The sequence below is a fragment of the Thermobia domestica genome, chromosome 5 (genome assembly GCF_964235325.1).
Source record: "Thermobia domestica chromosome 5, izTheDome1.hap1.1, whole genome shotgun sequence".
Taxonomy (NCBI): Eukaryota; Metazoa; Arthropoda; class Insecta; order Zygentoma; family Lepismatidae; genus Thermobia; species Thermobia domestica.
In genome coordinates this window covers 268651287-268723375 of record NC_137458.1, presented here as the reverse complement: position 1 = coordinate 268723375, position 72089 = coordinate 268651287, and the positions used below count along the sequence as shown (strand labels likewise).

General features: G+C 35.3%; 1 protein-coding gene across 1 annotated transcript; it reads left to right on the top strand.

Moving 5' to 3' along the window:
* The first annotated feature begins 15488 nt into the window (after positions 1-15488).
* Positions 15489-68065, top strand: LOC145686591 (larval cuticle protein A2B-like). The gene is made up of 3 exons (XM_081760048.1): positions 15489-16190; positions 64644-64748; positions 67523-68065. Exons 1-3 carry the CDS (start codon positions 16137-16139, stop codon positions 67982-67984), a joined length of 621 nt encoding a protein of 206 aa, XP_081616174.1. The 5' UTR covers positions 15489-16136; the 3' UTR covers positions 67985-68065.
* Positions 68066-72089: the final 4024 nt, after the last annotated feature.

Below are 72089 nucleotides of genomic sequence, written 5' to 3'. Positions count from 1 at the left end.
TACAACACAGGAAAGCAGGGGGCAATTGGCCATCTGAGTTTGAGAATTAAATATGTTTTAATCGATTGTCTACTAATATACTAGGAAAACACGTGAAACTCTTATGTCGGTGGGGGATCTTACACCCCACCCCACCCAGGAAAATCTAAAATGCTCCTGCAAATATACGTTGAATATTTGTAATCTCATTTCAACTTTACTGATTTTGGCGTGGAAGACCCGGTTTTCGATTCCCTGCAGAAGCTCATGTGGTGCGGATTCCACGTTAATCAGTAGGTCCACGTCTCATATTACCTCGCTGCTGAAAGGGACGCTAATCTCAAAATCAAGTCAATTCAACTTAACTGATTTCATTTTAGAAAAAAATGGAAATGTTCAGTTTTACCTGTGTACGTTTTTACCTGAAAGAAAATTTTGAGACAAGTTGAAGCTGAAATATAGGCCTACTGATTGCAGTTTTAATAGCAAGGATTGAAGACTAATGAATCTTATGTGGTATGATAAAAAAAAAAAAAAAAAAAAAACATATAGCAGTGAATCTAACCATGTGCTTATAGAAGAAAAAGGAAGCATCCTCTTGACCTACTACTCATTCCCCCCTTTTGGATTTCCTTAATTCAAACATTTACCTTTCTTTATAACTAAAAGATGTAAATATTCCTTTGCTATAACTAATGTCCGATTATGTTTATATTCATGCAAGTTGGTGTGAAACACCAATTTCGCTTGTCAGCTCCTATTAGTTTTGGTGTTACTGATGACAGCCAACTTGAAACACAACTGACAACGGTCGAAAGTACAATAGGAGAAACAAAAGAAAGTAACAACTAAGTAAAAAGCGACAGAAGACTAAGATGAACGAAAGAAAGAAAAAAGAACGCAGTTCTTAGATGGAATGATATTTGACAATTACAGTACTATTTTTGAACAAAGAGCATAAAGAAAATGGAAAATCAATGAAATTCATAGAAATGGTAGAAAGGATTATTGTTGTACGTGGAATGCAAAAAAAAGTAACAAATTTATATCGGGGGGGGGGGGAGGATTGAACCTGGTAGCCTCCTAAATACGCCACTGTGTATAATCATAATTGGTTTAATAAGAAATAAAATATCCACTTAAAGTACAGATTCAAGTACCATGTTCACTTAAACTTCAGATCTATCTGAGATATTAATCAAGTTGATTTCTTAAACATCTGATGGTGTAGACAAATTTGACTCTCGATTATTATTGATGCTAGTTGACGCACTGTATTCATCCCATCATCTGCTTTTCCATTCGTACTTCTTCCAGCTCTCTTCCCCTCCCTTCCCTGTCGAATTTCCAAAAATCCTTCCTTAGTTTTACTATGCCCTGTCAAAATTTCAAGTTTCTAGTTTAAGCGTTTTGACCTGGACCTTGATCAGCCAATCGGTGAATTAGGATTTCATTTATACAGAGAGATTGACTTTGTCGACAAATTAAATTAAGGGAGAGAAAAATCAAACGTATTTCTATTGGTGATGAAAGGAAGAATTTATGCTAATCAAATTGAATGCTCATTACATCAACATTTGATCTTAGGGTAAAAAATGTTTATAGAAAAAAGACAAGGATACACGAAGAGTCTTCAAGTAAAGAAAGAGAAGGAGAGTCTCTCATTTAATTATTTGATTTGCAATTAAATAAGTTTCATTTAGGCATTTGTTGGTACCTACATTATTCCAAAGCATATTTCTTTCACGCTCGACCTTAGCCATAGGAACTAAATATACGTTTCTAATTGGTTGCATGTGGTCAAGGTGGAACAAAACGAGCACTGCGGGGCTTCTAACCCGTTCCCACTCCTTCTACTCCTACTACTACTACAATAACTACAACAACAACAACTACTACTACTTATAATATAAATTCGCATAGCTAAACTGCACCCGTAAGGTAAGTAAATCACTTTCTGAGTATTATTTTCATCTTATTTTATTGAAAAACGTGTTATGAAAATTTTAAAAAGCTTTCCTTGGGCCGGGTTTGAACCCACTCCAAAAGCGATTATGATTGCTAGCGTGTTGCGCTAGCACGATCGGCTACAACAACCAATAGGATCCAGACTTTGATTTCTGCTATATGTGTGCTACGTGGCGAGAAACGGATAGCTTCAACCAATCAGAACAGTGTATTTAGCTCTTATGGCTAGGGTTGAGCGTGATTTTAAAATATGGTATTCCAAAAGAATCGAAAATTAAACTTAAATTTTGAAAACTAGTTATAAACATTATAAAAATGTACAGAAAGTCCGATTTTATAGGAATTTTAATGAAAATTCACAAAATGATAAGAATAATAGCAAGAATTAATAGTTACAGTAGAACATAAATAAATGTAATTGTGAATGTTACAAAGTGCATTTAAGACAAAAAACATTTTATTTTGAAATTCATTCGTAATAATGTAAGATTAATTAGTGTCTCCAAATGCTTCTGCTCCTCCTTAGCTACAACATTGTTCATAGATTGTGAATTTCTTGCTCATGGATTTAATTTAGTTACAATTATAGGAACGAGTATATAAAAGGAATTAGAATCAACAGCCTTGAAAATAATACCACCAGAAAATGATAAATTTGCAATTGTGTTATTTGATTACTGTAAAACAAGTAACCGTTTGTAGTGTTAAATTACAGTAGTTACATATTCAATACAGTAGATACATCTACTAGATGGCAACCTAATTAACACCTCATTCGTGCTCGCTGGTTCGTCTAAATTGTGTGAGATATTGTATGACATTTGCCCACTTTCCTAAAAAATTTGAAAAGTCCAAGAAAAGAAGGAACATCAATATGTTATTAAAATTTTATGTGATAAATATCTTAAATTTATTACAATTTCCAGAAAGTATTATCAGTTTTATAATAATCAACATGAAAATTAGCACGAAGTGAAAATGATTCAAATAAAAACTGTGAAAAATGTAACATGTAAAAGAAGGGACTTTTAAAGAACTTATCAGTTTGTATTTAAATATTCTCCTCGTCTTTTATTCATTTCTGTTTCTTGTTAAACTAAGGCTATATGAAAATTTTCCGGAAAATTTTCCGATTCATAAAAACATATTCCACTTATTCCTTCATCGTTGTTTAGCCGTGATGTGAGGTGGAAAATTTTCTATATTTTTCCGGAAAATTTTCCGTTCTTAACAAATATCAGTGATCAAGTAACAGTTCCTCAGTATTCATAAAATTGATTGAAATCATGTGTAAAAATATTAAAAAGTGAAAGATCGTTTAAAGAATCAGAAAATTTTCATGGCTCAGACAATTTTCAGTACTATGTAGGAACAAATTAACCAATTTTTCATGAATCGAAATATTTTCTGCCTCGTATGGAAAAATTGGAGAACTTTTTATGAGTCGGAAAATTTTCATCATTTTGAATCAAAAACTAAAACAACCTTTTGTGAATCGGAAAGTGTTATTGCTCTGTAGAAACAAGTGAAAGGAAATTTCATGAATCGGAAAATTTTCATCACGATGTAGAAACAAGTGAAAAAACTTCATAATCCGGACAATTTTGGATATTATGTATAGTTGTGTTCGGTGGAAAATTTTCCACTATATTTAACTGTAGATTCAGCTAAAAAATTCAATTCCTGTAGAGGAAAGTTAGACAGCAACCAGTGGCGTAGCACACTTTTGCGGGCCCCCCCGCAAAGTATAGAGAAGGGGCCTCACTTGTAAAGCCGACACAAGTAAGGTGGAAGTTCTACTTCTTTAAAACTTTATTCATCGCAAGACTTCGGGGCCCCTATACATCGGGGCCCCCCCGCACTGCGGGGGTTGCGGGGGCAGCTGCTACGCCACTGACAGCAACAAATTATCATTTTCCAATTAGCTTTCCGAAACCAAAAGATTTTCTAATATTTCAAGTTTGGAAGTAAAATTATAGTGTTTCTCTCTCTCTCTCTCTCTCTCTCTCTCCGCGCGTGTGTGTGTGTGTGTGTGTGTGTGTGTGCGTGTGTAAAGTGCAAGGAACATACATCGAGTTCGTAGAGAACAAATATCCCATTCCTATATTTAAAATGTAACAAGAAATTGAAAAGAAATCTTTGCGAATTTATCAATTTCAGAAACAGAAAATTCCACTATTTCTTCACATGTAGGCCTGCCTATGTAATGAAATAACTACATTAAAGTTCCTTATGAAGATTATTTTTGTAACAGAAAATAAGAAAAAATGATTTTCAATATTGGATTTTGTATAATCAACATCTTAGAGCAGATACTTGTATTAAAACTACCGTTATTATGTATAAAAAAGTATTAGAAATAATAACGATTCAATAGAACAAGAACATATAAGAAATATTTTTTTTATTTTGTAAATTAAAATGAAATTACTTGTTGCTTTTAGAACGCAGCGCTAATAGTGCTGCTTTTTATATTTCTTTTATTATTTTATTGGAAGAACAACTACACAAATAAGCTTCCTTATTAGTTATATTTCACTTTCTCTTCTGAATGAATATATGAATAAATAAATGTTTATTTCCAGAAAATGGTCAGTATTTGCTTTCATGAGTTGCTTAAACTCAAATTTTGGGTAATCAAAAATTTACAGTAGGCACTTTATATTATACCTACTGAGAAAACCGTCTCATGCGTATTAAACTGACGAAATCTAATATTCTAAGATCAAAGGTGTATTCTGAGGGAAGAACGCATTGAAGTTTTTGAAACATTCTTGAAATGAAGAATAATTAGATTTTCACTTCATGAAACGTTTTAAGACAATATTTATTACCAATTGATATCCCAATTTCTACATATCCACGATATCCAAGGTGCCTTTGGCAGAATTGTGCATGTATCATATGTAATTCTTCAAGACGAAACTACTTCCGTTTCTCCCTTTTCCTTTCGGAGAAAACATCTGGATAAGTTGCCAAGTTTGAGTACCTTGACCATGAAAGCATTAACCGTTCCTCCTAGTACTATAATTGAAAGAAGCTTCTTTAGTCTAAACTGAATTTTGAACCCACACAGATCTTCGTTTAAGGAAGAAAATCTTGAAGCTCACTTGCGGCTTGCTTTTAATCGGGGAGCTAACAGAAACAGTGACACCATCGGTGATAGCGAGGATGAAGAAAGTTGAACACAAGAAAATAAAATTTTTGTTTTCAGATATTTGTATTCTCTATTTTTTTTTTTTTTTTTTTTTTTGACATTTTAAGTGTAATTTGTTTGAATTATGAAGTATGTTGTATTGATGTAAATTTTAGTGGGGAAAAATTAATAGTTTCATATACATTTTTCATGCTTATGTAATAAAAACGAGTAAAATAACACAAATATGTAATAGAAATGGATAAAAATGAAGTATAATTCAAAGAACAGCATATTAAGGCATAATTTAGAAAAAAGCATAATAAAGCACAATATAAGGAAAAATAAAGTTGTATAAAGCATAAAGTTGGTTGCCCTAATCATAAGTTTACTATAAACTTTCAAAAAATATATAAATAATGGCTTCGATTATTTTTGACACTCAAAAAACTGGGGGGCTTAGGCATCTCCGGCCCAGGGCTATATCTGCCACTGATTGAGGACCTTTTTGATGATTTTTAAATGACGCTTTGGCGACTCATTTACAATAATCTAGACACTTTTGTGCTAGTAACAACTTGTTCTGAAATGAAGCATTATTAGTTCAAAACAGTTTTCATGCGTGTCCTTCTCTTGGTTTGTATTAACCAGCGCAATCGTCAACGAGTTGTGTAAGTATACCACCACTCCACTCCCTGCTTTGTTTTCTGTTGTCCTTTGTCTTTTAACGGAAAACAATTCCAGCCTTCAATTTCTAGTTTCCAGAGTGTCCTTTAAGAAGAAAAAGTATAACAGCTTTACCAATACTAAGTCAATTACCTATAGAAGCTTAAATGAAAAGTGAAGTAAGTGTTAGTCTCCCCGTCCTCCTCTAGAGGATTTTTAATTTCTAAGTAGTTTAAAAATTGTTGTAAAATACTTTGTACGAGTAGTAATTTTGTCAGAAGTCCAACTCCAAATTTTAGTGACTTTTCATCCAAAATTGGAGTGATTTAATTTCTCGTTTAGCGATTTCTTGTCACAACGTTTTGGCTACACTGGATGTAAAAGGTCGCGATCGTTATACTGTATACGAACAAATATGGGGGGGGGGGAGGACGAAATTTTTTCTAGGGAAGTAAAATATACCAAAATATGGAATGTACTGTACAATGACAGGACTGAAATCATATTCAGTAGCGCCCGCATACATCACAATGCTTCTCTCGATATATATACAGGGTGTTCCAGGAATAAATCGACGAAACTTCGCATACGTATTCGGGATCTCAATACAAGAAAAAAGTTGATCTGCGACTTTGATCGTAAATGCCTAATTACGGAGATGGGACCAATTTGAGATAATTAGTGGAATTGATTGTAGGATGGGTATACTGAGTAAAACAACCAGACTTTGTAAGCATGTTCAAGACCTCAATAAAGAAAAAAAAATTGAGATCTGCGAGTACGAATAGAAAGCATTAAAAAAAAAAAGAAAAAAGAAAGTAGGCGTATACATTTTTAAAACAAGTATTATTGAATTGCTGCTTATCCGAATTGATAAGGCGCACGACTTTGCTGTGTGTGGTTCCTCTCCCTTCTCTTGGTGGATGCACTAACATTTCCTGGTGTTTGCCCTGCACCATGTGATATCTGAGCAGCTACCTGAATTAAAATATATCGAACTCCGGTCGAGAAAACCAGAAATAATGGCGATTAGGAGCTGCTGCGCTAACCTCGCATCATCCACTTGAATGAACGACATCTGCCTGAGACATAGAGCTTCATCGGTCTTATTGAAATGAAGTTTACTTTAACAATTCGTTTTGTTCACAGTTATCCGTTAATCTGTTTACGAATTGACTTTATTAACTAAATGACCCCAGTTAATGTTCTAGCTATCTATTTCAAAACAAAACCTCATTCTTTGAAGAGAGTAACGGACGGACGGACGGATACTAACAACACAATGTTATAAGTCTCCCTGCATAATCCTAATAATCATATATAAGTTGTGGTTAAGGAATGATGGCGTCTGACAAATTGGGACATCACTCATCTCGATTTTGTCAGAAAATTCATTGTTTAGGAGGAAAATGTCTTCGGTCCCAACCTGGCTGTGTCGGGACTTTAAAATGTCCCAACTTTCATGATCATTGATGAAGTTGGTGACTGTAGATTTTAGTTTCCACATTATTAATCAGTCTTCAAAATAAGAAGAAATCAAACAACAACGACAGGCAGGTACTTAACATACAAGTCTATACATTGATTTCTATATATAAGTTGGTCACATGTTTTATATCTGCGATTTAAGTTGGTCAGTTGGTCCGCGACTTGGGGATCCTATGGTACATTTTGTACCATACACGTTTTTTAATGGTACATTCCGTTATTTCTCTTCTATTTGAGCTTTTTTGGCCGTTTTTTTTTCAAGTCCAGAGACATTGTAGAAGACATTACGTATGGTTTCAGACCGTCCTGCGTCCAGACATAAGAGGTGATGACATCATAAGTCAAAAATTTATTTTTACATTTACTAAGCCTATGTTCAATATTTTTTGGCGGGCTTATTTTTGCACGTAGAAGATTGAAATTTTGCACAAACATTCAGTCCACCGAGTAGTATTTACCAGATTTTTTTTCAGATTTGTGAGGTTAAACAGGGGGGAACCAGAGGGGCAAAGGGTTGAAGAAAAGGATATTTTTACCCCCAAAATCCCGTTTTTCAGGATTTTCCCGCCTCACATACATGATAGGGACACGTGAGTCATACCGTCTGAAAGGCGGTTCCATTCTGAAGAGAATGATGGTCGAATCATTATCCTAGGGTAATTAGGGACGTCTCAGGGATTTTTTGAAAAATATACTTCTATATAGGGAAAAATGGGACATGGTCGGTATATATATATTTTTTTTTTTGGCGGGCTTACTTTTGCACCTAGAAGATTGAAATTGTGCACAAACCTACAGCCCACCTAATAGTATTTAATAGATTTTTCAGATTTCTGCGTTAAAACAGGGGGGTCCAGAGGGGCTAAAAGTTGAAAAAAGGGAAATTAAGATAAAAATCCCTTTTTCGGGAATATCGCGCCTTAGATACATGATGGAGACATGTGAATGGTACCGCCTGAAAGGCAGTTCTATTCACAAGAGAATATGGGCGACACATGACCCTAGGGTAATTAGGGATGTCTCAGGAATTTTTTCCCTGAGATGATAGTGTTTTATGGTAATTTGGGGCATTGTGAGAATTCTTGATAAAATTTCCCCCGCCCTTACTATTCAAGATAGAAACTTGAAATTTGGCACACACATTCAGTATACCAAGTACTATTTATCAGATGTTTTTTAGATGGCTACGTTCACACAGAGGGGGTCCAGGGGGGGCCAAAGTTCGAGAAAAAAATGTTTCCCTCCTAAATTGTCACTTTGACATCATTTTCCCCGCCTTTTGGTATATGGTATGAGCATGTAAGAGGTACTATTTGAAAGCCAGCTCTATTCTGAAGAGAATGAGGTATGAACCATGATCCTAGAATAAATAGTGACGATGCAGTAGCTGCTTGACTGAAAGTCTAAAAAATAGCCCAAAAAGCCGGGATCCGGAAAGAGCCCCATCACTCATCTCGATTTTGTCAGAACATTCATTGTTTAAGAGGAAAATGTCTTCGGTCCCAACCTGGCTCTGTCGGGACTTTAAAATGTCCCAACTTTCATGATCATTGATGAAGTTGGTGACTGTAGATTTTAGTTTCTACATTATTAATCAGTCTTCAAAATAAGAAGAAATCACACAACAGCGACAGGCAGGTACTTAACATACAAGTCTATACATTGATTTCTATATATAAGTTGGTCACATGTTTTATATCTGCGATTTAAGTTGGTCAGTTGGTCCGCGATTTAATTATGGCTATCTATAGTTCGAATTTCATTATTATAACTGAATTTTTAAATTCTGTTTTTGCAATAGATAGCTAGAATGATTATCTCGGCGGAGAGCGTTAATGGAGTCAAGTCGCTAAAGGATTAATGGATAAGGGTGATTTTAACGCTGGCAATGTATAGAAAATATCTCATACATACAAGGGCGCCAATTTCTCTGCAAATTTGGGGGGAGGGCATTCAGATGCAGAAAGCATACATGAGGATTTTAAAGACAAATTGCATTGAAATTATGCCAAATATTATAAATTTACAAATACAATGAGAGGCCCACATGAGCTTTCGGGGGTCCGGGCCTCCTTGGCCCCCCAGGATCGGAGCCCTTGCATACATATAAGCATTTTCTCAATTCTGTTTTTGGCAACAGATAGGTAACGTTAGCAATTATCATGACCGTTTGGTAATAGAGTCAATCTGTTAGCTTGTTAACGAATAACGATGGTAATCTATGGCCCATATTTCATACACGTAAACTCATTTTTGTATTCTCTATTTTGTAACTGAGAGCTTGAGCGATTATTTGGGTCGAGTTCATTAGTGGAGTCAATCCGTTAATGGATTAACGGGTAACGGTGGCCGTTATAGCCCATATTCCATTATTTTAAAGCTAAATTTTAATGTTTTTTTATTGGCACTGAGAGTTTGAACAATTATCTCTGCCGGGTTTATTAATGGAGTCAATCGTTTGATACGAGTATCTTAACGGATAACGGTTACTAACGGTGTCTATCGGTGTCCAATACAAGGAAATATATCGTTTGATCCTTTCTACTGTCATTACCAGAGTTTATTTACTAATATCATGAGGCACGAAAAGAAAATGTGTACAGCCCCGCAAAGAATTGATAGTACAGTGAAACCTGTCTATGCTGGCCACCATTGGTTACATTGTAAAGTGGCCAACTTAGACAGGTGGCCAACTTACAGAAAGTAAGTGTGATTAGTGTACTTTTGAACAGGATTTCTAGTACTACTTGAATGTAAAATTTTAATAAGCAATGGTACAACAGATACTGTATATTGAGTAATCATAACAATATACAATACTAGAGAAAATTGCAGTATGTTTAATGTATTTCCCTCGGAACAAAAGATGTTTTGACAAAATTTTAATGGAATTCATATATCATAACCACCACTACCTTGCGACAAGCCATCAGGTGCCAATAGTTGACAATTGAGATGGTTAGCTTTAACCTTGATAATTATCCGGAATTACTAAAACTTCACACTGATGAAAAAAACCAGTAAGTTCTTATAGCTAATGGTATAATGGGTACGTTCTTATAGCTAATGGATTAATGGCAAAACAGACAGGGTAAACAAATACGTACAACCGTTTCCTGAAATCTTGTACGTGCTTTTTCTTATACACATCTTCCTTCACCACCCCTTTATCATGGTAGTGTTCTGGCCATTGACCTCCAAAAACAAATCTTGGGAGTTCATGCTTCTTTGTCTCCAGTTACAAATACAGAACATCTATCTCTCATAAAGGAATACGAAAGAGTTAAGAAAAATAATGAAACGGTCTTTTACGTGGCCAAGATACGGGGGTAAATTTATCATTATGATCATAGGATAAACATTTCGTGAATATAGCCAACTTCTAAGATAGACAGTAATAAACGTGTTATGGAAAATGCATGTTCAAGACAAACCAGGCCAAGATGGGCCAGTGGACAACTTACAGAGGTGGCTAAGTTGACAGGTTTTACTGTATTTAGCCTGGGCTCTCACACTCTAACTTCTGTATTACCGTACAGTAATTCTTGGATTACTCTCAAAGTAAAAAAAAAAAATTGTTAACTCCTGTATCTTAGCACTCATGTTCATGGCCGGATTTAGGGGTGCACAAAGGTGCACGTGCACCCCTTCGTTTTAAATATACATCACATAAAGTGAGAAGTTTGCAATGAGTTTTGAATAATCAATAGTTTAAGTCAATTTTCTGAAGGTTGAAGGAAAAGAATTCATCGAGAGCAGACACTAAGCATTTCTAAAGGAATTAATTATCCACATCACAAATGCCTAAAAGCATTCAAAAACTCAAATTTGATTCAAATGTACTGGTAGTTATTGGTGCACCTTCGCTCAGAGAATCCTGGATCCGGCCCTGCTCATGCTCAAAGTAGAGAATTGTTAACTCCTATCCCTAAGCACTCTCGAGAAGCCATCTACCGGGATCGAAATTAAAAGATGAAGAGATGGTGACTAATAGTGTGAAAGGTAGATGGAAACACTGTTCTGTGCCATGTATAATTAATTGTGTAAAAAAGATACAAATAATGAAGTAAATAAAATTTAAATATTTGGGAACACAGTGGCTCAGTTGTACAATGTTCACCTATGGTGCGAGGAGTCTTTAGTTCGTTTCCAGACCATGCGACCTTGTAGTGAACAACATTGTTTCCGTAAATTTTCTCTGTTCTCTCCAGTTCCCTCCAACCAGGCACGTGGCCAGGATTTCGCAAAGGGGCAGAGTTCGTGATATGAAATAGTGTTGCTATCACACCAGGGGCTGGATCATTCTAAACTATTTTACTGGAACATATACTTGTTCGTTTAGCCAGGATTTCGTAATCGGGGGGAGGGGGGGGAGTGTGGCATGAAATACTGAAGTTCTAGGAGCTCGATCAATCAAAACTACTTTACTGGCAACATATATTGGTTTGTTAGGACAATAAAATGGGGATATGTTAGTAAGTGTTTTAATAAAAAAAAAATATGAAGAAATCTCGAGTAAAAGAATAAAAAAACGTATTAGAAAAGATTTTACAATATCTACGTTCCTTCCTCTGTTCATTCAAATATAACAATTTTCCCTATCCACTATTATAAAAAGTACATATCCAATAATATATTGTATATACAATACTTTACAATATCTGAAATCCTTTCTCTGTTGAATCAAATGCTAACAGAACTTTCTTTCCACATAACTGTTTTGTTTTCATTATTCCGTCTTCTGCTGTCTGTCCCAAATGATATTTTAAAGAAGCAGTTAGGGATACAAACGAGATAAGATTTGTGGCTGGCTCGTCTCGAAAATGTGCTGTAAAAGTGATGATTCGAAAAATGTATATTTCTCTATTGGAAGAGCCATGTCTCGCCTAGGATTTTGTCAGGAAAATCCTGTCTCGTCTCGTCTCGTGCGTATTCCTAGAAGCAGTAGAAAACTTTTTCTCAAATAACATGTTTGATACTGCAGAGAAATTATGACGGAAAATTATGACAAAAAAATGTCCACACTGTTAGAGAACGGCAATCTGCTTTCGAAAGCTTGAAATTTCCTTGACTAGTAGCAGAAATTTTGAGAAGTCGGTAACTTTACTAGACTTTTTCCTGATTTGAAATTACGAAGAAATTTCCTGACTTTTCCAGGATATCCCGCTCATTCGCCACCATGTATTGCAAGTAATAAAAATCTTGTCATAAAAAAAAGTAACCAAAAGTTTACTGTAGCTTTTTATTTTTAACACTGATTCTTTCTTTCTCTCGTTTCTTTGGAGTCAGGAACCCCCGGACCTCCCCATGACTACGTTCCTGCCTCCAACATTCTCATACCAACAATTCTGTAATAACATTCAACTTCGAAAGACTTAATCGTGGGACATCAACCAAAAAGTTCATTTCATCCAGAAGCATATCATAGTATAGGGTTGTAACGAAAAATTTGCTTGTAATACTTTTCTATGAAAGCGTTTTGCAGTACAACACTTATTACTCAAAGAAAAACACAGGATTAAGTGATTTTTGAAAAAACTGTTGTACTATGAATTTTTTACTTTATTGATTGATTTTAGTGACTAAACTTCAAAAGTAAACATTTTTTAAAACCAACATTTTGTATACTATATTTTATGTAAGAGTTTGTACAATTAAACTGTTTCGCATAAATTAAGATCAGCGCACACTCCCATCTATTTTCCAGTTTAATCGAAACAGTCTGAATTTACATAATCTATTTCCCTATATCAGCTTCTCTCTCCTTCGTGAGATATACGCTATATGTCTTTCTTTTTAAATCTCACTTTTACTAGTTGTCAACGATATTGTACAGTACATCTGTACATCTGTGATATGTATTATATTCCTACTTTTAATACGTTCCAATACCTTCTTCTTGCATTTTGTTACTTTTATCAACGTGAAAAAACTAATCTATATACGTAAGAGTGAAAGTGAGAATGTTCATACCACTTCATGTCACTTCATGTCACTACATGTCACTTCATACCACCCGACCGACCTCGATCAAATTTTCAACATAGATGAGGTTCGGGCCTGGGATGAGATGGTGTTTATCATTTCACTTTGACGGTGCAACTTGGCAAAAGGGAAGGAAGAGCTATATAAAAATGATCGAAATGACCGATATTAGTGTCGAATCCATAGTTTTCGGGGTCGCTGAGACAAACAGTGACACTTCCGGTGCCATTTAAATCCAAATTCTGCTTCCATTGCTCTGCATGTCCATAATGAAAGTATTCTTCCCGTACGAAGAACGGATATTCTGCTAGTTATACAAATGAAAGTGACTATATTGTGACAATGCACGAACACTATAATTGGGCTTTGCCTGTTGTGTTGTTGCTCACAAATAAATAAATAAATAAATAATAACTCTTGAACCACCAGAGGGATCTCTATCAAATTTTCAACACAGATGAGATTCAAGCCTGGAATGGTTTTTATCATTTCACTTTGACGGTACAACTTCGGGGAGGGGGAGAGGTAGGTACGTAAAAATTATCAAAGATTACCGATATTAGTGTCGAATCCATAATTTTTGTGTCGCTAAGACGAACAGTGACACTTCCGATGCTGTTTAAATCCAAATGCAGCCCTTCATGCCCAAACGTATTCTCCCCGTGCGAAGAACAGGTGCTCTGCTAGTAATAAAATAAAAATAAACAAATGAAACTCACAATTCGATCTACAATAACAACATCAATAAATTCAAATATTAATGTTTGTACTTTTGTGAATTTTGACCAATTATTTAATTAATATTGATATTTGTGCATTATTCAAGTGCATAACTATGAATGTAGTATAATTTTCATTGGGGTCCCTATTTTTTAGTCTTGAAATATGAGACAGATAGGTGTAAATGTATCTGTTTAATACACAGAATTTTGAAGCTCTTGCGCTATCTCTGCTGAGTCATTGCTTTTAGGAAATAAAAGGTTTGACAAATCAATGATGAGCAATACAGTTGTCAGTATTAAATAAATACCCCCAATAGCTTGATTCGCCACGTTAGCTGGATGATTATTAACATCACAGGGTATAAATTCGATGCTAGTAAAGATCCCATTTTCGTATTCCTTCGCTCATCCACCTAGTTCTTTAACACTGCAGTGTTACTTTCACACTACAAAATTAACACCGTAGTCTAATTTAACACCACTCAAAACGAGCTATGTGTCAAGCATTAACAAAAGGCCTGTGTTAACCTCAACATTGGGCCTGTGTTAGCTGCAACATCGGGACCCTTGATGTTGAAATAACATACTAAAATGCAATCACGCTCGGATTACTGCCCTGTGTTACAATTGTGATATGACGTGGGAGACCCGGATTTGATTACTGGCGAGAGATCAGCCACATCGGATACAGCCTCGCTGCTGCAAGGGATGTTTGACTATAAATCAAATCAAAATTGAGTTATATTAATTCGATCACATTTTTCTGTGTAGAAGTCGCGACAAGTTAAAATTAAATTTATTTGGCCTACTGGATTTAATACTAAATTTTGTAGACGAATAATCATGTAGCGGATTTGTATTAGCTTAAGAGACAAATTACTTTAGGAAATACTTAAAAACTAATTGTGTACAGTATTTAGAAAATTAACCTGCGTTATATCGTTTTACGGTATTTCAATAATCACTGCTGTTCTACATTGGTTCTAAAACACGAAATATTGGGTTGCTATATTACAATATGTTGTTTTGTGTATATTATTTGACAAGCGGAGAGTATTATTAATTCTAGCGGAGAGTATTGAGAATTGGCTTAAGGTCGGTCAAGGTAGATCCACATGTCGTATAGTATCGGTGTTGAAATGGACGCTATCTTCTGGGTTTATATTGAAAACTCTGAGCCTTCACAAGGAATCGAACCCAACACCGCACGCATAGAAAATATGAGTGCACATCGTCCCATTAGAGATATATTAAATTAAAAATCAAACCAGAACTTCTTTTGTTTGTTTGTTTACGTATAAGAATTTACTTTTAAGCAAGAGCTTTCATTTGTGCTGGTTGCAGTTCAATGGTTCCTGAAAAGAAAATTCCGTAGATAGAAAGTGAAAATAGATACGTGGGAAAGGAATGCACTCTATTCCAGTTCCTTACAGCATTTTATTTTTTTCGTATAGGCTACGTCAGTTACTGTTTCTTCATACCACACCTTCAATTGTAATCAGTTTTATCTACCTTGCACTTTCATTTTCATTTGATACCAAAAATAAGTTTGTTTAAACAAGAAAAAGAGCTGCATTGTTCTGTCATTGTTTGTCATAACTTTTAAAGCTGTTTTTGTTCGCTGTAGAACCAATGACCACTATTTTTGTAAACGGTGTAACCTATTTTCTAATTTTGTTAACCTTCCTACTACCGTGGGGTCCTATATGACCCCAAGCTAAGTTTATCAGTGTGTAACTCGCGTAATATATTACATTAAAAACTGAAAAACATTGGATTTTCATGTTTGCTTTGGAACTTCACTTTGGTATATTGTGATAGTTTTTGTGTGTATGTGAATGCAAGTTTTTCTACTTCCTGCACCGAGTACCATCGGGGTCATATAGGACCCCAGCAATTATTAATAACTTTTGTATTATTCCGATACATGCCACTGATTATTCGGAGTGAAATTTGACACAATTCACTTTTCAATTGTTTTCTCGAATGTATGAGAAGCACCATGGCATCAAAAAATCTATCTTGCGAAGACGTAGAAAAAAATTTGCATGAAGAAATCACTGATTCTTACTTTTCGCCAGAAAACCCTGCAAGTAATGATGATTCATCTAGTGACGGTTGTGAAATAGATGAAATTTTGGACTATAATGATATAGATGAATATGATTCAGATTCATATCTAGAATCTGAAGATGGGTGTATGCTTGAAAGAAGCAAAAATGATACCTCAACATCTGCACTTACAAGTAAGTATATGCTAATGGACTTCTACTTTGGTTGCATTTGTATTTTTGTCAATCATTGTTGCCAATAGATTTTATTATTTTATGGAAATGGTAAAATACAGTCCGATATACTATCATGTAGTATAAAAATCTAAAATAATGATCTGCTTTGTTTTGAGTTTGACGTCACTCGATTATGCTGTGTAAACTAAAGGAGACGTAGGCGTACTGAGTGTAGGGGAATCCGAACCAATTTCTTCCTTCAACTGTACTCCTACCAGGAATAGAACCCGGCCCTGGGTCGAAGGTAAGTGTGCTAGCCTCTAGATCCAGCGGGTTCCTGAAAATAATGAGAAATAGCTCCTAGTTGAAATCATAGCCTTGCAATATCTGCTGTATTTCTTGTCCTGATCTATTAATTTTCTAAACTTTCATGAAAGACACATTTCACAATTTTTCTTTCATTTGATAATATGATTCCCCTTTTCCTTATTTCCTTTTTCCCATACTTATTCAATATTGTAGAAAAAGGAATTCGAAAAAGGAATTGTTGTTGTGATTTTGATTCTGATTTCTGTTAGTCACCTTATGTTAGTGCAATGTTGATTTTCCCTTCCTTTTATCTTATGAATCCGTATTTTCTTTTCAAGTCGAAGAATGGGCAATAAATCTACAATAGTAATGCACTAAGAACTTCTCAGGACTCAGTTTCCGTCTCTAAGACTCCGTTTCGCAATATTATCAAGACTGAAAACGGCTTACACGTCCTAGTATCAGGAATGTGGATACAGTTCAATCTCCTTTCGAGCACTTTATGAGACCCAATATTCTTGAAACTAGTTTGAAATCGACAAACAAGGAATGCTCTATTACATATGCATATAAATGGGCGTATGTTGATAAGGATGTACTTCAGTGTTTCATATTGCTTCTTATACTGACGGAAGTATAAAAAGCACACAATGAATGTATTACACATTTGTGTAATAAAGAAGATGCCTATTTCCAACAAATCAATAGGGAGCAATAGATTTACACAGATATCTCGATGTTTCCGGTTGAATGACACTCAACAACGAGGCAAAAATCATAGTTCGGACAAATTATTTCCAATTAGAGACGCTTTTGATGCATGTGGAAGTACGTTACACGACGCATATACAGCGGGTAACATTACAATTGATGAACAATTAGTGTCATTTTGAGGACGCTGACCCCTCCGTCATTAGTTTCAGTGTTCTCAACGTTTTCATCATTTGGTTTTCACTCAATCCTGAATGCAACAGCAGAAGTAATTAGAGATGGTGAATATTTCTTCTTGAGCTAGCTAAGTCTCTAACTATACAAAACCGACTTCGGCGTTCAGAGTTCCCGTGTATATCTTCAGAAGCCAATAAATATCGAAAACGTGGTCGTTGTCATTTCTATGAGCGGCATTTTATACAAGATATATGTAAAGATGCAAAAGATACGTGTATAAGCAACACTCAGCTATTCTTTATGTAAAATGTGTAAAAAGTTCTTTTGTAAGTAGTTTGTTTCTTGGAGATCAAAATTTCCTGAACCCAACAAACTTTACTTCGCAGGTAAACAAAAATTTAGAGAACTGTTTTAGAATCGCATTGTATGTCTAATATAGACAATTAGACTGGAAATTTCAGCTATACTACTAATCATCATCCAAATTTATAAGTTCCCTACTGCATACCTGTATTTAATTTATATAATTGCACTATGTTATCAATTTATCAACACATTAAGCACATTACGTGACCAGAAAAGCTACGTTAATAACAATGTATAAACAAACACGATAGAATGTAAAAGTGGGCACCATTAAATGTTTTTTAAACAAAGAAGGCTGTGTTTCTTCAATAAATGAAATGGGGTCACCAGTGACCCCAACGGTATTCAGTGTAATGAAAAAATTCCGGTAGTAGCACGGTTAAAGGTATTCGCAAATGTAAAGGGTGATGGTGCTGACATCTATATTCGCCGTTCTTATTTTATTTTAATTCGTAGAGAAATTATGTGGAAAATCAACAGTATAATGTAACGTTAGAGAAAAAATAGTGCCAAGAATAAATTCAACTTTAAATGACAATTTCAACCTTTGACCTTTTGTTTTCTTCCCAGGTGGACAAAGAACAATATATATATTGAAACTACAAGCACTAAAAAAAAAAAGAAAGAAAAAAAGAAAAAAAGTTCCATTCAACTAGTTTATTTATTTAGCACAGGGTGGAACATGATAAGGAAGCCGTTTTATGACTTTGCATATCCCCATACTATATTGTTTGGTGTATGTGTATTTCTTGAGTAATAAATAAATAGCAGATCCGCGCCCGCTATAAAAGGTAAGCGACAAGTTAGGATGTCCTTGCAACAAGTAGCATGAACGCTCGCTATGCGATTTTCTTTTCCTTTTTTTCGTATTCTCCTTGTAAGAATGATGAGACACTCAGTGAAAGGATTCAGATTCATTTCTAACTGAACAATTTCTCAACCAACTATGTTCTTATTTGGTCTTGTTTATTGAAAAGCTACCCAATAAATTTTATTTTCCGTTTATATATATTGTTTAAATAACACAGGGTTAGAAACTTAGATTATGCTGCTTAGTGGCGAAACGATACTATAATAAATTTCCCACAATAATTTTTTTTTTTAATCATCTGGACTGATTGGATAGTTCCGAAAAAACGTTATTGATGACTTGTTGAAATGACGTTTTATTGCAGTTTTGCGTCACTCACGTTGCATATGTGATACGGTATTTTTTAACATTTTCTTGCTCTTTGCCCTGGAGTCTTTTCTACCGTAAAATCCGTTAATTCAGGGTCGTGTACTTTTCCTTTAACTTTTCAGCCACAGTTGACACTAATGTTCTATAGACAGAAGGTCATCTAATAGGTTAGATCTTCTCATTAATTAGCTTCGAAACGATGGCCAAAGGTACTTGTATTGCTGTTTTATGTTAGTTTTGTATCTCATAGATATGTTGTAGAAACTAAAATTGAGAGGACCAGACAACAAACCAGTTCGTTTAATGATGTGTTGGTTTTAATTTGATTTATCGAAGACAAGCTTAATGCCAACAGTAGTTTCTTGTTGATCAACCATTAATGAGCTTCACTGCCAAACAAGACCTAAAATCCATAAAAGATGCAATCTCTTACAACGATAAATTAGTAATTACTACAGATCCAAAAGCACAAAAAGCATAAACCTTATACACACAGTGGCTATCCTGAACATGATTATCTAAGGGCCTAATTTTAAAATATGCAATTTTAAAGAATAAAGCATGGAAGCATAATGTGTACAGCAGTAGTTTTCAACTGATGGGTCCGTGGCACATTCGTGAGGAACGAGATTCGACGTGTGAATCTTAAAACTATCCGGACAATGTGACAATGGGGGTAGTAATAACCAGGGATAAAAGTGGTTCTGCAAATGTAGGGGACGCATGATATCATGCCGTCGCTCGTGCCTATCTTTGCCCAGTGTATTTTTTTTTAAAAAAAGTAGGGCACGCCATAGATATTTTAGAGCTACTTCGTGGATAAGCGGTTAGCGTACTCGTCTTTCGCGAGAGACCCGAGTTTGGATCCCGGAGGGAGCTCATGTGGTTGTGATTCCACGTTAGTCAGTAGGTCCCATCTCATATAGCCTCGCTGCTGAAAGAAAAGTTGAACTCAAAATCAACTCAAATTATAAATATTTTCTGGATGTGGGGGGACGACATCCCCCTGCGCTCCCCCTCACTTTTACCCCTAGTAATAAAAAGAAAAAAGAACAACAAAAGTTTTACACAGGTTAAATAATATTTATTTTTCAGAGATGTTCAAGAATGGGCACTAATAATGAATGAAAATCTGTTGCAATGTTGCCAATACCCACGTTAGTGTCTCTGGCAGTGGTTCTCAACCTTTTTTGACTGACGACACATTTTACTGTACGTACAGGACATCGCGAACACACTTGTTTAATATTTTATTATAAATAATAATAATGAAACCGACTAGTTTTTCTAATGACTAGCTGTATAGCATTGAGTATTATTGCTACCGCTGAAGTTGTTGACTGGCACAGTCTGTCTCAATTTTAACCACCTTAGAGGACTGCGTGACACACCAGAGTGTCGTGACACATCAGTTGGGAACGTCAAGCCTCAAGTATGAGTACACTCAACAAATGATACTCCGCTGGACTAGAAAATAGACGAAACCACAGATGAAAAGTAAAACATAATTCTTAGAAAATTAACTCTGTTTAATTGTTAGTCTTATTTAGTATTTTTATCAAAAAAAAAAAAATGAAATGAAATCTTTGAGTTTTACGTCCCACGCTTATGCCGGTTAGGCTAAAGGAGGCAGTGATGATGAGTAATGAATGAAATGGTGGAATGAAGAAAGGGGGAGAACCCCGAGAAAACCCACGCACACGGTGTTTGTCCACATCAAAGTTCACTTGGCGTTGGCTGGGATCGAACCCGGGACCAAGCACCAGAGGTGAACGCTCTACCACTGAGCCACCGAGATCCCTATTTTTATTAACAATTAAATTTTAAGTGGTGTTTTCATCAGCAGTAGAAAGCTGATCAATTGAACAATGATAATTGAAGAGTACACGGGAAAAAGGAGCTGATTGCAATTTCTGCGAAAAAGCCAATACCACCTATTGGTGCACTACGCATTTTGTGAAAAAGTGACTTGTTGAAGAAGGTGCTCATAAATATTTTAAATTGCTTCTCCTGGCAAAATTAACATTTCTCACATATCAATGCTGAAGTCCCAAAATTAACAAATTCAAATATAATTGAAGATCTGTATGAAACACGACAAAAGTAAAATAATTATACACTATGAAAAAGTACAACGGTTCCATGACGGTAGTCATTGCATACTGTGCTTTATATGAGAGAAATATTTCTGCATTCAATTTGTTTTTAGAACTCTTAAAGGTTGTATTTGACCCCCCCCCCCCAAAAAAAATCTTGTGGCTTCCCTAACACTCGCAATTAAGTGACCCCTCCAAAGTGGTACACATGAAGGGGCTGAGAATAGCATAGATGATTTGATTGTCATTCTCAAGCAGGGTCGTGCCGTGGAAAATCAGCGCCCGGGGCGAAAGTATACGACGGCGCCCCCATACATATATTCCAAGCAATTTTTGCTATCTTTTTTACTTTTTTCTATCGAATTTTCGCTCCCTTACTTCGGCGCCCGGGGACGTCGCCCCGCTCACCCCCCCCCCATGGCACGCCCCTGTTCTTAAGTATTGCCTTTCATTATTGCCAAAATGTATAGCAAAAATGATTCAATACTCCGATTACAAGTAATTTGAATACATTAATAATCCTGTAAGCAAACCAGGAGTCTGAGCAATGAAGCAGAACAACCTAATGCAATATACAAATATTAACCAGATAAAGTACTGAGTATGCATATCTTCCAGGAAATAGTTCATTATTGAAACAACATACGAAGAATAGAAGTAGAATAAACCTAACTAACCGTAAATGTGATGTTGAATAACTTATTCGACAAATCAACTTACTGTCTATAAGATGTCTATGTTGTTCTCTATCCTAATTCAGGGAGCTCATGTTCGTATTTCACGTTAATGAGTAGGTCCACGTCTCATATAGCGTCGCTGCTGAACAGGACGTTAAACTCAAAATCAACTCCTCAACTCAACTCTACCCTAGTTCAATCGAAGCAAAAACTACAATCTTATTTAGTTACAAATAAATACACATTCGCAAATATTAAAGAACTGCAAATGCACCAATCCATACATCCCTGCATTGACCATATATAACATTCTAGTTTATGGGTTTATTTGCTTCGGCTTTTTCTGCTTAATATGTAAGTAAAAACACATTAAGAAGAAATAATAGAGAAACTAATTCTATCTGAATACCAATAAGAAAATATAAAATGAATTGAGCTGATCAGTACTGCATACCTACTTTTGGGCCACTACAGTATAATATACTAAGTAATAATAATAAAAAAAAAAATCCGATCTCTTGTTAAGCGTACATGCATTAAATAATTACATTTATTGCAATTAATATTTTTGTTAAGAATACCAACATCAAAGTAGAAAGCCAATTGTAAAGTCGTGTACCTTATAGTAAAACCTAAAATGAAATACTTCAATTTAACGTCTCATGGTTATCCCTGTTAAGCTAAGGAAGACGATGATTAAGGCAAGTGAATGATGATGGAAGAATTCGTGGAATCAGAAAGTGGGAGGAAACGGGAGTACCCCGAGAAACCTGCTGATATGATGTTGTCCACCACAAATTTACTTGGTCAGAGATCGAACCAGGGACCCCACGAGCCAGAGATAAGAGCTATACCACTTATTTTTAAAGTTAACTGATTTACCGAACGCTCCTCAGTAACTTAATTGCCTAATTATCACTATGTTTTACTTTATTTTTACTTCTTCCTTTAACGTATAAGGACAAAGTCACGATCACACAAATATTGAGGATAGTTAAAATTCCAAAGATTCTCCTACCGGGAATCGAACCAGTTATTACGTACACCAAAGGTGCACGCATTAGCTACTAGACAAGCCGAGAGGTACAACTGAGCCACGGTGCCACCATATACCTTACAGCATTACAAAAGTGGTATAATTAGGATTCTCCAATTTCAGCAATAAATTTATTCTTACTCATGTTAAATACGTGTACTTTCATAATATATAAAAAAAAATAACCTTTTGGTAATTTGATATAACTCCTTTATACCACAAGGTGTTTTGCGAAACATTAGCACAAAATTTAAATTTACACCAATCATTTCACAGAAGCTCCTTCGTGACTAAGCTCTTAGAGTATGCGTCTTTGGCGTAGGAGATCCGGGTTCAATTCACGGCGGGAGCTCATGTAATTCGGATTCCACGTTAATCAGTAGGTCCACATCTCATATAGCCTCGCTGTTGAACAAAATGTTAAATTCAAAATCAAATCGACTCAACCCAATCATTTCACAGCATTTAAGCAGATTAGGAGCAAACGAATTGATTAACGCATTATAAAGGAGCATATAAAATAACTGGAATAGTAACTGTTAGATTACCGAAAGCTTGAAGGCAAGAATCGTCTTTGCAATAAAGTACTAGTGATGGTGTGCATTGTTGAAGCAAGTGATTGCCGGTGGGCATGGGCGGCGATTAGGGGGGGCAAAGGGGGGCAGTTGCCCCCGCACTTTTTTTAAGTAACCAATTAATGTATATAGTTTCATTTGGAAATGTAACGATTTTGTATGTGTTACTGATTAATAGGAAAAAATGCTGCCATATAATATTTGCTGTTGCGTGAATACGTATTGGTTGTCTTCCCGTGGAGTAAAGAAAGCTACAGTAATTGCGTTTTAATCGCCACAGAAAATAACCCCCAAAAATAACCTATTGGAGCACAATTTCAGCATACTTTCATTTCTTCTTACAAGGGCTCGATATGTTAGTGAGCCGCTTTGAAGCTAATCGAAAGAACATTGTGCAAAAAATGTAGGGCCTATTTCACAAGTTATTCTTTATTTGCACAAAAATTGACAGTTCCTAAAATGTCTTTTCTTCTTTCTAAAGTAAGGAATATCGATTAAAAAGAGCGTGATAAGAAACAACTTCTACCTTTTCCATTGTTTTGTAGTGTAATATACGAGTGAAGTGTTGTGTTTAAGGATGTACGAGTGTATATACAATAAAATTTAGTAAATTGAACATAATTCTAGGTTTTAAGTTTATTTTGTATAACTGAAGTGTGGATTGTAAGTATTGTTGTGTTTTGATGTGTTCCAAGAAAGTGAAATCTGCACCTAATGGCAACGAACATATTTCAAGAACTTGCAAAAGCAAATATTTCTTTAAATGTCGTAGCATATGCTTGTAGTATTTACTGTCTTTCATTTTCTAAGGGTAATAACATACATTTAATAGCATGTGTGGAATTAAATATTAAGTTTTTCATTAATCCTCAGTTTCAATATAACTTTTGCAAAACAAGCATCATTATTCATTACTATGATTAATATTATCCTTTCTATTTATTTGTTTTGCAAATTTATTAAATAATCTGATCACACAATTTTCCCGACAGAATTTTAAAATGTTCATGAGCAAGGAATCAAATCTCTTCTTACACTTTCGTTGTTTAAGAGTACAAAGGGCTAGTATCTACTTTCGTTGTTCTTCTCAATTTACTTAATAAACTATTATATACGATATACGGTACTTTAACTGAAAATATAGTATCCTATTAGTTATACAACCTTTCCTCAAACAAAATGTTAGAAACAACCAGGAAAACTAACATTTATATACAAATATTCAGATCACGTCTTGCCCCCTCACTTTTAACGTCCAACCGCCGCCACTGCCGGTGGGGACACTCGATCGAAAAGGTGTAACAGCTTTTTCAGATCAGCTATCTTGAGTGAGGCTTTTCCTGAATTTTCCTCATTTACACCAGGCAAATGCCGAGCTGGTACATAACATAATAGTCCCAGACCACTTTCTTCCTTCCCCATTCCTTTCTTTCTTTCCAGTTTCCCGGATAATGTTATCACCGAGGGACCTTAACCCTCATATGTGTTATGTTCTAACATAGCCATAGATGCCGAGAAAAACAGAAATCTTTCCTAATCCTAATCCTAATTCTTGAAGCGTATGAGAATCCCTTTCACTAACTTCAACCCAAAACTACAGAAATAAGTCTCTAGTCTCCGACAAAACACAAACAATTTTCTGTAAGGATCTGAGCGTTTTTTTAAACAGATATCTAGACAAATATGTTGTTAAAATCGGAAGAAGTACACTTCCCATTATTGCCCCATTTCAAGTGGAAGAAATCGAGATGATTGCAAATTCTTATTTAAAAAATGACCATATTAGATGGATTTTTTGCGACTCCTAAGTCGAAGGCCACCAAAACGGCATATATCATGTCAAACAGAAGAAACATGGTTGAAGACTGTAATACTCGGAGCGTAACGTACTTCAATCAGGAGACTGGAAAACGTTTTCAACACTCGAAGAGAACGTGAACATTTAAGAAATTAACGGAGAGATCACACATATTTTGATGGATTCAAGTACAAAGATATTGTGAGAAAGATGAATGAGAATATAATCTCGACATCTGATAAAGAAGAGAAGAATGATTGTAATTATGCGAAATGTAAAATAGAATATGTAGAACTTCGTAAAGCAATATGGAAATGCATTACAGAAGATACAAGAAAAGTTTAACAGTTAAAAAAAATTGAATACGGTATGGACCTTTAAGAAAGCAAAGACGAGCTTAAGGAATGGACTGAAATGGATCGAAGCGCTGAAACACCGTTAACCCATCGCCGTTAGCGTCCAGTCGATGGAGAACCACAACGCATATCTCCCACATGCCACATCTCATCACCAGCTTGTCGGAAACACCAGCGGATGCGTCAAACCAATGCAGATTACTATCTGATCAGTACCGCACTATCTGTTAAAAATTTGCTTCATCAGTAAACAATACGTGAGAAATGAATGTAGGGTTTTGTCTTAGCTCCTGTGTGGCCCATCGACCAAATTCCAGACGATAATGTGGATCATCTTCTGTAAAATGTTTGTAAAGCTGCAACCTATAAGGGTGCTACTTATTCAATGACATAATTCACATGATTGATGTAAGACTAATAGAACTTTCGCGAGCTACACTAAGCGTGCTTTTCTTGGGAATCATACTAAATGGTGCTAACACTGCTATAGTTGTTGCCTCGTCAATCTTAGGTCAATTTGCCACAAATCTGGTTTCTTGGAATGTCTTCAGCACTTTGAACACAGCATCATTGCTGATGGAAGTCCTTCCCGGATGTCGGCGGTTAAAATCGTTTTCAAGCACCCTGGTACTTCTTTCTCCAGAGATCAGTGCGATTTTATTGTACTCTTCATGCGTTAGGGCCATCTTCTGCCATCAACCACAATAATATGAACAAAGAAGTTGACATAACTTCGAAATTGTTAGCGCTAAAGCAAAAACAATAATAAAGTTCAATTTCTATGACGATTTGCAATCAAAATGACATATTACGTGCTATGGTATCTATTTAAGACAATTGCGTAAATTTCAAGATGGCGGACGTCATTGTGATGTGACCTCGAGCATTTCCTCTATTCAACATATACAGTGTTATTTTGGCTATACAGAGTTAGCATAAATGATTCATTCGTATGGAAAGGTTATATATTCAAAAGTATTACACGCACATACGTGAAAGATATATAAAAAGAACCACAAACTAACCGAGTTTGTATTGTGTGGCAGTACGAGTCCATTATCTTTCCGATCGGGTGTGGCAGTGTGCAGTGTGACACTGTGGCAGTACGAGGTTAGTAGCTGTCGACAATGGAGTGAAAGCAAGATAAAAGATTTTGTGTGCTTGAATATGCCAGATGTTCGTCTGTTATAGCTGTGCAACGCGCTTTCAGAAGAGAGTATGGAAAAGAACCGCCATGTAAACGAAGCATTTTGCGATGGTGTCGGCAATTGGGAAAAGCACCTGGCCTCCCAAACCTCCTGATTTGATTCCCCGCTACTTCTTCCTGTGGGAGTAAGGTAAGAATCTTGTTTACGTACCCCTATTACTGCAATCCTTATTCGAGTTCAAAGAATGCATCAGTGCTGCAGTGCAGTGCAGACAATTGAAAGGACTATGCTTCAAAATGAATGGAATAAGCTCGAGTATCGTCTGGACGTGTGTCGTGCCATCAAAGGGGCACATATTGAACATTTGTAGAAGGTGTATCAACTTGGTGAGTTTGTGATTCTATTCATATGTCTTTCATGTGTGTGCGTGTCATACATTGAGAAAAAAAATGTAGGTGGCGTACTTAAAAAGATAGGTTACATGCGTAATTCCTGTAGTTTTTGGACTTCCAAACGTACAGCAGACGTATAACTGAAAACGCATGTTTTATAATACTTTCTGTATAAGTGTTCGATCTATACGTACTTACCGTATGAAACAATGTAGGCGGTTAGGATCTCACATACAAATGGACATATATAACATATAACTGACGAAGGTAACATAAGTATATGCATGTGATATACGGAAAACTGTTAGATGTCAGACATCCTGCAATGGCATAATGTAACATCTAAGGGCAGTGCCTATGTAGCATACGGATAACGTATGCTCCCTACTGATTTCTATAGTAAGCAAGAGGATACCGTGTATTTGTACAATATACCGCTGTCCGGAGAACGGATTTTTCTCTGTGTACGTTTGGAAATATAGCCTTTTCAAAATGAATGAATCATTTATGCTAGCCCTGTATATGCAGCGTTTACCACTGCACACTGTTGGACTACTCTAGAGATCCTAGACTTTCCAGTTTATCCGGGACAATCCCGGATTTAATAATGTAACTCCTCAAAATTGTTGATAACTCCGATTGTCCCGATTTTCTTCCAAAATATAAGTTAATATCGTTCGTGAGAAATTGTTTTAAAAAAATCCTGTTTTTATTAGTATAGTCATCAATATTTAACTAACAAGAATAATCTACTTTTTGTCCTTACTTCTTGGTGAGTGTTGATGTTTTATTCAATTACTTCTGAATAATAAAGAAGTGCATATTTATGAATATACTGTAAGCAGGGCCGGATTTAGGGGGGTGCAAACGTACACCCCTCTTCGTTGTAAATATGCACTACCTACAGTGAGAAGCTAGCAGTGAGTTTTGCAAAATCAATAGTTTAAGTCAATTTTCTGAAGGTTGAAGGAAATGAATTCATCGAGAGCAGACACTTAGCATTTCCAAATGAATTCCTCATTCACATCACAGATGCCTAAAGGCATTTTAAAAAACTCGAATTTAATTCAAATCTACTGGTAGTTATTGGTGCACCTCCCTTCAGAGAATCCTGGATCCGGCTCTGACTGTAAGGATTCAAAAAATGTCCCGTTTTTCAAGTCTTGAAATTTGGGCGCCCTAGATTACTTTGAAATGCAATTTCCTCAGAAGTATTTGCTAGCTTTGAAAAAAGAAAAAGGAAATAAGATATTGTAAGTATTATCCCACATGTATGCCCTGTAGGAAAAAAGAGAGACACACAAAAACACACACACACAATTTGATGCATGTCTGTACATAATCTATATAATATAACTAAAAGTCACAATGTTTGTGATTCTTAATCTCTTGAACCACCTTACCGATCTCGATAAAATTTTCAACAGTGATTGATGAGGTTCGGACCCAAGATAACTGTCATTTCACTTTGACGGTAGACCTTAGAGAAAGGGAGGGCGGAAATATACAAAACGTATTTAAAAAATGAACGATCGATTTCAATCAAATTTTCAACATAGTTGAGGCTCGGGCCTGGGAAGTTTTTTGTCGTTTTACTTTAACGGTGGAACTTGGGGGAGGGGGAGGGAACAGGAGTATATAAAAGTAAATAAAACTTAATAACTCTTGAACCCTTTTACCGATCTCGATCAAACTTTCAACATAGATGAGGTTCGGACCTGGGATGGTTGCCATTATCTCACTTTGATGCAAACGTAGGGTTGCGGAAGGGGGAGATATATTTTTAAAAAAATGAAAATAAAAGTTACGGTCTTTGTGACTTAATAACTCTTGAACCACCCGATCGATCTCGATCAAATTTTCCATATTAAGATGTTTTTTGTCATTTCACTTTGACGGTGCTACTTAGGAGAGGAGAAGATACACAAAAATTATCGAAAATGACCGATATTAATGTCGAATCCATAGTTCTCGGGGTTGCTGAGATGAATAGTGACACTTCCGATCCCGTTTACGTCCATACCATTAAAAACAAACAACATATTTAACGGGAACCAAACTCAAGAGATAGGGTTTTGTGCATTTAACATTTTTATTTTAACCCAGCGAAGAGGGTAATCGATGCAAGTACATAATATAAAGCAACAATTATTTACGCACATATCTTTATTGATTAAAGTAAAGAAACTACAGTACTATCTAATATAGTATTTAATATAAATATGTAAAGTATCATACAATAGTGTGGGAGAGCAGATTAGCATGTTTCAACACACACTTCCAAAAACTGAATATCCCAAATGACGGCCTTGTGTGATAGGACAATCAACATATAAGATATTAGATAGAAAGACTACCTTCAAAACAGAAAGAAAGATAAAAACAAAGAGAAAGTTTCTCTAAATTTAGTTCCTGAGTGGAACAAAAAAAAAAAAAAAAAATCTTAACGCCTATTATGCACTGCGTAATACAACTGAGGCCATCTGTTGGAAAACAGAGAAAGCTACCGATTTTTATTTCTTATAGCGTGAGAATAACTGTTGTGAAAACATGCACGTATCATACTATCGAATTTTTGTTCACAACTTCATTTAGTTCCCTTAGGTTGCAGGGCGCCCATCAGGGGGGAGCAAGGTGGTGCGCTCGCCCACCCCCCTTTAGAGGAAATTGTGCTTCGGAAAATCGAAAACCCAATAGATATTTTAGAATAGTTACCCCAACATTTGAGACTACAGTTGAAATGTCGCTTACACTTGCCCCCCCCCCCCCTTGCAAACCACAACATGGTCGCCCTTGGTTGCCTCATTTAACTAATGTATACAGTTTCTCCCTTCTTGTCTTTCAAATGATAATTTGATGCTTGTTGTATTACGCATAAAATTAAGGTAAATGTTGATTATTGTTACCCTGGAAATCAGTGGCGGATCTAGCCCGCGGCCGGAGGGGCCTAGAACCCTAATCATAATCTGGATTCTGTCTCCCCCCCCTCAGTTTAAACCTTCTAGATCCGCATTCCCTGGAGATTCCTGCTTAGTGTAGTCGCCGGCAGGGTGAGAAAAGAATGAATAATGCTTTCTCCTGGATTTTCGAAGGATAGCTAATTCAGTTCTTTCAAATACAGTGTCGGATCTGACCGGGGGGACTATAACCCTCAGTTTTCTGAGTAACGAACATAATTTAAGATATTATTTATATATTTTTGATAGTTTATAGTAAGCTCATGATATGCCTATAATAGTCTGGGTTTAGCCTTCTAGAACCGCCTGTGGAAATACATGTCCAAATATGTTTGATTTTGTTACTCACATACTATAGTATTTATGATAAACGAAATTAAATTCTAGATTAACGTTCCAGGTTTATGTTCCGAACAAGGGAGACGGTAATGAAAAGAATGTGTAAAGTAGGCAAGTCAGAGTCATAACTTGTGAAGGGGGAGAGGGCAACTATTTTCTAATTTAAGCTTCTTTGCCGTTCGAGGGAGCTCACGTCTAGATAAAACTCTCTCCTCCGTGGCTAAGTGGTTAGCGTACGCGTCTTTGGCGTGGGAGGCCCGGGTTCGTTTCCCGGCGGGAGCTCATGTGGTTCGGATTCCACGTTAATCAGTAGGTCCAGGTCTCATATAGCCTCGTTGCTGAACGGGACGTTAAACTCAAAATCAACTCAACTTAACTCTTTAACTGCATACAATAAGATACGAGCATAAATGTATAAATAAAACGGAATACGTTCACCACCTTTTAAAAACAACACACACACACAAATCTATTAAATGAAGGGAAATTAGATCTGTGCCTATTTCAGTACAATGTCTACAACTAGGACACCCAAAAATAGTACGGTATATATTTCTTAAGGCTTTGAGCACTGTCAAGTATTGTCCAATTTACTTATAATTTGGTCTTGCTTCAGAAAATATCACGTCATACAAGCCAAATTCCTTTATGTGGCATATAAGGCAACACTGCCGCTTGTTGAAAATTTAAATTTCAAAGCAATTGTCAATATGTAACAGTAAAAACTACATTATAGCAAAATTCATACTGCTTAAAATCACATTATGAAAAGTATTCCCATATGTGCTTCAAGTGCATTAGTGTTACTACAAGAAATTGGAAACACTGCATTCAAAGGTTCAGTTTTTTTTTTTTTTTCAACCAGGTGAGTTAACTGCATGTCATTCATAGAATGCAACAAAATACCACAGTTGTCATTTATTTATATGCCATTATTTAGTCTGCTTTCGCTTTTCCTTCTTCAGAAAAATTAATGAGTTTCATTCTTTCAAAGCATTCTGTGTGGTTATTTTTCCTCATAGCTTCTACAGTACATTCCTTAAAATGACATTGCAAAGGTTGCATTGCATTGCATTGTGGGCAAAAAGTTATTGCTTGTCTCCTTGAATTCTCGTTTAAACAAAACAAATGAATTAATAAGGAAGATATATCTAGAATAGTAGACACGTAACAGCAAGATCTTATACATTTGTTTGTACTTCTGTGTCTTTGGAACAACTTTAGATTATGTTCGCTTTATCTTGTTTGCTCCTTACTTCTGAATTATGAGGTGAGTTTAAAAGGGCATAACAGACAGCACCATGATCTTTCTACAAAACGACAATGTTTATCAATAAAATAATAATGTTAATTTTAAGACAAAAATTATAAATAATAGTTTAAATTATTTTTAGCACTCGAAGAACTGAGGGTCCTAGGCCCCGCGGCCCCAGTCTAGATTCGCTACTGCAGAATAGCAGAATAAAATATTTCATGCTACAACAATGGATTCATTAAGTAGCTATTACCGGTATATTGAAATGTTATTCGATTTTCATGGTTACACATCATAAAAATATTTCCAATTTTTCTAAGAATAGACTTTCAACATCCAGTGCTATTCAACCTTTTTTTTTTCTCGCGTACCCTTAGACGCAGTTCGCCATCCAATTGTGTACCCCTGAAGCTGTTTAAAAGAAATTAAATCGAAACTAACTTATTAAACTTAATACACGTGACCTATTGAGTAAACTGGAGGGCAAATAGAGACCCAACAAAGTGTGCCAATCAAAACACTATTTACAGGGGGATAAAGTACATATCTGACAAAATTAACATGGGAAATTTCAAAACATATGGGCGACATCCAGTTCTACTGAGGAGGGTTTTTCCGTTATCCTCTCTGATAATTCGTATACTGAGGACAATGTTAAAAATTCAAAAACTAAAAATAACTTTAGAATTAACCTGTTAATGAGAGGACTGAGCTTGTTTCCGGGACGTCAACTCCTCGATTCTTGGTCGAATCTTCGAGAGTGCGAGAATCAAAGCTGATTCTGGATTCAAGGAATTTCTGTGTTTCATTTTTATTTATGTTAATGCAGAGAAACCCTGTTCACACAAATATGTTGATGGAATGGAAGAAGTTGTGAGATAGCACTGTCACTACTTTCATTGTACTCTTTTCGAACATAAACACAAAAGTCACAAATTGATGAGTTATCGAATTTCATTTGCAGTGAACTGTCAACAAACATTTCCAGCAGACCCCCAGAAGCAACATTACATACCCATAGAAACATCTTTGCGTACCTCCAGGGGTGCGGGTACCCCGGTTGAATAGCACACTAGACAGTGCCAGCGAGGGAACGAAACAAAATCACGAAGAGAAACCAGGTATACCTATTCTATATCCAATGGCAAACTTAGATCATCAGAGGAAGATGAAATCACTCGGAAGCGGTTAGACAACGATGAAAACGAGTGAACATATTTAACACTTAGTTCAAGCTGATTTCGACAAGAGAAGGTAAAAGATGGCTAGAAAAAAGTGAGGGTTACAATTGTTAAAATAAGATGGCCATATTTGAAAATTCCTTACGGTTAGTCATATGAAATTTGGTAACTGGACTTCTCATTTAAAATAATTATATAGTCTACATGTTTAAGAGTTTTTTCATGTTTGATCTAGAAAAGAAGAAAAGAGCAGAATAGAAGAAAAGGGCGCTAATTCTAATTGTTATAGAAAACTTACATTTCCTACTAGCACAAGGTTAGAGACAAAATTTGTTTTTTGTATTTTTCAGTTAAAATAGACTAATAAGATATATCGTCAACAATTTGACGAGGGGTCCTACCTCAAAATCTCACTTTTTCAGACATAAATAAAGAAATAATTCCATAGAAGAGAAAAAGTTAAATATGCATTAATTGAACAATAATTCCACATAATTATTATCTGGAATGGGTGACGAGTTATTTCATATTCAACTGCTTTCCTGTCCACGTAATTATTATTTCTTTCTTTGTGTCTAAAAAAGTGAGATTTTGAGATACGACCCTTCGTCAAATTGTTGACAATAAATTTCAGTGTTTTTTGGTGTCTGACCCAAAGGGAAGAAAATTGGGTGGACATAAAAAAGGGGTGGTATTACATTTAATGTAATAAGATGGCAATATCTATAAACCCCTTAAAATTTGAGAATGAAAGTTGGTACTTGTACTTTTAATTTAAAATAATTTAACATATGGTTTAGCGTTTTTGATATTTTACTTAGGAGGAAATAAAAGGGAATTGATTGTATGTAAGACACAGGACATCAATCTTATTTGGGAATGAGGGTAAGTGAAAGTAAAGACATCAATAATATTTGAAGGTAAAGCTGAATAAATGCACAAATATTTTCAGAGTGAGAGCGAGGGACTGTAAGTGTGAGGGAGTTGACTGAGGGTTCGGAAATATGTCCATCCCTCATCCAGCCAGTGCGGTTCTCTGCCTACCTCATGATGACGATTTAAGAAATGTCTTCGTCATGACTGCCCAAATATTGCAATATTGTCCCTTCTATAATATCTGCGACAACATTCTTCCAAATTGAATTTATTTTTAAATTAATCTACCCACTGTCGTTCTTTCACATTTATCATTTCCAATATCGTTGATTTCTCCTTTCATACTTTCTTACCGGTTTTTTTCCTTATACCCACCTACTCTTTACTATCCTTCTCCATACCAATTTCAGTGTCAATTATCCTGATTAGTAACGCTTACATTTTTTCTACATTTTCCGAATTATTTAGGAAATCAGAAAACGGTACTTAAATTCATCTGAGTGATTATTTAGTACTTAGGAAATCATACTTAGTGCTTACCTTATCAATACATTCTCAATGTATCGAGATAAATTATGACGTTTGGTAACGAACTGAGTAAGGGCTAAGATCGCCTCTGAAAAACTGATTAATTTATTCAGTAATAGGGATGGAACAAACGAACACTTTTAAGCACACGGAGAAATTTTGGGGTTATTATTTCTCAAGGGGGCATTTAATCAGTTTCTAGTTACGTTCATGAGAATCAATATCCTCTACCGCCAGAATATTACCCCTTACGATGGTCTTGATTACTTATTTGTTTTTGAATTTAGTGTCCCGTTGAGCACCGAGGTGTATGAGACGTGGACCTATAAAATTAAAGCGGTGTCAGAACTACATGAGCTCCTAACAGGAATCGAACCAGGGTCTCACATTCTACCCAGATGGTCTAACGTCTAGCGTACGTCTTTGGTGCATATGGTCCTGGGATAGATTCTCGACGGGAAAGCATTGAATTCATTGCAGTGGTTAATATTCTAGAAGCCGATGCCATGGTGCTATTTTCCAACTTTCTTGAAGGCTAGATAGCTGTAATGGGGAACATCTTATAGCATGTGAGGTTTGATCTTGTATAATTGGTCTGTTTGTCAGCGAACTGCATCGGATTCAAGTCAGTGTTTGTAGTTTGAGGGAAATTTTCCTAATCTATGGAAATTTGTAGGTAAACTTAGCAAAAAGGGGAAAAGGGAATTTCTCGATAAAACGTAAAAATCTAGGGAAATTCTCGTGCTGATTGAGTGGCCAATATAAATGCTTAAATTTTTCTTTGTTCTTCAGAAATAAACCAACACAATAGCATTAGTTTGTGTGTGCTGAAAGTAGCATAATTCGCACACATTGTTGCCTGGGTGTATTTGTGTACACTTTTCTAAAAAGAGAAAAAAGTGAAGAAAAGTAAAAGATAGAAACAAAAAGCAAATGCACAAAACAAGTATGGTTGCCACTTCCTTTAATCTTATCACATAACTTCTGTCATAGAAATTGAACGCTCAACAAACTAGGGAAACTTATATAAAAAAAAAAAAAAAAAAAAAAGAGAAAATTTTTGTGTCAGTCGAGGGATTTTTTTTTTTTTTTTTTTAAACCTACAAACACTGACTCAAGTTCCGGACCTAGTTCACAATTCACGTTAATAGTTCATAATCTCGGTAATGTAGAGGGAGCGCTAACTTCAACAAGACAAACAAAAATTGATAAGCAGTTACAGTGGCGTATTTACGATTTTGTTTCAGGGAGAGCTTTGCTAACTTTCGAGGAGCGGCTTTGCCTGAAAATGTGAAAATTCTGCAAGATATCTCATATACTTTACTATAGTAAGTAAGATAAGCCCGGAAGTTCCCCTCCCTAAATACGCCACTGGGCAGTTATCATCTTTTGTTGCTGTTGTTGAATTCTAAGCGAAGAACGAAAAACAAGATATTTGTTTATATCGCTCGCTCAACTGAATTATAAAGTTTATGTAGGTAGGCAACACTATTTGAGTATATATATACTGTATATGCATGCAGAAGAATTTGCCTTCCTTTCCTCTGCACGTGTTTTAAAAAGCAATGCTAATAATAAATTACGTCATTGAAACAGTATATTGTATATTAAGCAATGTTAAGATATAAAACACTAAACAAAGGAGTAACCAGTAATTACAGCAACATGCTGCAGAGAGGCTTATAAATAGTGTAATTAAAATTCGCACACGGGAGGAAAGAAAATGTATGTTTGGAAGGCGTAGTTTTCTGCCATTATACAGCGCGTACACCTTCATAAAACATATCATATGGCGCTCTAACAACAATTGAACTGCTCCTGTAAGTAAAAATGTATTACACTATCATGGTTTTACATAATCCATAACTTCTTCACGGTGCCATGGTTTTTCATTTTTTTAAAATATAAAACACATTTGGTCTAAATACCTTACGAAGAACAAAGATATTAAATTTCACTTCTATTTGTTCCAATTAGTCAGGAATTTATAGGCGTTTCTTGTAGTAACGATTTTGCTTTTTTACTTTCGTTCTGATATATTCTTGACAGATAACTCTAAAAAAAAAGATAATTAATTGATATGAATACATGTGAGAATAATTGTCGTATTTCTATTCATAAGCGCCAAATATAATTTTTTTCAACGTATTCTCACAGGACAATGTCCACAGGTCCCACAGAAATGCCAACTTGGGAGGCAACTCATTCGGCGATCTTCCAAAACAACTTTTATCCACTCGTTCGATCATGTGAGATCGGCTTGTGCGAGGCCGAGATTGTCTTCGTTTGTTGTCAAACGATGTTCTGTCTTCTTTGAACTGTCACACATACGAACCGCACATTAGACACATCCACGACTTCATCATCACATGTCTCACTCAACTGGCGATGAATTTTAAGCAGTATTACACCACACAAATGGAGAAAACGAATGATTACACACGATTGTTGTAATGACAACCAAGGTCGCCGATTTCTCTGTAAATTTGGGGGGACCCATTCAGATGTAGAAGGCATATATGAGGATTTTAAGACAAATTGCATTCAAATTATACCAAATATTGTATATTCATAAATACAATACTGGGGCCTGAGCTTTGGAGGGCCCGGGCCCCCTCGGCCCTCCCCCCGAATCGGCGCCCTTGATGACAACGTCGTCAGTTAAGAAGTATCGTATAAAAAATTGTCATCACTCTCACCGCTGCTGCTAGGGTTGTGTTGCCATCGACAACGAGTGCTCTCGTAACAGCACGATTAGCAGTCCTGAGAAAAATAAATTGGAAGTGCTATAACTTGAATGCACCTCATAATGCCTTTTAGGCTGAAGGTAAGGGTAAGGATAAGGAAAGAATGATAATAATGAAATGGGTGATAAGATCTAAACACTCATGCTCTGAGCGGGATTCGAACTTGCAGAAGACACGTCTTCTGGTCGACAACCTAGCACTCTAGACTACTAATCCATACTTGCCAGCAGAATAAAATTAAATGGGCTCAGAATGGATGTAGATTGAGTAGACCTACGTTATTTGTATCCCTTGAAATGTTGCGTCTTATGAGCTTTTGGTCAAGTGTCAAAAGGTTTCGGCGCCCATCTCGCGGAAACCTTGCTCATTCCCAGATGTTGGATGATAATTCGATCAACGCTTTCAGTAAGTAAGTTCACTGTCTCACTGTCAGCAATCTGTCTGATGGTCATTTCCCAATCATTCTTAATGATTTCATGCACGTTGTCAATGTTCTCCTGAGTTAGTACCTCCAGGAGTGCTTCCGATCGAGAGTCATTTTCAACAGAGGTTCTGCCCATTTCTTCACTGTGGTAAATGAAGGGGCACGATCATCTAAATTAGCAACCATATCCAGTGGATCTCCTACGGCTTGAATTTCCTCCTTTGGCCATACTTTCCTCACTCTTCTGTCTTTCTGGACATGTAACAACAGAATAAAAGTCTATATTTCAGTGGTAGAGCGTTCTGGTGCATGGGGTCCTTGGTTCGATTCCAGCTAGTGCCAAGAGAACTTATTGTTGGACAAACACCGTATACGTGGGCTTTCTCGGGATTCTCCCATTTCCTCCCACTTTCTTCATTCCGCCATTTCATTTATTTCACATCATCACCGTCTCTTTTAGCCTAGCCGGCATAAGCGTGGAACGTAAAACTTAAATACTTCATTTTATTTAAAAGTATATAGTAATACGAAATTATGTATGAAATTATAGAAAGGCTAATTAAATACGACGTAAAAGTATTACAAGTCTAGTTCCAATATTTCTTGGTTAGACTTTGAATTTATGTAACTACTCTCGTATTTGAAAGAACCTTAATTATTTCGGAAGATGATATAAAATTATGGTTCTCAGTCATTCCAGTTTAGCCGAAACACTTGTGGATTTACAAAATTTTCCCCAAAAAAATTGTTCAAAATTTCAAATGTCTTAACTTTTGTTCAGAACATAAGATAATATCATCCGTGTCATATTTAAAAGTACTGCCTTTTCTAATAATCGATACTCAACTAATAGGAATAATCTACTGTCTGTCATTCACTTTTGATGATTTTGAACTGTTGTTTAACTAATTCTGATATTGAGCAAAAGATAAGTGTATAGCTATGACTGTTGAATATTTTCATGGAGTGTCCTGTTTTTTAAGTCTGTTAATCTAGGAGTCATATACTAAATTTCTTGGTTATTATTACCCTACAACGTTTTGTTTAGGTTGAACGGTTATTATATGAGAACGCTAATACGAGCCTTACAGATGTTGCACGAAAGGTTATTGGTAGTTACAATTAATGAATTTAAATGGAAATATAATACAAGTAATACTTAATATATAAAACGATAATTATGCTTGTTGTGCTGTATTGTTGCGAAACATGGTCGCTTACTGCGAGGAAAGAACGCAGACTAAGTATTTGAGAATTAAATCCTGAGACAAATATTCGGACCCAAGAGAAACGGAAATGGGGAATGGCAAAAACTGATAAACGGTACCAAATTACACAATTCCTCGTTATGAAATCATTTTAGGGTCATTAAGTCTATGAGGCTCAGGTGGGCGCGTCACGTAGTCAGAATGAAAGGAAGTAGAACTCCAGGCCCGTATCCAAGTGGGTCTAGGGTGGCCCTCCTAAATTTTTGCTGGCCCCCTAAAATTTTTACAGTAGGCTTGCAAAAGAACTATAATATGGTGCTGAACTATTATATGGTTGGATCGCCCCCCCTTAACTTCAGCCGGGCCCCCCTAAATTTTGGGCTGGCTACGGGCCTGAAGAACTCTCAAACTTTTAACTAGAAATCGAAACGAGAAACGACCATTAGGAAGACCTAGGCGCAGATGGGACGAGCATATTAAGATTGAGCTCGCATAAATAGGAATACAAAGTAGAAACTTGATCCAGTTGGCTAAGGATAGAGGTCAATGGAGAGCTTTTGTGAACGTAGCATGGAACATTCGGGTTCCATTGTCCACAGAGTTGGTTAGCTACTTAATATTTAAGGGCGTTGGCACTCTACTCAGAATTACTAAAAAACGCAATTTATCGAAATGATCTGAGTATATAACATTATAGCAATATATTTAAAAGTAGTAATGATTAATTTTATGTTGATATAATCAATATGCGCTTATATAATTAATTAATAATTAATTAAAATTTGTTCCAATTTAGAGCAATAATTAATAAAAATTTCGTTCCAAAACTTGAATATGTTATTCCCTGATTATTATTGATTAGAATGAAATGGTATTAAATTTTTCTTGAAGCTTGATTTGTTTTCAATTATCTTAAGAACTAGATATTGGAATGAAAAAATGCAACTAAACTGCACACCACAGCGCAAATCCGTTTTTTGATCACTTATATTTGTCGAAAGAGGCCAGCGATCTTCAACATTTATATATCGTTCTAAACACTGAAATGTCTTCTTCCTCTCGATATTATACTTCATCATGTACTACCAACGTACTTTATGTATTTCGAGAATAAATGCACAAAGTGTTAACATTTTAAAAGGAACATCTGTACGCTAGCGCCACTCGCATTTTCGACGGGATGTTCTACAACTACAAGGTCCTACTATCACCTATTTCGCAGTGTAGCTAACGAGTTGAAGGTGTTACCAATCAGGCGTGAGCTGATATACTGCAAATACATAATGGCTCGTAAACGACCTTTATTAAAAACCAGAAAACGAAATGCGCTCAAAATCTGCTCGAGCCGCAGCTAAACGTCGCAAAACTGAAATTGTTGTTTCTGTTGATGATTCTTTTCCATGTTATCAAGAACAAGGAACCGCTGAAGATTCAAGACAGCATGATGAAAGGTAAGATTGTATATATATATATATATATATATATATATATATATATATATATATATATATATATATAAGCTTCGTGTTACTGGAGTATGTTAGTAGATAACTCTTTATATTCGTTTTACTTATTATTTAATGTATATTTACATTATTTTTGTCTCTGGTTTTTAATTATGTTTTGTTTTCGTTGTTTAGCATCTGTTCTCAGTACCTACCAGTTTCTATATACAATCTAATATATTGACTCACTATTTAGACTGGGACGGAATATTGTATTACATTTAATACTCTCTCACTGTGAACCAAATAAGGGTACCATTGTACTGTAAGTTATTTCAATAAATTAGAGTGCTAAGAACAGTGGCTCGCAAGGATACCCGTGAACCGTACGCCATACTAGGGGGGGGTCTATCTTCGAAATCTTGGTTTACGTAGGTATAATATTTGTCAATTAGGATCGGACAGTAAGCAAGATATAAATAATGTTGACGATTAAATAATATAATAATATTCACATGTGAGAATCATTTTCGTTCTGAAATATTCCATGGTACGTATAAAATTTGTGCATGTCATTTTGTTCGATCTTTAGCACAATATAATAATAATTTATTGTTAATGGACTAGAGATTATGTGGAATTAATTATGATGATACATATCATGACAATGAGCGATGTATACGAATATGATGTTGATTAAAGAGAAGAAGTACGATTATAATTACATGCCACTTGGTCCTCAAACATATTTGTCAAATAAAATATTTACTTTTGCAAAACTGAGATAGGCAGCTTCAGAACTGCGTAAACTGATGAGCAACTAGTTATATAATGCAGTATAACTATATGGATATTGTTCATGGGTGGACAACTTCACACTATCCCTCCTCTCTCTAAATTATTTCTAGTATAAAAGAACTCTTTCGAAAATAATAATTTTAGCAACTAACCTAAACTAACGATTTGAGGTGAAAAATCTGAAAATCAGACGGGTAAGTGTGAAGTTCCTTATTTCATTAGTTTGAATAATAATAATAATAATAATAATAATAATAATAATAATAATAATAATAATAATAATAATAATAATAATAATAATAATAATAATAATAATAATAATAAGTGTCATCTATTAGTTATGAGTACATCCTATCTCGTAAACGGTACGGTGGGGAAGAGATGAACGAAGAATTTCTTTGCTTTGCACATCACGTGACTGACTAGCTTCGGGTTAGAATTCCAAGAATTGAGAAGCAAGCAAGCAAACGAGGGGATCTGATAAGACTTTTTTTTTTTTCATTTGTGCTGCACAGAGGGTTTTCACATTGGAATTGGCATGTCATTTCTACTCCCCCTCCTGCCGGATTGGTTTTCCTGTCTTGTTCCGCCAAAATGTTTCTAGCTTGTAAGTGTTGACTCAGCCGCGGGCATTTCAGGTGCCATAGTAGGGTATCTGTTTCGCTTTCTTTCTTTCAAGGCATGGTAAAAACGCCAGTCGGGAATCATATTCGCAAGCTCCCGCATCGTAGGCTATGACTTGAATGATTTTTTTCTCTGGAATTTATTTACATGTTGTACTATAGCAAGCAATTTATGCAGCTATTTAATTCACTTGGGTACTGGCTACTATTTAATTCTACAGCGGAAAAAAGTTGTGTAGAAACCAAGGATGTAGCTAGGGGGAGCACGGGGTCCAAATCTTGACTTGCCTTCCAAATATTTAAACTAGTATATAAATACTAGTTTGTTATTTATACTACTAGTTTAGTATATATGCCCCCCCACCCAAATCAGAGCTCTGGCTACGTTCCTGGTAGAAACTAAAAAAAAATGTAATTGCTGAGAATTTTGAACGTCCGAAAAAGTGATTCGCAAAAAAAAAAAAAAAAAAAAAAAAAAAAAGACGCGCAAGTGAGATCCGACTTTTCCAACTTCTAAAATGTGGAATTTGCTATTTATTTTTCTATAGGAGTATTTTTTTTCATTTGCTCAGAATTTTCTGGGATGGGTTGGGTAAGACCCCCGTCCATCTGCACGTCTCTATATATATCACGTAGCTATCATTGTATCACAATGATGCCTCTGAAACTTCTAGATTTTAGATTTCCAAACTATGCTATGCATAAGAAATTGAAGTCCTTTAGAACGGCTGTGTCCGTCCGTCTGTCTATCTGTCAACAGGTATCACAGCAAAAACTGTAAGAGCTATTTTCATACAATTTAAGCGGTAAAAACTATCGACAAGTGGTTTTCGGGAATCGATTCAGCATCCCAGGAACAGATTCCATCTCCTTCAAAAACCTCCTACTTAAACCGAAAGTGGTCGATTTTTACCACTTCCTGTTTCAACAGTAATAGTCATAACCCAGAAACGATAATATCTAGCGTCAAACGGTTCTCAGAAATCGATTCAAGGTGTGAAGGAAACAAAACACTTCGACTTCTGTATTTCCACTAAAACCGGAAGTGGTAGAAATTCACTACTACTTCCGGTTTCAATATTGATTTTCATTGACATAAAACTGTAAGAGTTATCGACAAGCAGTTTTCAGAAATCGATTCAGCATCCTAAGAATATGTCCTATCTCCTTCACCAATCTTCAAGTTAAAACGGAAGCTATACAAATCGGCCAATTCCGGTTTCAACAGTATTTGTCATAACTCAAAAACGGTAAGAGATATCGACAAGAGGTTTCTGAGAATCGATTCATCGTTCCAAGAATAGGTACAATCTCCTTCGACAATCTTCTATTTAAACCAAAAGTGGTAGAAATCAACTACTTCCGGTCTCTACTATTTTCAGTTTTACTATGTAATTTGTATAGTTTGGAAGTCTACCGTAGTTTCACACTGTGGAACGATACTCATTTGTTTCTTCTTTCAGAGACAATCGTCAATCGCAAAATTGATATGTCATGCTCCACTAATTGAAATCAAGCGAAATTCTTTTAAAATTCTTATAATTTATGTGTGGATGGATACACATTGAGAAGTAGAGAAAATTACGAGAATTTCTGGGAGCCTATCAGTTTTGTGGATTCATGTAATTATAAAATATGTTTCAACTCTACGATTCCAGGTTGTCTCGAAACTTCGTTTTTACATATTTCGCAAACATATACCTCGACAAAGATAATTTTGAAGGATATGTTTAATAAACATTCCTTTTAATATTTGTAGGAAAAGTAGCTATTTGTGCTTACAATATCGCTTACAAATTTCAGTTCACCCTGTCCTGTTTCAAGAATACTTTACATTATTTTTCATATTAGGTCAGTTCAGACGAAAGTACTTTATTGAAGTATCCTCCCGCGGACAGCATGGGAATTCGATTTATGAAGAACATCGCCGCAACCGTCTAACGTCATCCATCTTCGGTAAAGTTGTGAAACGTAAAGATCACACTTCGTGCCATGTGTTGGTGAAAGACATTTTACACAAGAGAAATCTATCGACACCATCAATAGAATACGGAAGAAATCATGAAGATGTTGCTCTACGAAAGTTTACGGAGGAGAAGAATGTGACAGTAGAGAAACGAGGATTATATATTGATTCTAAGTATAGTTTCTTAGCTACTAGTCCAGATGGTAAGAAATATTTTTCAACTTCTTTGTTGATATAATATAATAATTGTTTAACTCTAATAAGTACTGTTTGTTCAGTGTGCTATAATTAGAGGTATTAACTGAATCTGAACGAAACCAAACCACTTCCTTTTTGTTTATGGAAAAGGGACAGACAGATTATTATATTACTTTTAAAAAAATCTTTTCATTCTAGTCTATCAATTAATTCCCTCCTAATCATATTTCAGGATATGTAGTAGAAGATGATGCGTTAGTGGAAGTAAAGTGTGTTCCTTCACTCAGAAATAAGGATGTCACTGAAGAGATAAAGAAAAAAAAGGGGCATTTTTTCTTAGAGCCCTTCCAGACGGAACTATAGGACTAAATACTAACAGCGACTACTACTACCAAATTCAGGGCCAGTTGAATATTACAAAATTAGACAAATGCTTTTTAGTTGTATACATTGATGATAAGTCACCTTTACACATTGTGGAGGTAAGAAGAGATGAAGAATTATGGGAAAATGTTATGCTACCGAAACTTATACGGTTTTTTAAAGAGTGTATTCTTCCTGAGATAGTAGATTCTATGGTACAACGTGGGATGCCCTGCAGAGACCCGGAATATATCCTAAGTGCTCAAAGCAAGATCGCCAAGAAAAAAGACAATGATCGAGCAAAGATGAAATAGGTGTAATAATGTACATACTTACTGCAACGAATTTGTGTTCTAAATAATCGTGTTTAGCATGTGTATATAATTATTGTTACTATTATTGTATATTTGCAGTTCGTTAATTACTCTTGTAATGTTTTATAATACTGCTTGTATCGTGTTATTCGAAATGCTGGAAAATGCCATGATTTACTGGATCATGGTTAGGAAATATAACCATGTGTGTTTATTTGTTGTTTTTGTATTATAGTTAAGCTGTGTATGTATTTGAATTTGTTCATGTTGATGTACTTGTTAATATTGAATAAAGTAACTTAGGGTATTATTATATGATATAAAGACTCAAAATAGAGAACTAAGAATGATCTAAATAGTGTAAATAATTTATAAAATGAAAATTATCATTGCAACACTTTATTTTTACTCAAATATTCTGTTACATATTTTTTATTCACATAGACTCTTATGTACTTATGTTACTCTCAAATAACCACTTAACATTATTTCCAAGCTCCAAGTTTTTAAATGTAGTTTATAATGTAGTAACTGTATTCTTGCGCTGAATAACCAAACAATCATACCATTATTTGTATTTTAGTATAAATAAAGAAATCGCTAGTCTGACTAGCCCCAGGTAACTGGGAAAGCAGCCAAGAAGACATTGTACCAGTGTTTCTCAAACTGTTTGGTAACAACTCCCAAAATCGGTAAAATATCAAGGAGTTTGTAAGTTTAAAAATATTCATTCGTAAATGACTTTGTGACATTAGTATTATACAAAGAGGAGACGTCGTAACTTTTACTGACTTCTAAAGCGGGTCTAGAGGTAAATTGTTTGAGAATCACTGTGTTACACATTCTTGGCGGTCACAAGCCCGGTGAATGCTGAGCGACAGTTGCCGATTGCTTTTCCTGTCATTTGTATTTTGTGTATATCTTTATGTAGAGAGGATAGAAGTGTGAAGGGGAGATCGACCAGTAGGGTCAGTGAGCGCGAAGTACGTCAGGGAAGAATGAACATCTCCGCTCTATAGGACGAGTTTTTTGGAGTGAGTGACAGCTTCTACACGGGGAGGGTTACTGATCGCGCGTTGAACAGAAGAAGGATGGGTATACCACCATTGAAAGAACTCCCCCGCCATGGTTAGTGCTATAGATATAGACTGCTGCTACCAAACATGTTCTTCTAATTACTTGGTTCTCAAGACAAGTTTTTGGGCCATTCTTTTTCCTTGAAATCCCATCCTTTCAATTCGTATTTGATGCTTTCGTATTTCAAGGCGATAGAAGAGGTTTCTATGGCTTTTTTTATATTGTCGTTTCAAAATTTTATTAAATTTGATAAATAATAACAAATGATATATATAAAACCAGAGTAACCAGACGACGGTGTATGGCCCTGCACCGGCCCCAACCAGGGGTTTTCCCAGAATTTTGTCTCGGATTCTGTATTTTTGCTGGGGGAGTTTGGATATTGATGCATGGAGGAACAACATAACGTAAACGAAATTACGTGTGTGATAAAATAAGGAAGAAAAAACATTTTCTAACAAGTACACCTTCTCCAAAAAAATACTTTTCATGGCTTGATCGAGGGCTATTTCAGAATTGACTATCTCTACAGAGTACCCCTGGAATTTTCAATTAAAGTTTCTAACATTTCTTCATACATTTATCCAGGGACGTACGAAGAGGTTGGGTACTGGGGGCCCGGAACCCCCCCCCCCCGAAATTCCGACTTTTTTCTAAATTTAGTCTAACTTTAGGGGTAATTTTACACATTTTAATATAATTTAACCTTAAATTGTTTTCGGACCTTCCGAAATGATTTGGACCCCTTCCACAATAAATTCCTGCGTACGTCTCTGAGGCAAATACAGATACTTTATCTTTAGGGGTGATATGAAAGGCTATGTATTTTTCTCTGTATCGATCGATGAATTATGGCAACAACCATTCAAACTATTGAAACAGATCAACGTGAAGCTTCCACCACAGCAAGTATATATAACAGGCACGTATCCAGGTGGGACCTGGGGGCTCATGTCCCCTCCGAAACTGAAGCACGTTTTTAATAAACATACTTTTACGTTTTTGAGATTCTTTTGTTTCAAATTACTTCGAGTCTGTCAAAATTTTGGTCAATGTGTTGTCTTCTTTTAAGTCCAAGAACATACCGTGATACCATTGCCCCTTGGTGGAATAAAAAAGAACACTTTTAAATAGGATTAAAATTTCGTTTCTGTTCTGTTTACAACTTTAAATGTAATAGAAGTATACACTCAGTGTTTTCTTGTTATTCTTGTTATATGCTATCGCAGACATTTTCCTTAGTTACATATCTCTCGGAAATATTTGTTTGACTTTCTTTGTGCCACAATACAGTTCGTTCAAACTAAACTGGTTCTTATAATGAAAAGTAAGGAAAAGTTTAAGCAAGAATAGAACTGTTGCATTATATTATTATTATTATTATTATTTTGAAAACGAATTGATATTTTAAAGCATTAGAATTACGTGCTTACGAGACTTCCCCTTGTCACCCCTCCGCGAAAAGAAAACCTGGATAAGTGCTTAATATATAGTGATTAAATTCCCATCAAATCAAGTAAGTTCTCATGTATCCGAACTTGATACATGTATTCAAACTACAGACCAGGAGAGCATAACGTGTTCTACAAGATAAAATTTTGAGATGACCAATTTCACATCACATCACATCAGGATTGTGAAGACAAGGGACGTACTCAGGGAGTGGGTCCGGACCCCCCAATATCCCGACATTTTTGTAAATTTAGTCTAATTTTAGGGGCAATACAAAGTTTAATATAATTTAGCCTCAAATTGTATTTGAACCCGCCCAAAAACTTTCGACCCCTCCCGACATAAATTCCTGCGTACGTCTCTGGTGAAGACTATATCTGAATTCGGTTTCTCGTAATAAATAATATAAACAAAATTTTATATAGGCATATTTAACATTACTGTACTCTTTTGAATAACAGTTTCATGATTTGTTAAGATTGTTTTCTGATTTATAAGATATTAGATTAGATTCAGCTAAAAACATACCACCATATTTTAAACGTTATAACATATGTGGCAACAGTAGCGTAACTTGAAGCCTCAGAGTCCCCATAGCCCTTGGTTATGTGCCCCCTGGGCCGCAAGGCTTGTGGGGGCGCAATTTACGCCTATGCGTGGCATATACTATTGGGAAATAAACTATTCAATAAAATGATTCTGACAAGTATTCAGTGAGATAAATAGAAAATATTTTGTCCAGCAGGATAAGTGGCGTAACAAGATGAAGGACCAAGAGGTGCCCCTCCCTCAATTCTGATAGAGTTTGAGGGGCGTCAAAGGTACATAAGATTCATTTTGCAGCCCTCAATAAAACAAAAAGGAGGCAATATTACAAACAAAAAAGTAAGTATATTAGTTATTTCTTTTGTCGGCGCTGACTGACTACGGTCCGCCTTCGGTAGAATCTTTTTGTACATAAAGTAGTTACTATATAAATTTTCTTTGTACTGTATATGTGAAATGAACCCTCCAAACATAATGTATAAATAAACATGAATAAAAGAATAAATAATTCTATGTAATATTGCAGTCACGGGAGATGTAAACATATGCCTTACTCCCTTTATCTATCTGTTAGGGAAGCGTAATAAAATAGGTTTCCCCCGACATTTTAAACTTCCTTACTCGGCTGAGTAGTGTTTTCTTTTTTCCTCAAAATCAGCTAAACGGAACGTTTTCCTTCTTTAAAAAGTAGTATTACTGTTTTATTACAAACAGTAATAGTTTTTAGGACTATATTGAGGAATAAGAGCTCAAGATTTAAAATTATCGCACTTTTTCGTACGGTAATCGGGTTTTGATGTACATCTGCGGACAGCCAAATTACTGTACAATTTCCATCTCTAAATCGAACAAAATCTGTTTTTAAATACATTAGTATTTTATTTCGTAACAGAAGAAAAGACTTGATGGGTTGAAAATATATAAATATTGGGAACAGAAGGAAGAAGTTAAAGGGTTACTTACAAAAATAAAAATAACGTAAGTGTATTAGCGCGATATTGCACTCATTGGTACGCGTTTTCGTGCACAGAGAAATAATAATAATAATAATAATAATAATAATAATAATAATAATAATAATAATAATAATAATAATAATAATAAAACGTATCAGATACTCCATAGAAACACATTATATACCAAGCAATACAGAACAAGAAATCATTTCATTTCTTCCTTTTCTCTACTTAAATGTATTTAATTTACTGGTATTTCGTATTCTGAAAATGTACAAGAATGAAGATAAAACAAGAAATTCCCATTTATCAAAAACTTTCAGTACTTTTTTTTTTCCTTTTTCTGAGACTTCAAGGGGGTCCGAATAATGATGAGAATCTTGAAATTATTTTCATTATTTCGATCACTGGTTCTTAACAATGGCTTAACGCCCCCACAGGCGTTTTCCTTTCTAAACGAGGCTTGGAACAAAAAGGGCCGATTGGAGGGTGTTTGAGATTTCATGACATGTTATAGACTGTTTTCTTATTATTAGACGAAAACTATGACTTATTTTACCAATACACACAAACATACACGTATAAATATACAGAAGAATTGTGTATATATAAAACAATTATGTTCTTTATGTTCATTATTTGTCAACTGATTTGACTGTATTTAACACTTTTTCATTATTGAGATGGCAACATCGAATTAAACAACAAACATTTTCACACACGTTTTTGCGAGTGGAGGCAAGACCGACTGCGATGCTAACTCCATCTCTGGACGGAGAAATAAAACTCGTGAAAGTCCTTGGCTGGGGTTCGTGTAATAATATCAAAATAGATAGTGATGATACTGTGACACATGTACGTGTTTTTCTGTCTACTGTTAGGACGATAATTATATTTTGATTTTGAACAATATTATTTGTGTAACTGTATGTGGGTTGATGATCAAATTTTAAAAAGTAAGTTAAACGTACATAATTAATGTTTTTAATTTTAATCTATAGTACGGTATACAGCGAACCGAAGGCTCGGCGCAACGACTAATAAGAGTATATTAATTTAGATAAAACTGTCAATAGATGGAAGCATATGGGAATTTCTTCCATTTGCTTAGATTTTAACGCTTTTCTTCCGACCTATCAGAACACGTAGAATGACGTATTCATGGTGAGTACCGACAACTTTGTTCTTTTTTTAAGACAAGCAATAATAATAATAAACTCGTGTTAGACAAAAAAAAAAAAAAAAAAGGATCACGTAGTTTTAAATTTCGTCCGTTCGATGTTAACCACTAGAAAATTTTTGCTGCTATATGACGATGCGATGTTTTAACTTCTACTATCTTTGTTTTTTGAATAGTAGAAATTAGGATATGGATAACTACCTTTAAACTCACCTTTGCCAGTGAAAATGTTAACGAATTCAGCCCGAAGATCGCTTTAGCTATAGTATCTATAGGAAAAATGACAGAATTCAAAAATGCTCTTTCATTCAAGAGTTATTGTGTGTGGAGTAACGGACGGACGTAGGTACGTACTAATGATGCAATCTTATAAGTCATACTTGCGTGATCCTAATAATTGTAATAATAATGAACATGCCAATATTAAGAATTGTAAGTAAGTGTAATTATTTTACGATTTATCAAATATAACATGATTCAACTTATGTCCAAAGATGAAAGATCAAGGTCTGTTCAGTATGAGTAGGATTTGATATGATTATGGAAGAGAGGTCACTGAAGAGTTGGACTGTTTAGGTAGGCGAAGGTAATTCTTTTTTTATAGCTTATTCCTCAAACAACAGGACTGTCATCATTGTTACTGGATTTGTTATAACTAGGCGTGCGCACATTTGTAAAAAGTAAATTCATTATGGGTTTCTATTGAAAACGTGTCTACATGGATTTTTAGGTTTAGAAAGAAGGATTTAAGAGTCTTTAGCAAAAGCTGTGTGTTGCATTGTGATTTATAACGTAGGAAGAAGACTCAGGAATAAGAATTCAAATTGATTTATGACTTTTTTTTTTTTTTAATCAAGGATCTTGCATACTGTTGTTCAATACTTGTAGACTACAAGCTGTAGTACAAGTTTAAATCAGAATAATGTTGTTTCTATATTTTGTTCACATTGAAAAAAGTGTAATATGATCACCATGTATCAATCTCCATTTATAGATCTTAATAATTTTTTTTCAGATTAATCATTATATTATAATTTTCAAAAATTAAATTAAAATTCATATCACACTCTTATGCCCCTTTGCCTAAAGGAGACGTGAATGATTAATGAAATGCATTGATTATAAAGGTATTGAGAAATGTGATAGAATACGGGAGAGCTGCACGTAAACCCTCGGACACGATCTTGTCTACCACAAACTCACATAGCCTTACATCGAACGAAGACCTCAGCACCAGAAGTGAATATTTCTGCCTCAACCACCGTGCCTCTTCTTCAAGTTCTTTTTTTTTTTTAAATTTTTTCCTTTCTTTAGACAATTCGGTAGTAAAATGTTAATTCTCTGTTATTATTGCACTGGTTTACGCAAGGGAGGATAGAGCTCCTCCGTGGCTAAGCGGTTAGCGTACTCGCCTTTGACGTTGTAGATCCGGGTTCGATTCCCGGCGGGAGCTCATGTGGTTCGGATTCCACGTTAATCAGTAGGTCCACGTCTCATATAACCTCACTGCTGAACGGGACGGTAAAATCAACGTAAGGGAGGATTCCATATTTTAACTTCCCTATGAAGCAAGATATGTACCTGTGGTAAAATGAACATTCGCCATATCTATCTATATAAATAAAAATGAAACTGACTATATTTGTGACTTAATAACTATTGAACCAAACCAATCTCAACCGAATTTTTTCAACATTCATGACTTTCGGGCCTGGGAGTGTTTTTATCATTTTACTTTGACGGTACAACTTAGGGGAAGGGAAGGAAGGAGATATAAAAAAAATCATCGTTAATAATCGATATTACTATTAGATTTATAGTTTTTGGTATCGCTGAGATGAACAGTGACACTTTCTATGCAGTTTAAATCCAAATTCAGCCCCGCAAATTAGGGGAGGGGTATATAACAGAAAGAATTCAAATATAACAGAAATCAATGGTTAATAGTAAAGCTATTAATATTACTCGAAAATGTGAATAATGAAATTATTCGAATTTTAACAAGATTAATTAATTTTTTGTAGTAAATTAGTATTAATAAACTCATAAATTATAAAGGTAACCAAGAAAGTACTGTCGCTTTTTGTGGAGATTTTGTTCAATTTGCATTCACACCGAAGTTTGAATGCGAATGGAGATAAGAAGAAGGTCAGTTTTTGGTGTAGGTATAGCCAACATACTATCTGGTTGTGGCAATTCAGTTACGCCGGAAACAATGCATAAGGACAGAGTGTACACATGAGACTTCCATAGAGCAGAGATGGTGTGGGTCAGTGGGTCAAGTTTTCTGAGTGGGTCAGTGGGTCGTGGGTCAACAGCATGTGACCCACTGTGACCCACCACCCACCGTGACCCACTGTGACCCACCACCCACCATGACCCACTGCGACCCACCGACTCAGTATGATCTACTGACTCCCTCTGCTCACTGCATGGTAGACAGTATCTTCTGAAGACTGGTAAATTTGTCTTCATTTTACTTTCAAGGCCTTCATTTCCTTTCCTTTTCCACTTGTTTCTGTCTACTTACCTGAGGTGAGTATATCTAACCAAGTGAAAAAAGAACTTCAGGCACTTTTGGATATTGATATTTTTAATTGTAATAATAGCAATAGGACTTCTACTACTACTTGGCTTTCAAGATCTGTGAATTTTTAGAGGAGCTAACTACTGGAAAAAATACATTTTTGAATCACTGTAATATATAAATTATATAAAACATTGTATGTAACTGTGTGTGCCTGATCATCACGGTCAAATTGAAAAGTCAAATGAAATTACTTTTGGTATATAGTTAGACCTTAATCCAAACTGGGATGTTATATTGCTTTTATTATAATGCATAATATCCTAAGGAGGTAGTGAGGATCCGAATTTTTGCGAAAAAAATGAGTATCTCGCAAGCCGTTAAACTTACGGAGCTGAAATTCAGTGTATTAACTCTTTATTGAAAATAAACAGAATGTGTCCTAGCATTTTTTTAAAATTCTCCTTTATGTGTGTGTGGAGGGAGGGGGCACTTTCTATATATGGAAAATTGGTAGTGAGTTGGTTTGTAAAAATGATCGAAAACGATCGATGTTATTTAAGAAAAAAAAATCAGAAACAAAAAATACAGTGCTTGGCTTCATATATCCATTGCTTTCCACTATAATAATTGCTGAAGCTTATGTTTATTATATGGAGCGCTTTCAGCACAGGGCAATCAACCCAAAAACTTATGACTAAAATAGGCATAAAATTTGTACTGTAAGCTTAATTAAACGGCGGAAATTTTAAGTTTGGAATTTATGTACGCATAATTATATGGAAAATTTTACACTTTTTTCCCTTTACGTTGGTCTACTTACCTTGATTTGGAACTTTGAAATTTCATCCTTTTTTCCACTGAAAAGTATTGATAATTCAACAAGGAAATAATTATACTATGATAATTTAATTGAAATTCATCGTAATTTGGCACATGGCAAGCAGCAGTGTGGTAGTTGAAGGGGAAGAAGGAGGGAAATTCCCATGCACTTCTGTACATTCCAGGAACCTCGTTCCCTTTCGCTTTCTAGACGGGGGAGAGAACTTGGTAATGGCATCAAACCTTCATGTGTAATTGCAAAAATTAAATTTATAAACAAATAAGAAATCATCAGTTTATCAGGCTTTAATTGATAATTTATTCACAAGATTCCCTGTCGAAAGCGTGGTAGATGAAGTTTCTGTTCTCCATGAGTCGACATTTGCCAACTGACATGGTCGATATGGAAAAGATGTTGTATGGTGATAGAGAGATTATACTTCTTGCTGAGTATTTCAAAACTGACTAAGAAAAATTGTTATCAGACTTAAATCTAACAAGCAGATTGTCGATGAGGAGTTGCAGAAATCGGGTAGAAGTATTATCAATTTCCACGACAGAGTGCGAACGGGGATTTCCCCTTATGAATTTACAGATGACTGATATTAGAAATAGACTAAGTGCTCAAACATTGTCTAACTTGTTGTTCATCAATGTTAATGGCCCACCGCTAGACAAGCTCAAAGTACACGAGCTAGTTATTTCTTGGCTGAAGGATGAACATCATTTCGCTGCGGATGATTTACCACGAAAAAGTTACCAACAGGAAATAAACCCGATTTCAGATTTGTTTTACGGTGGAAAATTACGAGTTATAGAAAATGTATACTTGTATTAGTAATGGCTTATTTGTGTTATTCAACTTTGTACGTAATTTTTAGTAAGTCTCTTCTATGCTTTAGGTAAACTACTTTGAATAAATATTCATAATAATTGCAATTATGCGTATTTGTATTGTATTAAATTTAACGTGGTGTTTTAGTGATTACACAAATTACAATTATGAGCTTACTTTATGAAGATGCTCTCACATAGGGTACCCGAGCACCTTTATAAACTATGAAAAACTGATTTTTCAAGTTTTTTGTGAGAAAAATACTGTGAACTGAGAAACCATAACCTTTTCCATATTGTACAGGGGTATTTTCCTACGAATAGAAGTTTTTTTTTTTTTTTTTTTGGAATGCGTTCAGAAATTAACACTTGCAAGAATACTCTCTTAGTACAAGTATATTTTAGGCACACGCTAATTTCCCCCCACCTCGAACTGTTTCAATTTCCTCACTGACAAACACTTTACCATTTTATATCATAAAGATCAGATCCACCGTTATTCTAACAGAGTGGCGGTTGAGAGATTGACTAGAAATTCAAACTTCGATTAGTGACAATTTCACAGTCTTGTTTTATTATAAGTGTAAACTCTTTAGTCAGTACAGAAGAGGCCGTGGATCGTGTTCAGAGTTGATGACGATGGGTTTTGGTTACTCAGAATAGGTCACAGTGGATGAGAGTGATTCATGGTGGGTGGTGGGTTACGGTGGGTCACGGTGGGTGGTGGGTCAGAGTGGGTCACCGTGGGTGGTGGGTCTTGGTGGGTCAGAGTGGGTCATGGTGGGTCAGAGTGGGTCATGGTGGGTGGTGGGTCATGGTGGGTCGTGGGTCAGAGTGGGTCACGGTGGGTGGTGGGTCAGTGGGTCGTGGGTCACGGTGGGTGGTGGGTCAGTGGGTCGTGGGTCAAGTTTTCATTGACCCACGCCAACTCTGCCATAGAGAGTCATAAGGATGTGTGCGCTGTACGAGTTGAAACTGGGATCAAACGCCGCTGAGGCGGGGCGAAAGATATTCCAGACCTTTGGTGAGAAAATTGATTCATTTACGGTAGAAATTGGTGGGCCGTGAAGTGAAACATTTATCAAGTGCATTTTGCACCTCTACTAGGGAATTGAACTGGTGTCCTGTAAGGTGATTGTCCAAGGAATGGAATAGGTTATAATCGGACGGTGCAATGTTCGGGAACTATGTCAGATGCGATAGTGTTTCCCATCCAAGGCATAGAATGGTGTCCTGGGTTATCTTAGCCACGTGGGGCTTTGCGTTGTCCTGTAACAGGAGAACCCGTTTGCGATGCAGAAGTGTTGGCTAAAGAGTTTTGAGTTTTTCTTGAACTCGGCTCAACTGCTGAAAGTACACAGTTGCATTGATGCTCTCACCAGCTGGTAGCAGTTCCAGATGCACGATGTCGCGAGCAGTTCACCAAACACACAGGAGGGCCTTATTCTGTTGCAGTACTGGTTTCAGCTGTTTTGGAACCGGTTCATGGGATACTAACCAATGATGACAGCTCCGTGTAGCTTCGTACAGGACCCACTTCTCATCACATGTCAACACCCTGTCCAGAAATTGCACTTTCCTCAGACGAGACAGCAAAGAAACAGAGCTGTCTGCTCACGTTGCCTTCTGGCCCGGAGTCAAGTCATGTGGGACACATCGACTCAACTTGTAGTGTTTCCCAAGTTGATGGAGATGCTTCCGAATGGTTTCGCCACTCACATTAAATTGTAGTCCTAGTTACCCAGATGTCTTGCCATTGTTCGCCTCAATTGCTGCCTGAAGATCTTCAATTTGTACATGTGTTTCTTTTCCGGCACGTGGTGCGTCTTCGAGTGTTTCGTCACCGCCCTTAAGCTTGTTAAACCACCGCTACACTGTCGGTGTAGTCACGAAACCCTCGTCAATGATCTGGCATATCTTTCGGCCCGCTACAGTTCGCCCTTTTGACTCTAATTTGAACTCGTACAGCATACACATCCTTACGACTCTCTGTGGAGGTCCCATGTTCACTCTGTCCTTATGCAAGTTCACGGTGTAACTGAACTGCCACAACCAGGTAGTATGTTTGATATATCCACACCAACAACTGACCTTCGCCTTATCTCCATTCGCATTGAACTCACGGTGTGTGGGCCAATTGAACCCAGACTTCCACAAAAAGCGACAGAAATTTCTTTGTTACCTTTATAGTAGGAAGTATTTTGAAATCGTGATTGTCATAGATGAAATAAGTTCTACATTTTTTTATCTCATTATATACTGATGCGAATTGAGATATTGAGGGTGCGGATAGGGATATTGCGGATTGGGATGCGATTTTTTTTTTTATATCAGCGCAGCAGGCACGTAGCCAGGATTTCGGAAAGGGGGGGTCTCCGTGACATAAAATACTGTGATTATCACACCAGGGGCTCGATCATTTTAAACTATTTTACTGGAACATATATTGGTTCGTTTAGCCAGGATGTCGTAGTCGTGAGGGGGGGTGGAGTGACATGAAATACTGAAGGCCCAGGAGCTCGAGCAATAACTATGCTGGTAACATATATTTGTTACTTTACTGGTAACATGTATTGGTTTGTCAAGACAATAAAATCGGGATATGTCAGTAAGTATTTTAATAACAAACTATGAACAAATCTTATGTAAAAGAATAAACAAAATTAAAAAGATTTTATAAGATTACGTTCCTTCCTTTGTTCATTCAAATATAACAATTTTAATTTTATTATGACCTCAACTATTACAAAAAGTACATATCTATTATTATAAAAAAGCACATATTCAATAATGCTTTGTAAAATATTTTAGAATATCTGCTTTCCTTTCTCTGTTGAATCAAATGTCAGCAAAACTTTCTTTCCACATAAACTTTTTTCTTGTTTTCATTATTCCGTCAACTACTGTCTGTTTCAAATGACAGGTTAAAGGAGCAGTACAAAACTGTTTCATAAATAATATGTTTCATACTGCAGAGAAGCGATGACGAAAAATTATGATAAAAAATGTCCACAATGTTACAGAACGACACTATGCTTTCGAAAGCTTGAAATTTCTCTGACTTGAAGCAGACATTCTGAGAATTCTGTAACTTTTCTAGAAATTTCAAATTCCCTGTCTTTCCCAGGATATTCCGTTCATTTGTCACCATGTATTGCAAGTAATACAAGTCTCCTCACAAAAAAGAGTCGCCAAAAGGTTTCTATAAATTTTTATTAGCTGATTCTTCTTTTGTGTCTTTTTATTTCATCCTTTATTATTGTTTTTCATTTCTGGCTTCGAAGGCGGATTCGAACTCCCGGACTTCCCCCTTGGCTAAGTGCCTGAGCGCAGACCTCTAACAGGTCTTATCAAAAAATATTGATTCAAATTAAACGTACTCCATGAGGAAACAACTGCTTGTAATTTTTTTTTTCAGTAAGTAAAATGTGTACATCATATTGAAGTTTATTAAGGAAACATTTATTTTCGAAGCATAAACAAAGTTGCATGTTTTTTTTTACGTTTTTAGCATATATTTTCATAGAACTCCCCAATTTTTCAGTCTAGAAAATCTGAGGGCCCCAATAAGGGTGCAAACCTCCACATTAAAAGAGCGAGTTAAAAAAAAAAAAAAGTTATCTCCAAGAAACTATTGACAAAGTTTCTAAGCTAATTTCTTGACAGTTTATTTTTTGAATATGAATTTATCTAAACAATCAATTCGAAGATTCAATGAGAATGCAGATGGTCGCAGAGAGTGCTAAGACCACGGCCTGGTCACCCCTAGCTACAGGTTACAGGGAACAGCATTTTCGATCATATGTTTCTAAGCTTCTTATGTCATTCGGTAAGGAAAATATTTCTAAGGACAGTTGGCAGAAATCATATAGAGAATTGATAGACCATACTCGAATGATAGTAGACCACAAATTATATGTTCATGTCATTAAATACACATAAATCTATATCAATTTCGGCTACGCCATTGCAACAGCGCCGATTTCTCTGTAACTTTGGGAGCCCATTCATAAAAAAAAACATATAACAATAAAATTACATATTCATAAAAATACATGGAGGCCCACACGAGTTTTTGTGGGGCCGGACCCCCCAGGATCGGCGCCCTTGCTCCATTGCACCAATTACATATTATGTACAAAACTCTATTGGGGCAATATGTTATGAATACAATGCAATTCAGATGTCATAATAAAATAATGTTCATAAGAGTAACACTGAAACTCAAACTGTATAACATATTTATACATACCAATAGCAGAAATTGTTTCGAATATTTTTCAGTTAAATAATTATATGCATATTTTTTCACCCAGAAATGAATGTTTTCTCAAGAATTAAGCATTCGTATAACTTCTCTAAAGTACTTTATGTTGAAAAGATTATTTTAAAGCAACCATTTCCCTTTCGCACATGGTTGTTATAAAATCGTTCGGCCTTTTATGTAAAGTTACCAAAAAGTTGACACGAAAAGTCGCTAAGTGGGAAATAAAATGACTCCAATTTGGGATGAAGTCACTAAAAATTATTCGTGGCATTCCGTCTCTCTCTCTCTCTCTCTGTCTCTCTCTCTCTCTCTATATATATATATATAACTCCATGCAAAGCGTTTAGCGTACTCGGCTTTGATTCCTGGCGCTATTCTGAAGTCGAATCCCTAGATTTGGCGACTTTTACCCCAAATTTTCAACACTGCTTTTACTGCTCTTCATTTCATCATATAATTACGTACTTGGTCACTTTCTTCTGTATGCTTTACAAGATAAATGTACAGGCCCGTATCCAGGGTGGTTTAGGGGGCCACCCGTCCTAAATTTTTGCTGGCCTCCCTAAAATTTTCACGGTAGGTTTGCAAATGAACTATAGCACGATGATAAACTATAGTGTGGTTAGATCGGCCCCCCTAACTTCAGCCGGGTCCCCCTACAATTTTGGGCTGACTACCGGTCTGTAAATGTACCAGTAAATAAATAAATTCTGATACCCATCTCCCAATGATACTATCACTAAATGAATGTCCATAGCCCCAGAGAAGGCGTTACCTTCTTCTTCCCGCCAATCTTACGGTGGGAATGAAATTGCACATTTAAAAAAGTCAGACATTAGTATTCATTTAGATTCAGACAATTTTCTCCAAAAGACTATGAAAACTTTGAGAGAGGAAGTGGTACCGGTACATACAATTAAAAACTTTGCCTGAGATGGAGCAAGATAAATTTGTTCATATTACTTGTAATGGCTCATTTAAAATATATTTTAAAGGACGTGTACCTGATTAGATTTGGGTGAAAGAGTATAAGAAAATAGGTGAAAAGACTCTGAAACCTCTAGCTCCATTTTGTAGCATATTTCTTTGTGAACGAACATTTTCAACGCTTTGTTTCTTAAAAAGCAAACCTAGAATTCTCCTCGATGCTGAACCTGATGTAAAGCTGAAAGTAGCAAATATTGAACCAGATGCGGGAAGAATTATTCGAAAGAAAAAGCTGTATAAGTTTTGTCATGACATCTATTTTTATATTCTGGTATATACTGTATGTTTTAGGCTTATAACAGAAACAAATTGCTAATTGAGTTGTTAATATTCCTACCTACCTCTTAACAACCACTTCAACGCAGATACCAAAATTTAAAGGTGTGAGTTCATTAGCTTTGCCATAAGAATAAGAAAAGTTTCTGTAGCTCTGAAGTAATTGGAAACCACTGGTCTAGTCGGTCAAAGAACAAACCTCGTCAGATATCAGAAATATAGTGTTTGAAATAGTACGTGAGTAGAGTTCCGTATAAGACAATTCTCGTAACGAGACAGAACTCTTCGAATAGATACAAATACATCTTTCAAGTCGAGACAGCTTCATGTCTTGTCTTCTATGTATCACTATGCTTAAGCCACACAGCCGTTATAATAAAATCCAATTTACACTGATCTCACAGGAACAGTAGAGATTACCAACATGCCCCACGTATTCTGTTGGCAGGGATGGAAGAAACATGTGTACCGGTATAGAGGTGAAGTTGGTATTTTGCGTTCCCTTAATATACAGCACTCTCAACTTGATCGTGACGAATTGTTAGATTAGTAATGCCTTTTTCCACCAGACTGTTCTTGTTCTGTTGGGGGTTGTACGTAGGTAGTTTGTGACTGAACGCACAGTTTTCGTTTCCTCGATCTGGAAAATCTTTGAAAGGATAGCGTTTTGCTCTTCAACACAATGCTTAATCATTTAAAATTATGCTAGTATATTATTGGAATGGACAAAACATGCTCTAAAGATCGCTTTTGTGTAAATAATATGTAACTTCGCTAGTATTATTTTGAAAATTTCAATTGCAACTTGACTAAAGTTGTGATATGAGTTTCCAAAAGTATTTGGTGCGTGAATCCTTAGAACTTTGGTTACTGAAAGATAAAAAATGAGAAAAGAATATTAGCTTCAGAGAAACTGAAAGAGAAAGTAGTGATCAACAACCTACTAAGAAAATTAAAACTAAAAAAAAAGAAATCAGGGAGTAAAGAGAAAGCTTCTTGAAGATTCGGATAAGGAATTATGTGACTCATAAATCGGTTTTGGGGTAAATCTGTTTGAAACACCAATCGGAGTGAACATCTCGGTAATGAAGCAGTTCGTCTGTTCTGTGAGATAATGTTCATCAGATACCCGAGAACTGTTGGTACAATGAGCTATCTGCGAAATGTAGGCACACAATGACTGCCCTGGAAACCAGAAGGGTGCTTCTATTTGTACCTCTTACAAATATAGGCCTATATAAACTTTACAAATAGTTTCTGAGTGAGTCTTTCAATCTATTTGTCCTCTTCATTAGAATCATCATTATTTTTTCAATGGTATTGTAATAAATGAATGACTTTTGATAGTTTTTCACCTCATATTCTAGTATCTTTGTTTTCAGGTTTTGTAAGGAATAAAATGTTTCTTTATTGAATAAATTTCTCATATACTTTTCTAAACCAGTCACTTTATTTTCATTAGGATCTCATATTACCAGCACAAAACTTTGTTTCTACAAAATGACTTGTTTTCACATTTACTTATTTATTATTAATATTATTTTCGTATTCTTAAAATTGCTCAAAATTGTTTATATTTTAACTGTAGCTTTATAAAATATAGTCAAAGTTTTCATAAAAAATTTCAGCTAACTAACTCTATGGCCTATGGAACCCGGAGGTTCAATGCTGCGCTCACAAAAGCTCTCCATTGACTTCTGTCCTTACCCAACTGGATATATGTACGTTGTTTTCTATATCTGCGAGATCCATCTTAATGTTATCCTCCCATCTGCGCTATGCATTTTAATGAAAGTATAAGTGACAAAAACCTGGCTCGAGCGAAGTGCTATTTTACTCAAGGCGCCTCATGGCATTGATGTATTAAAATAAATATAACTTTTAGTCCGTCTTCCCTTACATGGAACAATTACACAATCTGTTTCTGATTAGAGGGCTTAACCCTGTATATCTAGCAGACCCTAATTACTAACACACACGTCTTTGGTGTAAGGGGTTTTAGGTGGATGATCATTGAAATTTTGAACCCGTTACGATGTTTCGGATTCCATATTAAAATGTGGATCTACTTCTCATATAACTTCGATACTGAAAAGGGCCACTAAACTGCAAACAATCAACTAACCAATTCTGAAAATAGGCTAGTAACAACAATGTTCAATACTGTAATGTTTTTTCTGTATTTATTTTGATATAAAGCATGTAAATATGCTCTAAAAGTCATATAGAACAATATAAATATGCATTCTTCAAAACATGACTATGATTTCAGTTTCTACATACACACTTCATTACTTAACAAGACCTTGGTTCAAAACTTGATCCTTTATTGTCCATTGTCAGTAATACATGTATAAAATATAGTACATAAATTAACAAACAGATATCGACTTAAATCAAAACTGCTGATCTTATGTCTTAAGGCGGAACGAATAAGTAATTCGGAAGTTGTAAAAATCAAGTTCGTGAATGTTACTGGACTTTTCTTTCTCCCTAACAAAATATTTATAATAGTTAATACTTTAAATTTTAATAATACACTTTAGGGGATATTGTTTTCCATACCTTATTGTCCATGTCACGTTTTGTCCTCTTTAGTATCCTAAAGAAAAGTACTTCCATTGGCAATTTAAAAAAAAGAAGTCATATAGTGCTTTATTTCGTTACATGTTACATCTCGTGTATTGATTTCGGCTCTTTTTCTTAATTAAAGGTTATAGTTTTGTGACATTTTTTATAAGATGACCAAACGTGAAAATACTTCTGCTTTTGGTTTTTATTCTTTCTTTCCTCTTTCCTTTTTATAAAAATGCAATGTTTTTGCATTTGCATCATCGGAATCATTTAATAACTGGCGGTTATAGTCGTCAATGACTTTCGTGTATATACTGTAGAATGTATGTATATAAATAGATGGTTCGACAGGAATCATCATCAGAAATCTCTTCAGAACAGAAAGATGGCTCTTCTATTGGTGAGTTTAGTCCAATATATATTCTTTCCTCGTGTTATCTTTAATGTTCTCAGTTCTACGATATCAAAAAAAAAATAATATATCCAAAGCTGAGACGTTACCAATCAATAAATAATATTCCGTCTCCCTTAACCTACATGGTATAATCATGGGTTATAAAATTGAAAGATTCCATTTTCTTAAAGTGTAAGTTCTGATTAAGTAAAAGGTTGTCCAAAGACAAGGCATATATGACTTTTGATAAATCACATCGCCCTGAACAAAATAATATGTTTAAGAGCATGGGCGTCAATCCTACCGGAGACGTGTCCACCTCCAATATTTGTAAAACGGCTTTTGTCCCTCTGAATATTTCAAGTATCTTAGGCCAACTATGGCCCAAAAAAGGCGCAACCATGTAGCAGTTTGCTACGTTCACAAAACAATGTTAGACAAAGTGGATATGAAAAATGTAACACAAAAGTTTATTTCCAAATGTGAAAAAAAAAAGGCAGGCAGTTTTTGGTTGAGTTGAGTTGATTTTGAGTTTAACATCCCTTTCAGCAGTGAAGCTCTATGAGACGGTACCTACCGAACCACATTGAGCTCCCGCCAGAAATCGAACTCGGGTCTCCCACGCCAGTCAGTTTTTGGCCCTATAAAGGTGAAGGTGGAATAAATTGTGAAGTAATAAACTGTTTCTTGTTTAGATAGCAAGCAATAAAGCAAGTTTAGTTTAGCTTTTTTTTTAAAAAAAAAACAATTTTTCAAATAATTTCTTTAGCTGTACATTGTTGGGCATCATTTACATTAATTGTAGGCTTGTAGGCCTAAAACCTGTTTTCAAAACTGTATTGTTTCTGAGTATTCACTTCATACTAACTTTTATTATTGTGTTGTTTTTGACATACACTTGGTATCATTTAAGTTTAACTAAAATTGTAAAACAAGGTTGAATTTTACTGTGTATATAAACAAATGAACTGTAATGTGTGTGTGTGTTTGTGTGTTTGTTTATTAGTATCACATTCTTCAGAAAACTAAGCTATCAAAGGTAAAAATAGAACATAAAAGTTATTTATTTTTTTATTTTTTATTTATTTATTTATTTATTTTTTTTTGGTTATCTTTTAAAGTCAAAAATCCTTTAAAATGTAATGTTCAGAGACTATTCTTTTTTTAATTTTCTGGGGAGCGGCGGACGCAATGCTTTTCTGGGGATATTCCATACACCTCAGTCCCCGGGGTAGTCTGTCGCCCCAAAGTTTATGTGTTACTGACACCAATGCTTAAGGGTAAACTTTCAAGTGTAGCTTTCGAGAACAAACTTTTGTGACACAAAAACGTATGTGGATCTTTCCCAAGTTTTGTTTTGCTAGAAAATTGTTATTTATGAGTACTTACGTACTGTATACATACAAAAATACATAGTGAACCTGCAGATTGCGTGTATTGTTTGTCATTCCTGATAGTTACATATATACTACTTTACACACATACTACTTACTGTATTTGTAAACTTTGTATGCCATTTCCTTCTTTAATACTTTATTGAGCACAATTAAGTTCTTGTTGTTTTCTCAGTCATTTAAATAGATAAATCGAAGAAAGATAGCATTTTACATATAAGTTAACAGTGAATATTTGTGACAAAGCTTATGAATAAATAATCGCGGTATTGAGGAATAGTGATCCAAAACCTTCTTCAGTTGCATTGCCACACTCTTGATAGGCAACTGTTCAGTGCCTGAATATTCTAGTCTATAATGATTCAACCTCGAATGCAAGGAAAACCGCTGCATACACAAACATTAGAAAAAAATACAAAAAAAAAAGAGAATAAAAGAGCAGATTTCTCGACAGATACAGCGTACATATAGAACACATGGAATTTCAAGCGTATGCTCATTAGTTAATACACGCACACGCACACACCAAAGTAAGTCACTTTGACCCGATCTTGGCATTATAGGGGTTAACTCATACAGTTAAATCTTCGCGCTCTGAGGATTAAACCATACAGTTATTTTCTAATTATAGATTTCTCAGTAATAAATAATATTCAAAACAATCAAAGGTTTGGATCTGATTTAAGTTCTAGTTCCCGTTCTTCATAAAGTCGTTATTCCGTAAAAACGTAGAGCGTTATCTCTTCAGCCAAAACGTGTGAGTGGAACGCTAAAACTAAAGATTTCATTTAGTTTTGAAATGATTACGTAGAGTACTAGCGAAACAAAGCTGAAAATATCAGTTTGTGGTATTGGAAGCAGAAGTCGATTGAGAACACATACTGCATTAGATTTAAAAAATGTAAGGTGGATTTACATAATTATTCTATTGAAAGTGAAATAGATATTGTATGTTTGATAATGATTATATCTAATATCAGTATAAAAAGTGATGTTACTAGACTTTTTGTTCTGAAAAAGCCGAACCTACTTAATTATTTTCAAACTTAAGTTAAACAGTTTACAATTTCAACTGATTATGTTGAGTTTGTTTTAAAACACAAGTGTTCCATTTATCAAACGTTAATTTTAATTTATTGCAGGCAGTGATTGTCCTTGCATCAGTGGCTTATTCCCATGCGCTTGGAGCACATCACCCACTTGCACCAGTTCGAGTTCCACTGCCTGTGAAACCAGAATATCCTGACGTATGTATAATGTTTCATTATGTGTCCTAATAAGTATTATTATTATTAGTATCATTACAGCGCCAAGGTGATATTTGAAAGACTGTTGGACTGGGAACCGGAACCAAGCAGAATCGAACTCAAGAGTTTGCATAGCAGCTACTGGTGTAATCGAAGTGAGGTTCTGTGTTAATTCCCGAAAGAGAATTCATTGAAAGAGGATGTCAGCTTACTCGATGTGGCAGCACGACTATTGTGCTGCCAAAATGTCTTGAGCCGTGGCAAAAATGCGAACTAACGCTCACACCCTCACACATCCACGCGTTGAGCCAATAAGGGTTCAGCTGTTGCTAAGCGAGAGAAAGCGAGTGGAATTCCTTCAGCCGATAGCAGCGCTTGCAACGGAAGACTGGGGATCAAGTCAATGTAGCATATCTATAGTTAACTTCCCGCAGTTGCAGTTAAATCGAATCAGGTTAAAATTGTTTCAAGCAAAACCGAATCTTGTTTAACAAACTATCTTTTTATTTATTTATTTATTTATTTATTTATTGAGATTTAGCGTTTCCTTTCAGCACCGAGGCTATATAAAACATGAACCTATAAGTTAATATGGTTACGGGCCACGTAAGTTTCTTCTGTATGTTGACTGTTCTTAGTGTAGCTACGAAGGATCTCTTGATTCATAGTATGGCAATAATATTTTAATGTTGCAGCAATGATAGAAACTAAAAATGCGTGTATAACTAAGTCTAAATCAAAAACGCGAGGTGAAGTGTAGTAACTATAACCCGGATTTCTAAGCAAATTGTTTAATTCTTTCCACACTTCTAAAGGTATGCAAAAATGCTTCGTAGTACACAATCTGACAAGGAATTTTAGCCATGGCTGGTAGTGCTTAAAATGCTTACTATGGTTTAAAAAATTACTAATTTTTTACAATTTTGAATTAAACCGCATATTTTACTAAAAAATGTAACAATGAAAGTGCATATTGCACTCCTATGTTCTGCCGTTATTATCACTGATTCCATATTTTCCGCAATATATCCATGAACACTTTTCCAAATTACCCGATTTTAAAAATAAGTATGAAATATCGAAATAATTCGTTACAAAATTCACTTTCAATGATAGAAGAATTTATAATAACGTTGTCTTCAGAGACTCATGATGTTGCTAAAATTGCATTCGACAAGCTTAATCAGGTATTACTAAAAAGAAAATCCTGGTTGCAAAACACTAAAATCATCTGGAAGCTTTCCGCTGACGAAACAGATATTCAAGAGGGATTTACCGAAGAAGTATGTTGCTTTCCACATGCTCTGTGATCAGTGTTTCTTTCAGAAAAAAAAAATGTTCCGTGATTGCACACTTAGTATTCGGAGAGACACACGGCACTATTCTATTTATTATTATATTCTAGACGGATAATTTTGGTTTCCTGCGGAAGGGTACTCTCAGAGCTCCGGGGGAAGCAGTGTCCCCCAAAAACATGTCTGGAAAAAACACTGCCTGTGATGTCATGCGACGTGGAAAGAACATTTTCACAGTAATATCATTTTCCAATGACAGACGCTGAAGTTTCACACAAGAAAACCGAACATTGTTATATTCTAAAACAGTCGAGTAAGGTAGAATATTAGAAAAACAAACAAAAAACAAAATATTTATTTTCATGTATTTGGTTTTGCTTATTTTGACGCTGTTTTTTCAATTTATCATGTATATTTTCATGCTTATTTTATTATTTGGTTTAGGTTAGGAAAAGTAAGTCTTTTATACTTGTGAAATCACTGTTCATTAGTTCATTTATTTATAGTTTCTATTGGAAATACCACATAAAGTAAATCTGCACATTCATTCCATAAATATTGATTCCATACTGTTTCACCGAAGTATTAGTTCATTATATTTGTACCTACGAAAAAAGTCCTGCCTTTGCTTCATACAGCAGACTGTGTTGATAAGTCAGAAATAAATCATTCTTCAACTTACTTGAAAACTGGTCCATCACATTCGATCAAGAACTGTTACAATTGTAAGTCGGTCCGTCATATTCAACAACGGATACAACTGATCTTTTCACAGCTGACTCGGTTGGAAGTGACATTAAGTTCGACTGAGTCGAGCACAGTGATCTGCTTCCTTCACAATTTACATAAAATTTCCTTAATATCTCTAGTAAATTAATTGCTCGGGGGAAAGTATCTTTAACTGTTGACTTGTAGTTTAAGGCACCCATTGTTATACACATAGATGTGTTCTTGGCTTTAAGCATACTTCTGAAGAAATATGACGTCATGTAAAATCTAAGTCAGTACACTGTCGAAATTGAAAACAGAGCACGACAGTGTCTTTGTGAAGATCTACAGCTATTGTAAACAATTACTTACGTGAACGTTATATTCTTCAATTGTTGTTATAATCATGCAATACTATAGTGACACCTATCTTGGTTATCTCTACAAAATACCATGATATGTTAATAACTCACAAGCATTTGATTAAGAAGACAGAGAAATGTCAGGCAGAAATGTCAATATCTAATCATCATTCACAGTTACATCCACAGAAACCTCTGATTTTTAATCTTTTGAATTTCTTTGACTCGTTTAAGACAGCAGTAGTTGGACTAACTTGTATGCTTAATCTCAGCATCATGAGCGATGGATGAGTATGAGTTGAAATATTTTAGAACAAATTGTTGTTAGTGACGCAAAAAGATTGAGTTCTAAAACGCAATGGATCAGAGGTATGAACAATATATTTATACCTGTTTTGTTTTATTTTAGGCATACCCTGCTTATTCATTTTCGTATGATGTAGCTGATCCGCTGACTGGTGATGTCAAGAGTCGAGTTGAATCACGTGATGGAGATGTGGTACAGGGACAATATAGTATTTTGGAAGCCGATGGAACTACTCGCACAGTCACTTATACCGCAGATGGTATCAACGGATTTCAAGCCACTGTCGAAAAATCTGGAGAACCTATTGCTGCTTCAGCTCATCCTGTAGGTGTTCGAACAGTTCCTCTTCCTATTCATTCATATCCTGTAGCTCCAGTTCGACCAGTTCCGCACCCATTAGTGGCTCCTGTTCGACCAGCTCCGCATCCATTAATAGCTCCTGAATATCATCCTTCTCGAGTTAATCACCATGGAACTCCTGTTGTTCCTCACGTTCCCAGGTACTATGGGTTCCCAGGAAACACGGCTGCTCCATACTATTCACGATACCCATACGCTTACTAATTCATTTATATGACAACTTTAGAATATTACTGAACAAATGTTATCCTTGAAATGTAATAATTCGATTCAAGATTAAATAAAAAATTTGCATTTTTAATTTTGATTTATCTATTTTGCAATTGTTAGCAACTTAGGCTACAATATTGTTAGCTTGTAACAAAAGAGCAAATTGCAGAAGATGATATATTATTATACTTACAAAGTTTTATGTTATATAATAGTCCCGAGTTCGTTATATTAAAATTTGGAAATATTTCAAAAATAATTCTTGCACCGGCCTATGGTTAGCAGAAGGGATCCAGCTCTTTTCTCTAAAAATTGTTACAATTTTGGTAATTTCTGTTCACATTCGGTTAGTTTAGGGTAGGGTTGGTTAGTTTAAGTTAGGTTAGGCTAGTTTAGGTTACGTTAGGTTAGTTTAGTTTATGTTATATTAGTGTAAGGGTCCCGCATAATTTTCCAAAAAATGATAGAATTTCGCTCATTTCTACTAATATTACGTTTAGGTTAGTTCAGGTTAGCTTACGTTAGTTTATGTTAGGGTAGGTTAGATTTGGTTACGTTATGTTACGTATAAATACTTGCATCACTCATTTCTCCTGTAAATTTTGTTTCATACGTGCTTCTGGACCCCTTGTACTAAACATACCCCCTTGCACCAACTGTTCAAATGATAACACAAGAAATCGAATTTATTTGAACTACTGTATTTTTCGTGGATTTTCTGCATTTAACTTATTATTTTTATAATTAATCTTCTTTATAAACGAACTTAGGTACATCCACTATATCTTCCTCTCATACTATATAAAGAACTATCCAGAAAGAACAAGTTTATACATGTTTGGCCTCAAAAAAAAAGAAAGAAAAGAAAAAGAAAAAAGAAATTATACCATACGATACAGACCATAGGAAATGATATCATAAGATACAGATCATTATCCTTAATAACATATACATATTTCTACAAGTTATCGTTACATACTAAAGCAGGTATTGTGGATATGTGTAACATATTCATGCGTAGTTTTCGGAGGAAAATGGGGAAAACTAATATTTTGTATTCCTAGAAATTGAAGCTGTACGCTACCTATTAAGAGGGAACTAATATTGAACTACATCCTCATAACCATGTTTATTACGCTAACAAGATGACAATACAAGTGTGGTAAATGAGATAATGTCCAAAAGTATGGTTAGTTTTTAAACTTGAATTTATATTTAGCTTTAACTTTGTTCAAATAATCGCATATCAATTAGCAGATCACGTCAAATTGAACAAAATGACATGCGTAAGGGTAAATTCTCATGCTTTGCTTTCGAGAAAACTGACTAGAAACATTTTATATCGCTAGAAAGTATGTCGATCGTTGTCCAACAATAAAACAGACTTACAAGATGTTTTTTTGTGCCTAGGATTTTAGAACTGATTTTAGCATATTTGGGGCTCTGAGTCTATCAGTTTTTCCTCTGTGAGCTCTACTTTTTTTAGATTAGTATTTTTTTTTAACATGCAGATCTACAGGAAATGTGCAGTAGTATATGGGTGACCAGATTCTGACAAGCGAAGAGTAGGACGCAAGTATAGTATATGATAGTCTACTGCGTCGGCAATACACATGTCCTTGTTTAATTTAGCGTTAACCTAAAGTTAATCATTCATTTTTTTTATAAAAACGTACTCTAAAAGGTGCTGAAGGAGTTGAACATAACTCCAAATACTTTCATGAATGACGAATAGAAGATTGGTGAAACAATTTTAAAACCATTTGACGGAATAACATAAAGGAGTCACTTTAATGAAAAAAGAAAAAAAAATTAAGAAAGTTGAAGCATAAAATTTTAATGAAACATAAAAATGCATTTCCTCTTAACGGTTATTTATCCATTACCTTGCAAACTTTGTCCAAAAATGTTAACAAATTATTTTCATTAATATGTTACATCTGTTTACCAGTTAATCATCAGTATAGTGCTTGGTGACATATTTTCTGAATAACTTGCAGTTTTGACAAAATTGTTATGGAATTCACTATAGGTACAATTATAGTTATATTTGGTCATTATCAGGTTTTTAAGAGTTTCAGTTTTGAACAGAAATATCTAATCAATCCACAAATTGTTCATTATAGAAAATACCGCCTTAGCCGAAACATTTGTGGCAGGGAGGCACATACTGAATTCTACAATATCACATACTTGGGATTATAGAATGGAATTTTCTTCAAAATATCTGAATAATTCACTCCATCTTAAATCCATCCTCATTTGAGCAGTGTTTCATTCTTCATTTTTTTTAGAAGTCGCACACTTCTTTATATTTGTAATCTCATCAAACAGATATGACTCGTTTGTTTTTTCCTGACAATTTATTAATGTACTTCAAGCTGATCTGTACATTATCCTATTCAGTTACTGAATTAAGTCTTGTCCTATTCAATATGTTAATGTCTGCAAAAGGTGTGGATATACTTAATACAACTTGAATAAAATGACCACATATGTTTCTTAAAATTCGATACATGTACTACCCCATCTTAAGATTCTTTAATCTTAACTGAACTCCAAAATGGAGAAAACCTTAATTTCGCTTTGAGTCCAGCAGCTAATGCTGAACTTTTAACCACCGAAACATTACAATAGCTTAAGATTTGGTTCTTGGACATGAACAATGGGGTTTGAAGTATTTCTTGATGAGCTTACAATCACGATCTTTTGATTGAAATGGCTGATTACGCATCACTGTGCGAAACGCAAAACACACATCTGCTGCCGCGAGCAAAGATTCCTTCTGTCCGAAATCATTATTTGGAAAAAAAAAAAAAAAAAAAACTAGAAACCGTTGTACTGGAACCGTTCTACCGATTTTTTTTTTTTTTTTCGTTTTTAGATGACGTTCTATTTCAGATTTTCACTCCTCAAAACTAGGCACCAAAGTAATACAAATACAGTTTTATATGAACCTACATATTTTGGATTTAAATTATCTAGACACCAGACTCGTATTTCCAATCACTATGGCTACTTGGCTCCCAGGGTCTTGCGAGCCTGAACAAAAGGAATATTAAACAGAAATTCATTATGTATACCACCAATTCATAATGTATTACACGTCTTATTATTTCTGAAATTTCACCGTTTTTTTTTTTCAACAATCTCAAACGAAATAGTGTTCTGAGCAACAAACAGATCATTTTTCTCTCGTCAGCTCTGAGTGTGAGTAATGTTTGGAATATGATGATATACTTGCTAAGTATTATGATGATGTACTTAAATCATGAAAGTGTTGCGTTTTGTAAGCTTTCTGAGATGTACAAGGAAAAAATAATTCTGTAAAGCAAATGCTTAAAGAATTTAATTCTTTGTTTAAGTTTGTTAGTGTGGATTGGTTTCCCTTACATTTCTTCACTCATCGGAACAGAAAATTGTGTATATTACTCGTCATGATACATTACAAACGTTTATACTCATTCAGTAATAAGAGAGCAACGGGCAGCAGTAGTACAGTGATCGTCTCTGGTGCGAGATGTCCCTGGTTCCATTCTAAGTCTTGTGAATTTATGGTAGACAAGATCATGTCCGTGGGTTTTCTCATGGTTCTAATGTTTCCTCCCACATGGTCATTCCATCAATTATTTTATAATCATTCACTTTCGTTAATCATCAGTCTCTCAGCTTACTCGTTACGTAAACGTAGACGTGAATATAGAATTTTCATTTTGTTTCATTCAGTAATCAGCCAGTAGGAACTAGCTTATCATCATTAGTGTGCTATCATATCTCTTTATTTGTTGATTTAAATTTTTTTATGTGTTTATAACATTTAGTCGATCTCTAAATTTTCACATGGACCACTACTTACCAAACTTTACTAATTATAGCAGTTACGTATATTTCATGGACGAATATAGATAATTTACGAATATGTTTAATTGAATAACGAAAAAGACGAAAAAGTAATTATTGTTAATGTGTAAAGTAGTTCTATTTTAGTAATAACGAATTTCCAGCAAGCTCATGGATATGATTATCAAAGTTTGCGCGTCCTTGTATTGAAATCAGTAGAGAATTACATTATTTTTACTTGGAAAACTGTTTTTTTTCC

What these genes read in the sequence shown, in the direction of transcription:
- LOC145686591 (XM_081760048.1), top strand. Translation starts at nt 16,137, where the DNA reads ATGGGTGTATGCTTGAAAGAAGCAAAAATGATACCTCAACATCTGCAC. An exon ending in CTCAACATCTGCACTTACAA is followed by an intron (nt 16,191 to 64,643) that starts GTAAGTATATGC and finishes AATTTATTGCAG; the next exon opens with GCAGTGATTGTCCTTGCATC. An exon ending in TGAAACCAGAATATCCTGAC is followed by an intron (nt 64,749 to 67,522) that starts GTATGTATAATG and finishes GTTTTATTTTAG; the next exon opens with GCATACCCTGCTTATTCATT.